The sequence below is a fragment of the Ostrea edulis genome, chromosome 1 (assembly GCF_947568905.1).
Source record: "Ostrea edulis chromosome 1, xbOstEdul1.1, whole genome shotgun sequence".
In the NCBI taxonomy this organism is placed as follows: domain Eukaryota; kingdom Metazoa; phylum Mollusca; class Bivalvia; order Ostreida; family Ostreidae; genus Ostrea; species Ostrea edulis.
In genome coordinates, this window is record NC_079164.1 from 6,202,700 (window position 1) to 6,274,788 (window position 72,089).

Consider the following 72,089-nt stretch of genomic DNA (forward strand, 5'->3'; position numbering starts at 1 on the left):
AGAATAGATTTCAGTTTTGCCAGGGGGCAGAAATTTCACAATTTTAGAAACCAACACATTGTAACTCTGCTACCAGTTTGTATGACCCTTTTATCACAATTATTGTAAATGATGTTTAAAGATTTGATGCATCTACATATGACCTTGATACCAGGGCTGTAGTTTTTGGAAAAATCCTCCTAAACTGATCATTATATAACTAACTTAGCCCCGCCCTCAGGCCTTGGTCCCTACCCCTGGGTCTCTTCGTTTTACAAGTTTGGGAGATGCCTCTTAGATCATTACGCAATATATCTATATGCAATCAATCTATATGCTGCATGATCAGGAGTACTAGAGATGAATTAAAAAACTTATTGGATTTTCAAAGTATCAGTTTTTGTCCGCTCGAACGCTTTTACCGTATCTGACCCATGTAGCGGTCATCAATTTAAGGACACGTGATACAAAATAAAATAATGACAGACGGATGCATGGTTTGATGTAACGGTTTTTTGTTTCGTTGGTTGTAATATTTACAGATATAAAATTCCTTTAGAAAAATGGAACATCTATTATATCAAATTTTCCATGATGTTCAAATGTTGAAATATATTTTATATCGCTCGCTATATAACTCTATAAAAATTCCTCTCCCTTGTGAATTTAATGAATTCATGCTGTTTATCGAATTTATGAAAATTACCGAATTTATCATAAATCGGATTTTACCTCTACCCTGTAAAAATGAAATATTCAAATACTGGACATGGATGTCTAAAATTAGTATCCCGGAAAAACTTGTTAAAATCAATGTGATATTTAGGAAGTTAAGATGTGATATTATTTTCATCCACACATGTATTTTCTAATATTGAATTCAGAAGGAAAGATAAATTTGAAATCCATATGGGATGTGTTAGGTAGAGATCATCGAAATGGCTTTCTGAAAAAACAAATTCCACAAATCTTTGAATATTACACCATTTAATGTACAGTTAAAACACTAATATTTTTTTCTTTCCTTTTACATACAAAAAAGCAAGATTTATTCATCTGCTAATTAGACATTGATGAAATATCTCAAGAAAAAAAAATCACGATCTCTTTACACAAAATGTTTCAAAATTCCATATGTATATGTACGTTTGGACTTGCATGTAATCAAGATTCATATATAAACTGTAAAGTTAGAAAGTGTAGTTTTTATTCCACACGAAAAAGATACCAGTACAGAGTTATTTTTTCTGCCGTAACTTATTAATTTATTGTACTTACTGAAAGGATGAATTATCAAAGGTAGGGCTGTGTGTTAAGCGCACTCATAGCAATATAAAGCAGACAGGCACGTAGCAACGGGGGGGGGGGGGGGGGGGGGGGGGGAGCCTAAAACCCCGGCCTCCCCCCCTTTTTTTTACGCGTTTCATTTTGTTATGTTTACATGTAAACTCCGTTATCTTTATACAATGTGAAAAGTAGTGTAAATGACTTAACACTATCACTAACACTTTTATATATCATATGTGTTATATGTACCATTAGGGTCCCAATGAAATCCAGCTTTCTCATCTAGTCACTATGCTGCATTTAGATCAAACTGTTCCGTCTTGTCACAAAGAATCCACGAAAACTTCAATCCAGTGGCTTTTAAAAATCTGATGATGGTGCACTTGATCAAAGAGAAATTCCCACCTAAGAAAAATTTATTTTGGTATAAAACTTCAAGAGAAATTAAAACTTAACCATTTTATTAAGAGACAAGCGTAATTTCTATACGAGGGGCACATGGATCCAGGGGGAGGGTGTTCTATCTATCTGTCTGTCTGTCTCTCTCTCTCTCTCTCTCTCTGAACAGCGAGATTAATAAATTATAATTTTTCTGAATATTTTGGGGTTTGTTAATCTGAGGCTATTTCACATCTGATAAAGATGAACCGTACTTTTAAGTATTTTTTTTCCCGGTCTTAGACACGCTACGCCTAAAAAAACCTCCCCGATCCACTGATCCTGTATTCATTGAATGTTCCGGGGTCTTGATTTTTTTTAACTGTCTATAAAAACCACTGTCATTTGCTCGACTTAACAAAGCTGAATTTTATGTATTGAAAACCGTTAACAATGTTTTATGAAAACAAAACCTAAAGAATACACAAGAGGCGAATTTGGGGTTTAAAAAAATCTTGCAATAAAATAATATTTAAAAATTCTACATCTTTACTCCAGGACAGCCAAGCGACACACCGGGTTTATAGTTAACGACAGAATGATGAAAATGATTTCAATTCGGATAAGAAATAAGGGACTGTCATTAAATCAAATATGTTTAAAATTTCTACATAAACTTTTGTGGAGAGAAAAAAAAAACATATCTCAAAGATCATGTAAACTTGTCCGAGATATGTTATTTTTCTCCCCACAAAAGTTTATGTAGATTTAAAAAAACAAAACAAAACATATTTGATGTAATGGCAGTCCCGTAGTTCTGATATGTATTTAAATCACATGTTTCTAAATGAAATGAATGGTTTTCTACAGAATAAAAAAAAAAATATGCCGGTAAGAGTTATCCTTCCTGTGCAAAAGCAGGTTTTATCTTCGGATTTTATTGTATGGAGTTTCCGGTCTCAGTTCATTCAACAAATTTTTGTCACAGGTACTTGTGGACAGGACTTCCGGTACCCCCCTTCTTGTACTTTTAAATGTTCAATACCTTGTGTATTTCGGACGTATTTTTGATAAAATATGTAACTTCAGAGTTTATATATATCAATGAAATACACAAATCTCGCACAGAAACCGGTTTTTATATTTCATCCGATGTGTCACAGGTAACCAATGCTGTGATATGAGAATCAGTGTGATATGCTCTTGTTTCCGTGAACGTGTCACTAGCCTGGCAGCAGTGTTTTGATTTTTCTGTAACTTCTGCAACGTCAACACCATATAGAAGTAAATTTCCAAAATCAAGACGGAGTGTACTACATGTATGCTAGTGATGTAACAAGTGTCCTGCACGCATCCTCCGTTATACGAGATCTAATTCTACCGATATTACGAAGTTGGAAATAACATGATTTAGTCAATGTACTTATTTGACACTCCATGATAAGTGTGCCGTCGAAAAACAACCCAAGATTTCTGACACATAAAGCACTCTGATGACAGGTCCACCGGAAGCCAGTTGATAACCTGAGAATTCACTAGCCTTTCGTTTTGGGGTAGAGATGATAAGTTCTGTCTTTTCCTGAAAACATAAACATATTCGATGTCACTGTGTTTAGTAAGGCTCTGTTGATCATATCCCTCTCCCTCTCCCTCCTTGTCTCTATTGTAATATTTCTGCTTTTCTAGAAGAAATGTTAATCCTGACGATATTACGATATTACGATTTCCGTCTGTGGGTTTCTCACGAGTACATCCCGACACTTCGCAGGCATACAGTTCTTTGACAACAGGGACAAAAGGTATTGATGTTTAAATAGTTAGATTTCCAATGTTTTTGCCTTTGGTATCTTTACCAATTGTATCAGAAGTGAACTATGCGAGTATGAATCTTGATAAATATAGTACGCCTATTCTAATCAGGGGCGGATCCAGGAATTGCAGTTACGGGGGGGGGGGGGGCGCCACTTTATGAGGCAGGGGGGCTGGGGACCGCCTTGAGGCGAAACCCTGGTGGGGGTCCAGGGGGCGAAGCCCTCGGAAGCTCCTGGATTTTACAGATTTTATAGGGCTTGAAATGTGTCTCCTATTTAGTCATTTGTACTATTTTCTATCATTTTTATAAGGTGAAATTAATAAAATGAAGCAAATTTTAAGGGTTTTTCGAAAAAATTAAGTTCTCTAAATAAAGTAATTCAAGAAATCAAAAGATTTTGTCATTTATTTCTCCGGGAGTGGAAGAAATTATTGCTTCTTTTATCGTTTAGTATATTTTTCTAAACAAGATAACACGATTTACCTTAAATTTGAAAATTTGGGGAGGGGGGGGGGGCGCAGCCGGCGCCCCCCTTAAATCCGCCACTGCTAATAACGACGAAGAATTCCAACAGAAAAGAAATTGAATGTAAATATTGAACAAAATTCACTTTTGAAAATACATGAGGGTATAAACTGCGACACTTCCCACCTGCATACTTTTCATGAATTGAAAACGCGCTTTATTAACAATGCTGGCGTAAAGCGTAGCATGCACTTCATGCCCTCATGTATTTTCAAAAATGAGATTTTTTTCTTAATTATAAGTAGAATATGAAAGGTGAAGATAACGAACAGTAATTAATCTCCTGAGTAAGCATTCCCTGTCGACCGGTCACACCCGCCATGAGCCCTATATCCTGATCAGGTAAACGGAGTTATCCATAGTTAAAATCAGTGTGCCAAAACAATCGGATGAAACACGTCAGACAGTATTTGACCCAGTATGAAATGTCTTAAAACGTTGAACTTTTGTATTGTTTACCACAACATTATAAAAGAAAGTCACGTGAACCCTCAATACTTCCCTCTCTTAAAATAAACTCCATTCTGCAATTGTCTAAATAAGAAAATTCAAGTTTTGGTTTGTAGGAGGGTGGGGGTAGGTAAACATTCCAAACTGGGAGCATACCTTCTTCTCTAACTACAACGTATTACCGTTCTGATAAGCTACTCTTCTCATCGAAATTCGGAAACCCTTAGCAATCAAAGAAGGACTTGACTCTGTGAGAGAAGCGGCGTATCCGTAATATATAACCCGTATCTGGAGAATTTGGAAGTCTATTTGATAAAATACTGGGCATGTTTATCGGATTAAAAGATTATATCAATTTCAACGTGTTGATTTCCCTTCATTATCTAATTCTGTCATCAAACAGTTAACGATATACATTTCAAATTCATACATTATTGAATTTTGATCGCAATATTACCCGTGCTGGCTCCGTTGTTTAATATTTAGTGGATAAACTCAACTTCCGTTGTTCTAAATATAGAATGGGGAAAGAAAACAAGTGTTAGATGGACTGGTGTTTAGGACATCTAGCTGATATAAACACCTTATTGGCAATGCCTGTTGCCCAATCTTATTGTGGTTGAAATATTGTTTTAAAAATAAAATTAGAAAATTTAATTTATAAACATTAAAACAGCGGTTTCTTCACACGCCATTTTGTATAGATTCATAGTACAGTTAAAGCTAGGATTCATAAACATGAACAAGTGAAAGTAATGAGCAGTGATCAATCTCATAAAGAATACAAAATTGAGAGCAGGGCAAACATGACCCTCTGGGCATGTTATGTGGGATCAGGTGCCTAGGAGGTGTAAGCATCCCCTGTTGACCGGTCACACCTGCAATGAGCCCTCTACCTTGATTAGGTAAACAGAGTAATCCGTAGTCGAAATCGGTATGTAAAGAAGGTCTAACAACGGGTATGTAAGACAGTATTCGACCCAATGGTAGGTGGTAGTGTTAAATAAGATCATTATAACGACCATAGAATTTGCGAAATGGAGGCTGTTGATCCCTCTGTAATATCAACTTATTTGTCAGTAGCCTCAAAATTTATCATATGCAGAACATTATATCGCCTATAAAATCAACTGAGACATATATGTAGGTGATAATGGAATGTTGCTACATAGTTCTATATGGGTAGTGAAAGACTGAAAAGTCATCCCGTTTATCATACTGTTGAGGTGTTAGTTTTCCATTAACGTCCATCTTCAGTAAACATCCATATGCATCAGACTGTGTATTTTCCCCAGCAGGTAAAATTATATACATGTATACTATTTCACGTCACTTGTGTAACTTTTCGTTCATGTTATATTTCGCAATCGATGTGCATCAAATATACTTGTGACGCAAGCTTTGTGATATAAAAAAAAAACCCATTTCGTTTTCCTCTAAATCACAAAATCCTACGCAGATTAGAAATATTTTAAAAGCATACCATTTTGAAACATTTTAAAAATCTCAACATGAACTTTATTGACTTACAAATAGCAATATCATATGGATTAGATCAATTTGAAAATTGGACTGAACTTGATACCTAGTTTATGGTGATAGAGCTTGATTTCAATAATATAATTTATACTTAAAGTTGATTACTTTCCTCAAAGTTTCAGTCTACCATAAAGATGTTCACGCCTCGCCCATCAGATACAAATTTAAATCGCACATATGAATTAAATTTTAAATTGCTAGGCAGGATTTTAATTTAACATGATACATGTTCTCCGTACTCATTTCTGTGTCAGTTCAATTCTAAAAACCACACTTTAAAAAGCATTGCCCGACGTATATTTTCTAGAAGAGGAAACATTTTTTTCGGAATGTTATATGACAAGAAAAGAAAAATTTGACAAGCAAACCATATTATGATTGCTACCGTATTTTTCAGAAAATCAATATTATCTTACAAGCCAAAAATATATAATAAGAAATATTTTCCAAACTCAACACAAACATCACGTTAATCATTGATACACTGTGCGTTTAATGTCTAATTAAATCATTGATACACGTTCTGTTTAATGTCTAATTAAATCATTGATACACGTTCTGTTTAATGTCTAATTAAATCATTGATACACGTTCTGTTTAATGTCTAATTAAATCATTGATACACGTTCTGTTTAATGTCTAATTAAATCATTGATACAGTGTGTGTTTAATGTCTAATTAAATCATTGATACACTGTGTGTTTAATGTCTAATTAAATCACTGATACACGTTCTGTTTAATGTCTAATTAAATCATTGATACACTCCCTGTTAAAGCTTGATCTAATGAGAGCTCTTAATGCTAAGTCGGAAAGACATTATAACATTACTGATGGTCGTAACTAATGAGAGATGGGGTTTACTTAGTGATTTGAACTTTAACAACTATAAGAAGTGTGCAAACGAATTTGGACATTTTTATTTCTAATCCATTCTACGTACATAGAAATACAATCTGAATACATAAACATTGAGCGGTTGTTTTGAGTTCAAGTTCTCGTGTTTAACAGGGTACAAATGGATGTTTGGACAGATCGAAATGATTTTAATGAAGGCGCTACTCAGAGTTTGTCTTCAACAACGAGACCACAGATCAAATAGGGTATGGTCGAAAGCAAATATTGAATTGTTATACAAATTATTTGATAAATTGTCGGCCTACATAGTTATTACAAAGCTAATACAGTTAGAAGCCTAAAACAAGAGAAAATTTGTTTATATTCAACAAACAATCGCTGTTTTGCGTTTCGATATAAGTCTACCATTTCAGAAATATTTAATGATTATACATGTACATACGTTCATGAAGAAACCTTTTAGCATAACCTCATACGACCAGCATTTAAATCACATAGTTATCAATTCTAACTTTTATGACGAAGACAAGACCCCGATCTTAAATGAATGTGTATGTTTACATGTCAGGCTTTGAACCGGTACATATCGGTTTAGAAAATTTCAATCCCGTTTGTTTAAAACTTGTGATCTAATCTTAAAAGGTGGAACGTTTCCAAGATTTCAGTTCTTAAATAACTTTTTCACTTATAAACACGAGTCTATTATTAAAAACAATAACACAGCTCCAGAGCGGAATAAGATCTTTTTTGACAAGTTTGCCAATTCTATTGTTATTCGCTCAAATAGCACGAGTTATCTACCCCCTTTTACAACTTCACATATTAACGACGTTACGGGTAGCAGACCGGCTGACAGGTAAATACGCAGCCAATATCACAGACTCTCCAGGTTTTATCGATACCGATTTAGCAAACACGGAATTCTGAATTTATGTGTTAAATATTTAACATCTTGTGATCCTGCACAATCCACATTTAAATTGGTGTGACGTGTGGTTATATCCAGTGGCACTTCTGCTCATACAAGCGTGACGAATTAGCAGTTAAATAGAGATATAGGTTTTTTGTCTTTTTAAAGAGTGACGGATAAGCTAACCTCACACCTACATAAGTTTTTCGGCTATACTCACTCTGGGGGTAAGTATTAGAAATATCTATCTGCCTGACATTTTCTGAGTTTTTTTCTAAATTGATAATGTGCATTGGATTGACTATGTTACTGTAAACAGCAGCGAGATATTGTTTCCAGGGATAGACAATGTACAGGCAGTGTTTTAAATCGCCGCTCGACATTCAATCGTATCAATCCACTCAGGGTGGTGACTATGCAATATTTGATAACAATATAAATTTTAATAAAGTACGGAGTTAATAAAACTAAATCGACAGGGAAAAAACCCACTTATTGTAGGAGCAAAAAAAAAAAAAAAGAAAAAAAAAAAGCTCAAATCTTAGAAACCAAATTATTTTATCTTTTATTTTCATTATACTGTAATGCTTGAATTTCTTAAGCATTGATTTTCATATAGACATTGGTTAGATTATACGCTGTGTGTGAATTTATTCTCATAGTATAAGTACCAAATCAGTAGGTAGTTCCTAAAACAATGAATAATTTTTTTTTTATTGACAGTTGGATAAAAGAAAGTTAAATAATTGCGCATGCGCGTTGCTAAGAATGAAGGTGTTAAGTAAAACGTTGGTAGATCTATACGAGCTTAAATGAATGTACTAACTTCTTTGAAGACTGCTTGGGAATTTTAATTCGATACAAAAATAGGTCAACCCAAGCAAAAAACTATAGAATGAAAGAAAAGTTAAAAATGCGTTGTGTAAATATTTGGGATTGATTAGGAGTCAATCGCTGCGGAATTAAAGCTCTCGTTGTATGATTTACGACTTTAATGCCCCGTGTGGAGTGGTGGACTTTAAAGCCTTGTATTCTGGACAGTATTAATTACCAGTCCAACAATCACTAACTTATCAACAGTTACATAGTCATAAGAAAAAAGTAGGATAATAATACCGCAAAATAATAAAATTTAAAACATGTCTCGGTGAATACGACGAAAGACGATATAGCCCCCAGATGGCAAATTTGTCTTAATATACAAAGGTCAGGATTTACATCAATTAAGCTTGAATCTTTCAAATTATCTTTGCTAATCGCATATAGACGTAGGTCCTAAAACTTTAAAGGTATTCAACAATACAAAACTATACGATAACCATTGATTTCAGTTTCATTAAGACAAAAAGAAATATGTATAGTCTTGTATCCCGGTACCATTAAAAACAATTTATAGGGTTGCCTTGACAAAATTCAAATTTAAGGTAATTGAAGAGATTAAAACCTTGAATCCTCCGGTAGAGTGTTTGCACTTTCTGAAGATCGAAATCTTCCTGTCAACACTAGTGACTGCGTGGTGATACCCCCGATAGAAAGCTGATTAACAGAAAGTGTTCAATTTCTCATTGCAATAAATGCCCCCGTGTGAGAAAAGCTTCTGAGACAATCGATTTTTAACTAATCAAGGTATGTTGTATGATAAACTATTCTTTTACTAATTCAGGGAAAGTAGTATTTTTTGTGTGTATGTACATTATGTATAATGAAGAAGAAAAAATCGAAGATAGATATTTCATTGTATTTTACGAGGACTAGAAACCCATTTAGTTTTCTCAAGTTTTATAGATTTCAACTCGAGTGTCCTTGAACAGTAAATAATCTTATGTAATAGGATTGCAGGTTGCAGATAAAACACTTACAATGTTTATTTTCTTTGCAGGTAGTGCATAATGTTAAGTAAATTCAAATGTTGATAAGGACATTTAAAATTCGTTTTGATCAACTTTTTATTATCATTATTTTACATTTGGTAGACAATCAGTTTTGTTTGATCTAAATTTTGATCAAATCTGTTGACATTTAACATGATGAAAGCCGTACCAGCGTAAACAAACTTGAGGATTTCTGATATGTAATATGATAGGGCGTTATTCCGTCACCCCTCCTCCTAATCTCATTAAAACGCTACTACAACAGTCACCTCTTAAATCCTGAACAAATCTTGTAGGTGAAGGTTAAATAGAGTAAATCATCTGTTCCGATAATCCGGACCATATTTACTTTTATCTTCCTTCATGTAATAACTACAATGTTAGCGATTTAGCGGCGGGACAGCAAAATGTTTCTCCCTTTATATGCCCCCTCGATGCTCTATCTGTCTATGTGTCTTTCTTCTACCTCTCTTTTTACTCTCTCTCTCTCTCTCTATACCGCTCTCTTTATGCCTCTCTCCCTCTAGATATACTCTCTATGCCTCTCTCTCTATGCATCTCTCCCTGTAGATATACTCTCTCTATATGCCTGTCTTTCTCTACTCTCTCTCTCTCTCTGCCCCTTTCTCTCTACTCTCTCTATGCCTCTCTCTCTATATATCCCCTCTCTCTATGGCTCTCTCTCTATCTCTCTATGCATCTCTCTCTATGTATCTCCCTCTGCCCCTCTCTCTATATGCATCTCTTCCTCTACTCTCTCTCTCTCTCTATGCCTCTCTCCCTCTCTCTATGCCTCTCTCTTTCTCTACTCTCTCTCTATGCCTCTCTCTCTATGCCTCTCTCTCTCTATGCCTTTCTCTACTCTCTCTATGCTCCTCTCTCTCTATGCCTCTCGCTCTCTCTCCCACTTTGTCTCTCTCCCTCCCACTCAATGTCTCTCTCTCTATGTCTCTCTCCCCTCTCTCTAAGTATCCCTCTCTCTCTCTCTATCTCTCTATCCCTCCCTCTCTATGCCCCTCTCTCTCTATGTCTCTCTCTCTTTATGTCTCTCTCTCTATCTCTCTATGTCTCTCTCTCTATGCCCCTCTCTCTCTATGCCTCTCTCTCTTTATGTCTCTCTCTCTATCTCTCTATCTATCTCTCTATGCCTCTCTCTCTATGTCTCTCTCTGTCTCTTTCGTCTAATCTCTTCCTCTCTCTGCTTTCCCTGTCTCTGTCTCTATCTTTGCTCTCTCTATCTGTCTTTCTCTATGCCCATCTCTCTCTCTGTGCTTCCTCTTCTCTCTCTCTCTCTCTCTCTCTCTCTCTCTCTCTCTCTCTCTCATATTACTGTCAGACTATGTAGAATGTTCTCTTTATTATATGTTTTATGGTTTATCTGTTTGTGTAACATTTAACCACCTACGCCTATTTATGGTACAATAAATGTCACAACGTTAACTAGAGTGATTCTAATCTATTTCAGGACCCCCCACTCAAGCGTCACGATGTCTTACGTAAGTACTCCGTCACAGTCAAATATCAGTCTGCAATTAATTCATTTTATTTCTATTTAACGAAGAAAAAAGTCTTGACCTATGTACTTGTTCATTTTGCCTTGGTATATTCTAAAGTAAATCTGTGTCACGTATACACTTTTTCTAATAGATCATGGTACTTTATATGTAATTTTTAAAAGTTACTATAATGGTAATGGTACTAATTTATGCACTGGTGTTGTGTTATAATTACAGCCCCTAGATTTATGGCCCATGACCAGGGTACGGAAATCCTACATGTCTAGTTGTATACATACCCAACGTGACTGATTCAATGTTTTGTTTCTTTTTAGAGGCTAGCGACAGACTTTGTAAATATATATATATACATATTACTGTATGTGTATTGGAATGGGACTAGAGAGCTATTTCATGTGTGCTTAGAGTTCAATAGGGGATTTAATATCGTCAATATTTTACTTCCATCAACCATTTAAAGTAGACTCTCGCTTGTCAGTTACACTCTGGCCTCATAATTAACAAATGTATATTTTTTTCTCTGTCATTTTCAAGTGTATTTCCATGACGAAAAGTCAACGACTAATTGACCACTAGCTTTAGTGACGGTCGGAGCCTTTAGGTTTGATTTAAATCATTCGTATTCAGTGTGTATGAAAATAATAATATAAAATATCGGTATGTGAGGGCAATCCTAACAAATGTAAATCGATATTTTATCCTAAGTTGTAACGTTAAACGCAAAAGATAATCTCAAAGAATGAGCTTTTTGTTCGTGGAATATCATAAAATCCATTTCACTATTGATTGGGTTGTGTATGCGACAAAAGACTGTTACAATGGCCTAAAATTGCTTCTGTCGCTAGGTGGAAATTTCAAGTTCAAATCAACACGACTTCCAATTTTCCGCAAATTAGAGTTAAAGGACACAGGTTTGATCTTCTAGGTGATTTTGATCGGATTTAAATCTCCCAAAATTCCTTTTGGGTTCTCCTGAGTCGAATTTCCTTGTAATTTGTACAAGGGATTTGAGAAAAATGTGAATTCTTCGATTGACTTTTGTTTTGGATAGAATATCCTGCTTGTTATCTGGGGATTTTAACTCTTATATACGGAACTGTTCGCCGACTTACGTTTAGTCGTAGATTTACTACCAAGCAAAGGCTGTTTATTAACGACACTTGCTGCAAACACAGTTTTTCTTTCAAAAATGGTGAAAATGAAGACTAAATTCATGCTTTTATATGTTTTCCCCCAAAATGTAAACTAAATTTATGTTTTTATAAGTAACTTATATACAATACTATAAGGAATATAATTTATTCCCACGATTTCTCAGTGGTGAAAATTTGTATAGATTTATATGTATATTGGGTTTAATGATTGATTGTATATTGTTTAACGTCCCTCTCGAGAATATTTCACTCATATGGAGACGTCACCACTGCTGGTGAAGGACTGCATTTAGGCCTATGCTCGGCGCTTATGGCCTTTGAGCAGGGAGGATCTTTATCGTGCCACACCTGCTGTGACACGGGACCTCGATTTTTGTGGTCTCATCCGAAGAACCGCCCCATTTAGTCACCTCTTACGACAAGCGTGGGGTGCTGAGGACCTATTCTAATTTAATCCGTATCCCCACGGGATCATGCATATAGGGAGGGGTAATATACATGTATTTCAACTTTTGAACATCGTCGTCCCTTGATTTTTTATGAATGTTTAGCAAATTAAAAAACAAAACCAAAAAAAAAAAAAAAAAAAAAAATAAACGAAAAAAGACCCCCCCACCCCCACAACCCCCCCCCCCCCCAAAAGAAAACAAACAAACAAACAAACGAACGAAACAAAAAACAAAACAAACCCCGAAAAAACAAAACATATCAATCCCTGGGTTTTATATCACATTAAATTATTCCTATCCTTGCATGACCGTAAGCTGAATATACTGCGGTGTGAAGGACGGATAATTGACCAATATTTATGTAATATAAAGGCATTCGTTGTAGTATTTTGTGTATTTGACAGGACGGGGTCATTAAGCCCTGGTTGGGGATGGTAACTTTATTCTATATACTTTGACAGGACGCGGTCATTAAGCCCTGGTTGGGGATAGTAACTTTATTCTATATACGTTGACAGGACCCAGTCATTAAGCCCTAGTCGGGGATGATAACTTTATTATATATACTTTGACAGGACGCAGTCATTAAGCCCTGGTCGGGGATGGTAATTTTATTCTATATACTTTGACAGGACGCTGTCATTAATCCCTGGTCGGGGATGGTAATTTTATTCTATATACTTTTGACAGGACGCAGTCATTAAGCCCTGGTTGGGGATGGTACTTTTATTCCATATACTTTGACAGGACGCAGTCATTTAGCCTTGGTCGGGGATTGTAACTTTATTCTATATACTTTTGACAGGACGCAGTCATTAAGCCCTGGTCGGGGATTGTAACTTTACTCTATATACTTTTGACAGGACGCAGTCATTAGGCACTGGTCGGAGATGATAACTTTATTCTATATACTTTTGACAGGACGCAGTCATTAGGCCCTGGTCGGGGATGGTAACTTTATTCTATATACTTTTTTGTGGTGTACCCCGGGGATGATAACTTTATTCTATATACTTTTTTGTGGTGTATCCCGGGGATGGTAACTTTATTCTATATACTTTTTTGTGGTGTATCCCGGGGATGGTAATTTTATTCTATATACTTTTTTGTGGTGTACCCCGGGGATGGTAACTTTATTCTATATACTTTTTTGTGGTGTATCCCGGGGATGGTAACTTTATTCTATATACTTTTTTGTGGTGTATCCCGGGGATTGTAACTTTATTCTATATACTTTTGACAGGACCCAGTCATTAAGACCTGGTCGGGGATGAGAACTTTATTCTATATACTTTTTTGTGGTGTACCCCGGTTCGTGCAACCTTCCAGGTGTTCAACTCTGGATTGCTTTTTCTTTTTATGTTCGTAAAAGACACACCTTATCACTTTTGGTCATTCTGTTTAGTCTTGTTGATGGATTCTTGCTCCACCCAATTGCTTGTTTTAATTTCATTTTTCACTCCGAGGAAGGTTAACCCGTTCTCACGATTAAACTGCATTAGTAAATTTTAAACTACAACCTAAGGATTTTTTGTGTGCTTTTATACAGTAGACATCGCTGAAAAGTAGCAATTGTGTACCATTCCACGCTGAAAATAACACGGCAACAATTCAATATTGACATTTAAATTCAACTCCGATTAGCTTTCAACTTGTACTCAATTTACCCGTCTCTATGCATACTTAGCTTTAGTCACGTAAAATCGTCTTTTGAATTATATTATTTTAGTAGAGTGTAAAAGTAGATATAGAAACATATAAAAGATTTTGTTTGTCAGCTCGTTGAGTAATGAATGATTGTGGATTTTGTTTGAGTTACGCTTGCTAGAATGCTAAATGCTATATAGATAACTGTATGATACCGTTAATTAATTGATATTCACTTAGGTCAATTTTCTTGGGTTGACTTTTTTTCTGTTTAATGGAGAAATGAAAGCATGTATCTATTATGCAATGATTAAAGTCTTGAAAACAATGTAGTCAGGCAAATTACTTAAATCAAATCATCACGAAAACAAAAATGATTTATCAAAAATATAATTTTATGATAGTGTCATTTCTGTATTTGTTAGAAATAAAATACGAATGAAATAATTTGTATGGACGCCTGTGAAAGTCGTTGTCAGCATGTTGTCCTTTGTTAGTGATACTTTTACTTTACACATGCTTTATGTATGTTTACACTTCCAATGTCCTTTGACAATTTTATAAATTGTAATGATGAATGCGTTGTGAACAGCCGTGAACAATGCGCGTATGAATCTTTATAAAGATAGTACGCTGACGCGCTTCATTAAGTATGCCGGCGTGAAGAGTCGCAGTTCATGCCCTCGTGTATTGTCAAAAATGAAATTCATTCGTTGAATAGGTCATTGGTCACTCAGAAATTCGGGAATAGATTGCGAGTTGTACTCGGTACAAATTCGGTAGATACCCTGACGTTATAGACTTGGAATTGTGTGGTACAAGATATTAGACATCTGAACAGATATTTTATTTTATGTGAAGTAAATACTTCCGATAGAGTAAAATACTTTTCGATATATATTCGTCTCAAATAAAGAAGGTAGCTTTTAGACACACGTGTCACAAAGACCAAATTCATGTTGTTTACAAATAATCACGATTCCGATGATCGTCTGTGAATTATATGGCGAAAATCAGGGTCAAAGAATCTATAAAAAGTATTTGGTATCTTGTATCTTACTGCAGTGGTAAATTACGTTTTTTTCTGTTTTTATTGCAGTATATGAGCCACTCGACTTACCAACACGACTTTGTACCGTCTAACGCGGTAAGTCTCTGTCTGTAGGAGGCCTGACTCTAACATTTTGTCTTTCAGTATATGCAACAGACGACATACAAACATGATTACAACCCTGGTGGGGTAGGTAGCCTTCACTGACGTCATCTCTAATAGATCACGTGAACAGAGCTGCATAATGCAAGAATAAAATAATAGAGTATAGCTCTCTTCACGCCTCATTGCCACTGTAGATCTCGCATGCTTGTCTGTAGATAAAACTACAAAATCAATATCACGTGTGTCACTATTGTAAGACCGTATAGCGGGTTTTTTCCGCGGGGTGATAAATTTGGCCTATTTTAGCGGTTGGATGGCTTTCTGCCGAAGCTTCACTCGCCAAATACTCACCTAATTCTGACTTCAGTATTTGCAAGAGAGATAACTCTTCCTTGTCCGCCAAAATTTATTCCGCTAAAATTAGCAAATCAGCAAATTTTATACCCTCGGAAAACCCCGCTATACGGTATTATGAAAATCTGTTGTTTCTGTTGTATTTATCAAAGTCTCGTTTGATCCGCCCCAATCCCGAATTAATGACACCGTTAACTTGTGTAAAAATATAAATCTCTTTCATTTTTCAACCCATACCGGGGTAGGTTTGTCATTTTACATTGTAATGATGTGTTCATTTTATGACGTGTCCAGACATAGCTAGGCTAATATAGATTTTATATGCCCTGCTATGTTCTGCCTTATTTGGATGGCATCGCTATAGTTTACGCATTTCTTATGAAGTCATAAGACTATGCTCATGTTTGTTTCTGTGTATTTTCTATACGCTGATTTGATAGTACTGAAGCTTTCTAGGCCCCCTGTATCGAATTGCGGAGGGCCTATTGCTTTTGCCCTGTCTGCCACTTCTAGCTTGCTGACAAGTTTTGAATTAGGGAATGATAGGGCTCTCATATTTTGTGTGACGTTTGTGCAATCCTTCTGACCTTGATACCAAAGTCTGTGACCTTGTTTATCGTTTCTTTGTTTCCACCGCGGGGGGATATGTCTTGTTGGTAGAATTTTCTTTTTTCATAAATGCCTTAAAGTATGCATTTTCTACGTTGATTATATGTCTTTAGTCTGTCACAGCTGGGGAATTTTTGGAAGTTAAGACAATTCTCCCATTTCTTTTTCATGTTATCACACTCCGGATTGTGGTCTTTCATTCTAACCTTTGACCTTGAACTACTGTGTGATGTCGTCTGCAATCTAGAAAATGTAATGCTAGAAACAGTTTCAATTACTTTTATGAGTTAGTTATCAGTTGTCAAAAGTAAAACTTATTTTACTTGATCAATTCAAGCAAAAGTGGAATTCTGACATCAAAACGCTATCAAAAACTATAAACTATAGAATGTACAAGGATGAATTAAAATTTGAAAAATATTTGGATATCCTACCCAGAAAAGATGCTATAACCTTTTGTAAATTTCGAACCTGTAATCATCATTTACCTATTGAAAGTGGACGCTGGCGAAACGAGCCTCGAGAAACAAGATATTGTAATAAATGGATGAATTCCACTACATGTTTAATTTGCAAATCTCTGAATGATATAAGAAAACAATGTTTATCACCAAAACAAATACGTTTCAAAAACATCATCACTTTCAAAAATATAATGAATTCAAACAAGCAATCTTTTCTAAGAAGATTGTGTTCCTTTATAAGAAATATTAATAATCTTTGCTCCCCGACCCAATGACTACTCGAATCTAAAATTGCATATGTTGCCTATCTCCATACTCAAGCATGCCTTCAAATATTTAGTGATATATTATCATCACTTTTATATAAAATATATGTACTAAATCTCTGTATACAATTGTGTAATTGTGATGAGAAATAAATTCAGTTCAGTTGTCTCAAAAAGACCCCCAGCAACACCCGCGTACTCGTGACGTAAAAAAAATAGAGCCCCAAGCCCGGAGGGGAAGTGGTAAGTAACTTGTAACGTTGTGGAGCCTTTATTTCTCGCACGGTGAAGAGCCGTTTCTACAGTTTTTCATTTTCTTCCTTTCGAAACAGGTTTCAGGTAGGTACATTGGTGAGATTGTCTACCTTCAATGTCCTGCAAGTCAGATTCTAAAACATCAATAACACGAGTCTGTAACCGCCAAGTCCCATTGGAAACTTTCCATGTGTATCTACACGTGATTTAAGGCAGTTTTGAATGTTTTATCCTAATCTACGCTGATACATAAAAACTTTAGAACCATAAAATTTGTCAATACAGGAATTAACAGAAAATCCTAGAAAAGTAGAGTCACGTGACATTTCAAACAGACGGTTAACCCCCTCCCTTTGATCTCAGTTACACGTGATTTTATATTCTGTCTAACTTGGAATCATTGGACACGGGGAAAAAAATATACTCAAAACCATTATATTGTCTGACACCCGTACACAATTCCATGAATGTGAATAGCAAATGGTAAATTCTGTTTGCAGTTGACAGAAAACTTAATGAAGTTTTTTGAAATTTGAAGATTGCCAAGGGAATTCTTTATCATAATAATTGCATTTCTCACATAAAATCTGGTATTCATTTAAGCATCCAGTCATTGGTCACGTAAGGCTCAGAATATTCGATTTAAACAGTAAACCGAGAGGACAATGAAGCTATTCTATCACTTTACAGATCTCCCCACGAAACAGGCAGACAGACTACCCGTACGGAGCGGACGCACCCAAAGCCGATGTACCGGGTCCCCTCAATAACTTCCGGCCACGGTTCGGCGATCCTCTGCCCCAACACATTAGAGATGTAATCCAAGTATTTATTTTCTGTCTCTTATATAGTGCTCAGTTAAGAGTACTGGAGACCAGGACAACGGTCTCGATTAATTCACATATCATCGTCATAGAGCTTTCAGTTAACGAACACAGCATTCATATCGAACCATATCATCTAGCTGCCGTCAACAAACTCCCATATTTTGTGTAATATTTCATTATGAAAGATATGCTACTAAAATATGCATAGCGGATACGATGCATGGACTGAATTCTATCCTAGATCATATCGTATGTATCATTCTAAAATTGTAACACTTAGCATAAAGTGAACATATTTAACGAAATACATTTAATTACATGTAATAAAAAAAACAACAACAACATGTTAATCATACTTTGGATATAGGTCTTAATTCTACTTGCACGGTCTGGGAGCAAGTTTAACAAACGGTTCCCACAATCTTATTAAATGTCCTTGGTATACGCATATATACATTTATACGGTAATTATCAATAACATTAATTAACTTGAACAATCAACTAGAACCAACACGTGGAAATGGTAGCGGAAGATGCATGTGTTTTTTCTTCAAAGAACTTGTTCAATATTTAAAAAGCTATTTCTGTGAAGAGTTCAAATCGATATATTATCCTGGCTTTTCACGTTAACATGGTGCCCTTTATTACTTCAGCTGAGTGTGTTGGATTGGTTTGTCAATAATGTTAAAGACAAAAGATATATATTTAGACAAATGAATAGATAAATAAATAAAAAATATGATGGTGGTGACACTTAATCTATATACTTTGACATCTCACATATGGTTGTCTATTTTAAGCTCGATGGCCAGAGATTTGACGAGGCGCCCCTAACGGACCGGGTAAGTTCACTCTATATAAACATACCTGTATTACGAATGATCAAGAACTTTCGGAATTCCTCTGCTGATGGGTGCTTATTTGACTTTTACAGCAGAGAGTTAAAAGAGGAGAGGAGTGGATAGGCGGGGTAAGTGTTTTATTCTTCATTGCTAATGGCAGTAAATGATATATACACGGGAAGTAACTCTTGCTTAAATCCCAATTCTTTTTATTTTGTAGAGACGCTATGAAGAACCCCGTACAGACAGAGGAGTAAGCATTTTGCTGGTTCTTAATTTTCAAAATTTAAAATAAAAACTTTATTTCGAATATCAAATCAGTACAATTATATCAACATTTGATTAGTCTATTTCGGTACATAATGTATATACATATTTATACATACTGTAGAATACTATCGAGTGATATAAGATTATCAGCTCTTGATTTATATACTGCAAGAGGAAAGTACACGAGGAACAATACATAAAGACATAATATTACTTATAGTTTTTGTGCAAAGGGAGACAACTCTTTGTTAACGTAATGTCATAAAGAGCCATGAAAGTGAAACACCCCCATAATCAGAGAAACAATCTCCAAAGACTCTGTGATTTCTATTAGATCAATATACTGTACTTATCAAAGCAATACAAGCTGTAACTGAATGTATTTTTTCAACTATACAATTACGCACTGAATATCACTTATCGGTATAACTAATATAATCCCCAAGATCTGAAGAAAATTCAGCAAAATAGACAAGGGGATATTGTTTGAGAGCATACCTACAATGAGCGTTTTGATAAACTGCCATTGTGTCGTATACATGTACAATGACATGGAAACGAGGATTGCCGAACATAATCGGGTTGCTGAGGTCGAGGTTTATACTATGACGGAAACTGACATGAGTAACTACACGTGTCGTTTGTTTTAAAATATTACATCGTTTTTTGAATGACAAGAAGTGTAAGAAAGTAATGATTACGCAAATATGCTACTCAAATAAAATCGGCATGTTTAAAAATTGTTTACAAATCTGACATGTACTCAGGGCCTCTCTTTCGCTTTTTTCCGAACTGGTGACCTTCTAGGTCAATACACATCGGAGATTACGAACAGGAATTACTGACAGGATGACAATAAATCATGAACCGACATTTTCTGCTGATTTGATGGATTTATTGCTTCAGATTCACTCTGATTCTATTAAGTTATATGTTTTCAATCACAAATATATTAAATATTTGTTCTTTCATTTTTCAATTTATTTGCCGTCAGTTACAGCTTGTATTGCTTTAATCATATTATTTGTGGAAAATGTACCACATGTATATCTCCTGTTGTTTAAAGTTTGTAAGCATCATCATAATGCAGGCGTAAATATCAGAACTACCCCTATCACAACCTTCCAAACTACCTAACATTCTTATCAATTCACAACCTGATTTTAGGTGTACAATCCGCCAAGAAGGGTACGTTGGAATTAAACGCAGAACTTTCATTTTATGCATCCTGTACACTTCTTTGTATATTCTGATGTAACGATCTTTTTTCTGTATAGTGAAACTTCATTAATATTATCGACAGTAAACTGAATTCATGGCGGCAGTAGAATCTTTTTGTACACGTTATTTATTTTATCTAAACGGTTGCACGATTAAGTGGCAATTTGATATTCTGTGTATCTCCTAGCTAATTCTGCATCTTTTAAAAATCTCTCAGTCCTCTTCTAATTTTTTTAAGCAACGGCATTGCTTGGAAAGCTTACACTCTGAGTAGTAAAACGGTTAACAGCTATTTTCTTTTCTGTTCTTAAATTGTTAGAAGAGAAAGTGTTTATTTCAGTAATTTTGTTGATTTTTTTTTAGCTGATTTGATTTGATCATTGTAAATGATTGCAAATCGTTCCAGAAGGAAAATCACTTCGAATACCCTCTGTTTTATGAAGATCACTTCAAATACCCTGTTTTTTTATAACACTCGTATTTGTGCTTAATACTCCCTTTCTTTTCTACAGCGATATTATGAGATGGACGGACAGAGAAATATATCACCAAATAGGGTAAATATCATACATAATTTCTTATGGTGATGCATTCTTATCATCTGTTTGTAAACTGCATCCTGACTGTCCATAAGGAACGTGATATTCTGAGCATGTGACGCTTCATTGAATTTAAATGGGCCCCCACTGCTAACTTTTACACTAGTTTGGTTTTCTCTACAAGTTCAAGTGCAGTTTTCAATTCTCTATAACATGTCATTTGTATATATCATACATGTAAATGTTTGTCTTCATTTAATGAATTCGAGAGAATAGTTCACGTCGACTTTATTATAAAGAGATGACAGCTTCTTGGTCGCCAACTTTCTTATTTATGTAGCAATTTTCCATTATCAACTGCAAATGCTGTTTATATCTGTCAACAGATTCGATACGCAAAAGCATGTTCTGCGTATGATGAATTTCTGAATGGAAGCAAGCTACTGACAAATAAGTTAATGTTACAGGGGTTTTCAACATTTTCGTCTGAAGCCAGCATTTCGCAAATTCAATGGTTGTTATAACGATCTAATTTGTAAATACAACCTGTCAATAGGTTGAATGCTGTCTGATGCGTTTCATATTATACTAATTATTAAACCGTTCTTTACACACTGGTCTGGATTACGGATTACTCCGTATACCTGAATAAAATAGATGGTTTTCGGCAAGTATGACCGATTAGCAGGGGATGCTTACTCCTCCTAGGCACCCGATCTTATCTCTGGTGTGTCCAGAGGTCTGTGTTTGCTCTCTATTAATTGTGTATTCTTTAGGGAATCTATGAGATTGATCACTGTTCTTTATCTTAATTGAAAACGTCTACAGAGGGCATGCATGGCTCTGATGTTTTCTTTCGTAATTTGGGCGTTGCTTTGATATCATTTTCAGTCACTAGGGCATTCGAGGCGAGTCATTTGGCTGTTCACAGCCCAGATTCTATTCTGGATTCGTCGCCACGTCAGACCTATGACGTTTAACATAGGTAGTGAATGTTCCTTTGCCAAGCGGTGAAAGTCACGGGTCTATTAAATATGACCTTCAAAACTGAGGACCCGTGTCGCGGCAGGCCTTGGCACAATAACAAAAATCCTCATGGCTACAGATCTAAGAGTGCTAAGCATAGGTCTAAATTTGTAGCACTTTACCCAAATTTGATGACGTCTACATGAATGAAAAATTCTTAAAAGAGACATAAAATGATACATTTCCATGTATAAAATATATGATATCAATATAATGCAGCAAATAATTGGAAAAATGAGTCAGCAAAATAAGAAATAAAGCCAGTTTGTTTAAGAAAAAACTTAAACACTATTTAATCTTAACGGCACCTTATTCTTGAGTGCTCAATAAAAGTAATAATTATTGTAAAAGCTGAGAAAGCAAATTCGTTTCATTTTCAGAGATATGACAGAATGTATCGTGAACTGGACGATGGTCGACACACTTCACTAGATAGGGTATTTCTGCTTATGAAGCTAAATTTATTAACATACGTAGAGTGGCTATATATGTTATGTTTTAGGATGTCTCAAATTAACGATAGTCGTTTACTTTATGGTTTTCGTTATCAAAAACTCTAAATTTCTAAATCTCATAGAAATATCTTGCGCTTTCTCCTTTATTAAGTAATCTTCCTTATCAGTAAAATAGTGCATCGCAAATCTTTTCCAGCCGATCAATAAGGAAAGAATGTGGGAGAGCGAATTAGAGAGGGTACGTTTAAAGAATATTTAAAACAATCCATCAATATCAAATCTAATTATGTTACAAAATACCATTTTACATCACGTTTTCTTCCTTTTTCCAGCAAAATTTGAGGCCTGGACGACACACGTCATTAGATAGGGTATATTGAAGAAAAAAACCCCACCAAAATATAGACTGTCAAAGTTTTGTTTCTCTATCAAATTGAAATTTAAGAGAAAGAAAAGATTACTTCAAATTTCTTGTACTGAAATACCTAAATACAAATGTTAAGCAGTGAATCATTGTGCTTCTTCTGAATTTACAGTATGATACAATGGATAAACGAAAAGAAAATCTAAAGCAAGTACGTTATATCTAACCGGAATACAATTGATAACAATTTTACAGTTTGAAATTCCCAAAAGGATGAATGCAAGTATTGAACAAGTTGGTAAAAAATAAGAAATATTCTTCTAACTGAATTTGAATGTGGAATTAATAACAGATCTAGGTTTGGGAAAGAAAATAAAGAGGCTAATCAAGTAGTTGTGGATATAAAATAATAATTAAAAATTAATAATAGATGATGGTATATGATATTAATAAAACTGACATCTGCATGCATGTTGGTTTCAGTACATGAGGAACCGGCGACAGGACCCGTTAGAGGGAGGGGTACGTTAGGGCTTCACACACCTGTGAAATCATGCGTTTTGTATACATGCTGTGGACTCATACTTGTCAAGTAACGATGCGCATTTCGTGAAGAAATTTTACTTTCGAATTTAAATATATCGTCTTGAATAATCACTTAGGAGTAATTGGACATAAGGAAACCTTCCTACTTATTATCGATGTTTGAATTTGTGTCCTCGGGAAATGGAGGAAATAAAATCATTTCAATTACGAAAATTGAATGAGTGCACAGCATTGTAGCTTACAAACAAAATCCGATGATTTCATGATTTAGTTGAGTCTTTGCTTTCAAAAAGAGATCAGGCATTGTGATATTACCAAAATAAATCTTTTGTTTAAGTAAGTGTATCTTGATGTCGTCTTTCAAAGATAAAGTTTTGAGCACATCAAATAAAACAATTCCAAAATTTTACAAAACGAACGTATGTAAATCTAAAGAGCAACATGATTCGAGTTTCATTGTGTCGTTTGTATGTGATCACTGTTGAATTGTCAGAACGTTATTACAGTTTTTTTGGGTCACATTGACAAATACCATAATGACATAAACAAATCACGGAAATGTCCACAACATTCGTTTTAACGCAGGTAAAATTCTTAATTTCAATATCGCACATCACGTGATCGGAATATATAAGTTAACGAATTTAAGTTTGGGCGAAAAAGTGTTCATCTTTTTTTTTTTTTTTACTGTTTTCTTTTACTGTGTGGTAAAATTTCAATAGCTTGACTAATATTTGCTATTTCAGCTTCTTTACAATAATCCGCTCTTGCCTTTCAGTAGCCGCTCTGACTGGTGTATATTTTCAGTAGTGTGTTGTTTGTAAGAGTGCTTCCCCTTTAATAACTTCCATTTGTACATTCAATTGAGGCTTCCGATACAAAATATAGAACCTAAGAAATATAGAAATAGAGACACTCGTCGGCTTACATTTGATTTCTTGTTCATTTGCAGTACCCCGAGAGAGGACGGAATGGATCTCCAGAAAGAGTAAGACACATACTGTAGATGTACAAGTTTCTTCAGAGTCGTAATTTTTTTTTATTTTCGTTGATGTCGCAGAACTAGGCAATCGCATAGAATGGAAACTTCAATCACAAAACGAACATGCTTTAATTGGTTGTACTAAAATCATGAAACTGTTACAAACGAAAATCACGTAAATAATTTATTGCATGTTTGCATATTTCTTGTTATGGAAATACACATCATTTGCATTCATGGCCGTAAATTAACCTTCAATTTGGAGGAGGCAGGAAATTAGGCGGGGGTCTGGGGGCCGCCCAGGCCCCCAGACGCTGAGCACATTTTGTGCACACTGAACACGTTTCGTGCAAAATCCTTGATTCTAGGGCCTTCTAAGATGTTACTTGACAAACTCATTCTAAAAGAAAGATTTGGAATGCTTTTTAAGGGAGGTATCATGTTCTTAGTTATTGGAAACAACATAAATTCTAATGAACTTTAAATTTTAATTTTTTTTGGCTCAAAAGTTGGAGGAGGCAGCTGCCTCCTCCGCCTCCATGTAATTTACGGCCCTGATTACGGAGAAAGTAAAGAATATTTTATATGCTATAGGGATACGGTATTTTCACAAATATTCAAAATCAAATACCTTTAATGGAAAATCCATTGAGGGAAAGGTAACCGTGCACAGATTTCTATATAGTTACGATAAGTCTCTTGACTCTGTTTTGTTTTACTTTACAGCATCTTGACAGAGGGAGGGAATACGAACGGCCTAGGAATGAATCACCGAGCAGGGTAAGTAGAGGTTTATTCAAAATTTCCCCGAGAACAACCTAGTGTTTATGTTGAAGACGAAGGAATCAGGTTATTGAGAATGAACTATTTTCCTCCATATTCCAATACAAGTACTCGCAATCATACGTCATCATCAAGTTTTGCTGTACACTGTTTTACTTAGTTTTGGTTCTGTGAAATAATGTGATATCATAATGATGTCATATTGAATTCACATCCTGGGCAGAAAATGTAATATCATAATGATATCATATTGAATTCATGGGGAGAAAGATACAGTGCATTGGAGTTTTTTGTTTACGTTATTTTGTTGCCGACTGACCTTTGAAAATTTCTTCCTGTACCACATATCACAAGAGATATATGTTTCTGATATCATGGGAGATCTATACATGTTATATTTGTCTCTGATATCACAGAATATCTATACAACATGATATACATGTCTCTGATATCACAGAATATCTATACAACATGTTATATTTGTTTCTGATATCACGGAATATCTATACAACATGTTATATATGTCTCTGATATCACAGAATATCTATACAAGATGTTATATATGTCTCTGATATCACAGAATATCTATACAACATGTTATATATGTCTCTGATATCACAGAATATCTATACATGTTATATTTGTCTCTGATATCACGGAATATTTATACATGTTATATATGTCTCTGATATCACGGAATATCTATACAACATGTTATATTTGTTTCTGATATCACGGAATATCTATACATGTTATATTTGTCTCTGATATCACAGAATATCTATACATGTTATATTTGTCTCTGATATCACGGAATATCTATACATGTTATATATGTCTCTGATATCACGGAATATCTATACAACATGTTATATTTGTTTCTGATATCACGGAATATCTATACAACATGTTATATTTGTCTCTGATATCACAGAATATCTATACATGTTATATTTGTCTCTGATATCACAGAATATCTATACAACATGATATATATGTCTCTGATATCACAGAATATCTATACAACATGTTATATTTGTCTCTGATATCACAGAATATCTATACATGTTATATTTGTCTCTGATATCACGGAATATCTATACAACATGTTATACATGTCTCTGATATCACAGAATATCTATACAACATGTTATATTTGTCTCTGACATCACGGAGTATCTATACATGTTATATATGTCTCTGATATCACAGAATATCTATACAACATGTTATATTTGTCTCTGATATCACAGAATATCTATACATGTTATATTTGTCTCTGATATCACAGAATATCTATACAACATGTTATATTTGTCTCTGATATCACAGAATATCTATACATGTTATATTTGTCTCTGATATCACAGAATATCTATACAACATGTTATATTTGTCTCTGATATCACGGGAGATCTATACATGTTATATTTGTTTCTGATATCACAGAATATCTATACAACATGTTATATTTGTCTCTGATATCACAGAATATCTATACATGTTATATTTGTCTCTGATATCACGGGAGATCTATACATGTTATATTTGTCTCTGATATCACGGAGTATCTATACAACATGTTATATATGTCTCTGATGAAAGGTGAAGATAACGAACAGTGATCAATGTCTCTGATATCACGGAATACTTATATGATTCAAATTTATTGTTCACGCTTTAAGTCATCCATGCACATGTAGGTGGCGGTTCAGACAGTTTTTTAAAAATATATATTTTTATAAACATTTTGTTGTTTTAATGTAATATACAGTTCCTAAATTGTATAGTTATGATTTTGTGCTATGATATATCATTCCTTTCACATTTAGTGGGATCGGGATCGGAATACATATAATGCGGTCGATGATCGGGTACGTATCTCAGGCATATCGAAATCATGATAATTAATGATGAATTCCATTTCAAGAAAGATATATTTATGTAGAAATAAACACGTGTATGTGTTGTCCCATTACAACTCTTTCATAGTTTATTGCAAGATATCCATATTACAGAAAGAAACAGAACAGTTAAAAGTCAAAATGAAACTCTGAAATATCGATCTGCAATGTGTGACAAAGACTTTCTTCAATATGACATTGGTATCTCCACAAGTGTTAATTTTGTGGTAGAGATAATGATATCTATCATGTACTGACAAAAAAAAATACAAGTAAATCTATGAAAGGTGCTGTACTCGTACTGTTAATGTTTCTTTGTTCTTCACCTCCCAAGATATTTCGCAGCAGCGTTAAGGTTACCCAAATTCTGCATAGCTAGAAAATTTGACACTTTATTCATATGTCACTACGTTGCCAAAATTGATGTCACTATGCAGCTTTTAATTACTTAGACGAGGTTGTAAATGATTAATATCTCTTTCTTGTAGTGTAACATGCTTGATCATGTCACTAGTAGTCACGTAAATCAATATGTATATCCTGAAGTTTCTGTAATGAATCGTTTCTGCACAAGTGTAGGATGGCATGAAATTCAAATTCAAAGTAATTTTCCAAATGTTACAGCCAAAATGTAATGCTTCATTTGTGACGTCATACAGTGCAAAGTGCACGAGATACTTTTCTATTCAGCAAAATGTGATCTTTCTTGGGGAGCCTTATCTAAGCTGTGTTAATGTTTCTATTTCCTGTTAATTACCCTGTAAATGTTGTCTTACGTTGATTGTCAATTACAACAACCACGTGTGACGTCTTTATGTTACAGCGTTACGATCCATCACGTGACAAGTATAAATATCCAGACTGGGTATGCACTAACGTTTCTGTTACATCATGTTGTAAATTAACCACTCTAACATTTACACATGTATCACTTATAGTTTGTTAACTTAGTTTTGTAAATGAATCATAAGTTTTAATTTCAGTAATGATATAATTTGTTTGAAATTGGGTTTTGCTGAAGTTTGTTGCTTTTTTTGTTTTTTCCCACATATGGATAACATGCATCATTGCTTGTTTGAAAGTTTGGCATGATATTAAACTTTTATAATCAATTAGAAAATCAATAAATAAATTTCTGATAATATATCTAATACTGTAACAAGCATGTGGTCAGAATTGTTAGGCTAATTATTGATATAGTGTAATAATTGCTTTCCAAGATCGTAGAACTCCGCCAAGGCAAAGTGACCGAAGCTCAATCTGATATCTCAAAGCGCAACATGGATTTAAATGGGGTCAAGGTCGTAACTATTAAACCAGTCTGATATCTCAAAGCGCAAGATGTCTTTTGATATCTAGTTCCCTGTTGCCAATCATGAGCCTGTTTAGTTAAACTGTCGTAACATTTTCAGCTGTAGCCAATCATGAGGCTGTTTAGTTCAACTGTGGTAACATTTTCAGCTGTAGCCAATCATGAGGCTGTTTAGTTCAACTGTGGTAACATTTTGCTTCTCTTAAATCAAACAAACACGAATCATAAACGTAGCGTCCTTGGCGGAGGCAATAAGAATTTGTGACAATGCTTACCATATTGTTTCTGATGTTTCGTGTTTAAAAACGTACAGTAGTTTACTCTTCTGATTACAATGCTTTCTGTAGTTAGGCTTCCGCTAATTTACATTGTAACCTATCTTACAGTACGAGAAGCCACTTCAGCCCATGATGGACAGCTACGCCAACCAAGTAAGAATATGGTCACATAACAAGGAGAAATAGTCTAAATTTCATATACTGTAAATGCACAATTGGGGGGGGGGGGTCCTAAGGTTCATTGTTCTTGTGACAGGGATATACCCACATATTCCCCTCAACTCTTAATCATCAAATCAAGAGCAACGCACTTATTTTTCTCAAACCAATTGAATTTGCACCAGAAATTCGAAATATAATCCGTACAAGTGTTATATTTATAAATTACAATATTGATTTATGTAAAATAGCATATATGAACGATTCCTCTTAAATTATGAGAAGAAATTGACAGAAAAATTAATCGTAAAATATTTAATATACAATATAATATTGAACTTAGTATAGAGTGAGAAGCTGTACCATAAGCATTTACCACAATAAGACGATGAAGGTGTTCTTCTCTTGTTTTCTTTGCAGCAAAAAATGGCCGATAGGACGACCTATCGTGACTATGGAGAGGTAATTGTTTTTACAGATGAACAGCCTTTTATGATTTCTACTCGTTTCTCATAAGGTTTTCCCTTGAACTCGTATAACCCTCACCGCTGTGTATGAGTCACTAATATGTTTGATGTGTTTCAGTTTCTACAAGACAGAATCAAAAGAGAAGAACTCCGAAAGGTGATTGATATGTTTTCTTTTCACAAAAGGATTTTTTTTTTTACACATTTAATGATGTTCCTAGTCTGACTGATAATTTTGTTTTCATGATTTGATTTTGTTTTTGTTTATTTTCAGCAACCATTAGAATACCCAGCAGCTAATCTGGTAAGTGCAATCAGCAACATGAATGTTGTATACCACCCCTGTATACAGAAACTACCACTGCAAGTCTTATCACAGGAGATGTCCTCTGTATACAGAAGCTAAGTCTTTTCACATGAGATGTCCTCTGCATACAGAAACTAAGTCTTATCACAGGAGTTGTCTACACGTGTTTTTGTTTTGATCGATCCGTGAAATTGCAGCCTCTGAATTAATGAAATACTGATCCCATGTCTTAGGTACGTTACCGGAGCAATTTATCAAAATACGAAGTGAGTGATGAGGGATTTTATTAATTGATTTTCCTATTTCTCTGGGATACAGTTTATTAAAGTGGAAGTGATCTGTATGATTTCTATGTACCTAGGTGTATCTCGATAAATGTACACTGCTTATCTGAATAAAAATGCACCGAATTTCTTCCATGATCTTACGAAACCCTGGGTATACGCCATCTGAATGCAATTCATACACACCTTTATATAGGACTTGTTTGCTTTTCCTGTCTTTGGATTTTATCCACGGTTTAAAATATTCAATAAATCTTTTATCAAAGTGATTTCCATCTGTATACATTTGAAAATGATTTGATGAATTTACCGGGGTAGGAGATCACATATATATTTATCTGGGTTTTGAATATTGATTAGAAACGTTAAAAGCTGGAGAGAGATTCAACCAACTCGTTTTACTGATCCAAAAATCGATATTGATTGTAAGAGAATATATTACACCGACACCCGAGAGTCATTAACTTCTATATCTTTGTTTACAACCTGTAAACCTGCGCGGACATTGACGAATCTAAACAACTTAAATCTCCCGAAAATGTCAAAGGAACTTTAATATGATTGGAGCGTGCACAAAATATTCCTGTCACTTGATTTGGATTGGTTTAATTACTAAGTGTACATAGGCCTGAATTCCTCTAATAGTCTTCCCGAGTCTTGGATGTGTTTGCTTTTGAATAGCATTGAGTATAGGATTAGCCAGTGTCATAGTGGAGTGTCTTTTTACGTGATTCATTGTCAATTTTAAAATAGCCTACCCTCTTTGTTGACACTGTGCATAGTCTTTGGGTCACATGGCTACCACAGACCCTTTCCGATACACAAACAGCAAGTTAGATACGGTGGAAGCAGGTATCGAGGTCGTAAAAACGAAAGTGGGGCTAGTAGACGATAAAATCGGAGTCATGGCAGACGACTGGAGGATGTATGGATCTAAAATCAATGAGCTGGAAGATAACATTCATTATCATGATTCCAAAATGGATGAGTTCAAAACAAGAGAAGAAATCCATTCCGCTAAGCTTAGAAAGCTGGAGGACGAGCTATCCAAACTCAAAGTGCACAATACTCGTCTCCAGGATGAGTTGTGGGTCATGCAGAAATCACCTAGGTTCGCCAAGGAGGAGCGCGATCGACCAAACTATGTCTCTACCAATGATAAAAATGATACTGACAAAAGGCATGTGGATTTTCAGAGGGACCAGCTGAGCCACAGAGATACCTATCGGGAACGGATGTTTGGACCAGACACCGAGAACAGATATTACACAAGGGATAACGAAAGGTTCAGAAATGCCGACAAGGGGCGACAAGCAGAGGCCAAAAGTCGACGGGAAGCGGAGAAAATCGAATTGCATGATGGGAATTTCAAACCATGGGCGAGAGATGCTTATCAGAATCCATCTCATCATCCGGTAAGATTGCATCATGATGATCTTTTCAGCTGACGTCTGCTTCGTCATAAAGACGCCATTAGTTTCTAGACTCATTCATCTCATTTATTCTCATTTTCTATTTAACGTGCATTGATTTCTGACCATAGATCTTCTTCTTTATTTCCTCTTCATACATTGATGCCTATTTAACTGGAGGGTGTCATTCTAGGTTTCATAGTTTATCCATTACTATCCCATACTCTAACATAAAGGGGTATTTGTTTTCTTCAAACTTATCATGGAAGATATCGAAATGTCTAGGACTCCAGTGAAAGTCGAGTGGGATTATCGGATTGTTGTTTCTTGTGTATATATAAACGCAGCGATTTTGAAGGTTGCGCAAAGCATACAGATAGGAAGGGCTCTAGTTGATCACTCATTCTCTCTTTACTTATATGTCGTTGTCATGGCATACACCATTGAACAAATCCTTTCACAAATTGTATTGAACTAGCCCACAAATAAGATTCAATTTATTTTAGTCCCGCGATGAAAAGCCATTTGTGCCTGCTTTGTGTGGAATCATGTCGAACACCGAGGAAATTCTAACATAAAATACAAAGATTTATGAATGTCAAATATAGCCTGACGTGAAATGCTTTAGTTCAGATATTTCTTTGAGCTGAGAAAACACTTCCCATCAGGTAATAAAACCCAGGTACGGAAATGCACACAATATGTGTATATAAAACATCTGAATTAATGTACAAATAAAATGATCACCCCGCATTGAATGTTTACGCGCCATTTCAATAAGTCATTGATAACTGACAATACACTCTTATTCTTTACAGCCTCGCTAGACATTTTTTTTGCAAAATAGATTATGAAGTTATCTCAGTGTTAAATACCCTTGATGGAATAAATCCACAGAAGTTAAAATAATAACACAATTGATAAAGTTCACCTACGATTTTATATTTGATTTGCTTTTAATTTTCCGTAATAGTACATTGAAAATGTTTTCGTGTCTGTATTGATTTTACACGGAGTTTGAATTGAGATTTAGCAGTAGGCCAACAATCAATGTGGGTTCCTTTTGTAGGGCCCAAACTTCTTACACGACCGGTATTTACGCCCCGAGGAGCGCCAGGTTTGATGCATGTCGTGTGCATTTAGTCAGTTTATATATCATCATTACACGATCTGAAGTTTTTCATTGGGGTGGGTCATTCGATGCAGCATGATGCTATATGATGTCTCACAATCTGGTTCACGCATGTTCATTCAGTGTTCAGCATGCTTCATGCAGAATCACAGCGGTTTATTTTATTCATAATCTTATGTATTTTTGTTGCTTCGACTTTTGGAATCATAATGTTGGAAATGCTTGCATGCATGAATACATTTATTGTTAGTAATGGAAATCACCTTGTAACCACTGGTGGTTTTTCTTAATATTATGCATGATAATGTTACAGAAGTTTTCTATTTCTAATTCATAAAATGGTTTAACTTTTTGAAATAACCTATGAACCATGTATTCAGGCTTCGTGATATATCAATGGATGTATTTTTCCAGCTTCGACGTGAACTAGACAATGACAATGGCAAAGACAATGCCTCTGTTCACGACAAAAGAACAGAACACCAGGTTTGTCCAAGGCAAACTAGAAACTGTGTTAATGTCCGGCAGCGTAACTGCATTTCAACAGCAATGCGATTTTTATTGAATATTCCACACATGATCTGATATATCATTTAAACTAAAAATACCATAAGTATATTAGGTTTATAATCATATCATTTATAACACCGGGAGTAAAACGGTAGCTGGTTTTGAATTTTTTTGCAATATCTTGTCAGATTAGCTATCTTGAAATGAAATAATCTTATTCTTATTCAAAGCATTCGCTAACAAATGACCATGAATTCTTTTAAAATGTGTCAAAGAAAAAATCAAATAAAGGAAATTCTTAAATTTTAACAATTCTCTGTTTAAACAAAAATGACATGATGTTTACCCACCTCTCACAAAATTCGTTATACGCTCAATGCAAATGAAATGCTTAGGTTTTATCAGCACTGATTTTAATTTCTACAGGTGATGTTCTATTCATTTATCAAAATCAGTTGAAACACCCTTAACTCCGAGACACCGCTATTATAAAGAAATTAGGGTTTGATATACATGATTTAAAAATAGAAAAAAGAATAATAAGGATTATATAAGTTCTTATTCTACAAGTGTAAAGCTAGGATTTCAGGTTGGGAGGGCAATTAAGTATCTTGTTCTATCAGGCCTGATAGGGCAATTAAGTAATATGTATCTTGCAGAATACAAGGCCCCATACTGAACCAGCGAGCCAGACTTGGAGTGATAATTTAGAGGTAAAGAATTCACCCATGCTAGAGAGTGTTCACTATTTTATAGCAACATTCAGGGGGTGCACCGGAAGTGGTATATCATGTCGTTCTACGAACACGTCGTAACTTCGTTTGTATTTTTAGCACAACCAGGCAGTCGGTGTCACTGGGAGTTTTGAGAGATCGCTTTTCATGTAAAGGGATGTGGTTGTAGTGTAAAACCTCAACTATCAGTCTGCTGATTTTTATGTGCCTCTTTTGCAGCCCAAGTCTACCAACAGTGGAGTGTACCTCTTTATGAGGACACACATGGACGGCAAACCGGACGTCGTTAAAGCGTTGAAGGAAGGACGCTCCGTTTTGGCCAACTCCTACGGTCAATTGAAGGGCATCGCTAATAGCACAGAGGTCAGTGGGACTATATCTGTAGCACAGAAGTATGTATTGTACATCATCACGCTGACTTCACAGAGTGCAATATGTGTCGTCTGTATTCTCACTTGAACTAACGTAAAATAAGTATTCCTGGATAAACCAATACCTGATGTTCAGTATTATCAGTGTTCTGCTCGCGGACTTAGAAAATGCTGCGACATGGTGGAAAATCACGATAAATTTTGAATGTTTTTACCATATCAACTTTTACGAAAATTCTTAAGAGTCACAGACGATGACCTAGAACTCAGTCTATAGTAATATTCTTAACAAGTACCAAAAGATGCGACCGTCTGATCACGCTGTAGTGGTTCGATACCAGACGCGGTCGCAGCATTTTCATTCAAAATTTATCGTGGTTGTCGTGTTTTTGGACCATGTCGAGCCTTTTCCTTAAAGGAGAAAAGAAAACGGTGAGTGCGAATCGTGCTGTGTTTAAGTAATTAACATATTTCAATGTCATGGCCTCCCCTATTTTATCTGACCTTAGTTTGATTACACCTTAGATCCACCTACTGGAGGGTCGACCGGAGGGTTGGACCCACGTTCCGAGTAGCAAACCTGACAGATCCTGGGATGTTGGCGACTCCGTTATCATTTTCTGGTTCCCCACCAGGAAAGAGGCAGAAATGTGGCTCTATCACGAGAAAAAATTCCAGAGGGCATCTTTCCCAGAATATCATGGATCGGACATGGCTTGTTTGCCAATTAATTGGAACCCAGAAAATGGTATTCTTTTTTTTAGTAATATTCTTAGTGTTATTTGGTTAGTAATATTCTTGGTGTTATTTGGTTAGTAATATTCGAAGTGTTATTTGGTTAGTGTTATTTGGTTAGTAATATTCTTAGTGTTATTTGGTTAGTAATATTCATAGTGTTATTTGGTTAGTGTTATTTGGTTAGTAATATTCTTAGTGTTATTTGGTTAGTAATATTCTTAGTGTTATTTGGTTAGTGTTATTTGGTTAGTAATATTCATAGTGTTATTTGGTTAGTAATATTCTTAGTGTTATTTGGTTAGTAATATTCATAGTGTTATTTGGTTAGTGTTATTTGTTTAGGATAAGATAATGATACTGACTTACATTTCACCCGGTTTCTCTTTTAATAGATCGACATTACCCAACATTCCTTGTGACGGAGTATGAAGGAATTGTTGATCCAGATCAATTTAGGGAGAAGTTTGTCTCTAACATGTATGACATATTACAACGTCACAAAGCTGAGCGGTTTGTTATTCAGACAGTGGGAATTAAGATGTTCCGGGGGAATTGGTTTAAACAGAGAAGTGTTGTCACGTGTAACAGGTTCCCGTCAAGCCAAGCAGCCCTTGATTTCTACAATGACCGTGAGTACCTGGCAAATCTCTCCCTCCATATGTCATTAAAATGTAACAGAGAGACTTAAACTCGAGACATGTCATTAAAATGTAGCAGACAGACTTAAACTCGAGATATATCATTAAAATGTAGCAGAGAGACTTAAACTGGAGACATGTCATTAAAATGTAGCAGAGAGACTTAAACTCTCGAGACATGTCATTAAAATGTAGCAGACAGACTTAAACTCGAGACATGTCATTAAAATGTAGGAGACAGACTTAAACTTGAGACATGTCATTAAAATGTAGGAGACAGACTTAAACTCGAGACATGTCATTAAAATGTAGGAGGCAGGCTTAAACTCGAGACATGTCATTAAAATGTAGCAGACAGACTTAAACTCGAGACATGTCATTAGAATGTAGCAGACAGACTTAAACTCGAGACATGTCATTCAAATGTAGCAGAGAGACTTAAACTCTCGAGACATGTCATTAAAATATAGCAGAGAGACTTAAACTCGAGACATGTCATTAAAATGTAGGAGACAGACTTAAACTCGAGACATGTCATTAAAATGTAGGAGACAGGCTTAAACTCGAGACATGTCATTAAAATGTAGCCGACAGACTTAAACTCGAGACATGTCATTAAAATGTAGCAGACATACTTAAACTCTCGAGACATGTCATTAAAATGTAGCAGAGAGACTTAAACTCGAGACATGTCATTAAAATGTAGCAGAGAGACTTAAACTCGAGACATGTCATTAAAATGTAGCAGACAGACTTAAACTCGAGACATGTCATTAAAATGTAGGAGACAGGCTTAAACTCGAGACATGTCATTAAAATGTAGCAGACAGACTTAAACTCGAGACATGTCATTAGAATGTAGCAGACAGACTTAAACTCGAGACATGTCATTCAAATGTAGCAGACAGACTTCAACTCGAGACATGTCATCATTAAAATGTAGGATCGAGACATGTCATTCTTGAAACATGAAAATTGTCATACCAAACTTTACAATCTTCCACAGTAACAGAAATTCGAGAAAGGTGTTTGTTACAGTCTAGTGTGCATATGAAAGAAAGTACTTCAGATGAAAATAACTTTTCAAAATAAAAATATATAGATATATAGGTATACATGCTTTTATTTGATATATGTTTGCAAGACACAAGAAATGCATCAGAGGTCAAACTCGTCTTCTTAAGTTTTCGAACTAGTCTGTTTTACTATTAACTCTTTCAAGTCAATATACGTAATTTGACTTAAGTTTGAAACATTTCATGATCCTTTCACATTTTCTGTACAGCTTCGTGCTATGAGTTATGAGATTGATCACTGTTCGTTATCTTCATCTTTCACTTGTGACGCACACGGAGTCCCGAATCGTGTCCATCCATGACCAATGTCTAAAAATGAGTCTCTTTCGTCTCAACTGTTTTTCTTTCATTTTGTAGCTGATTATGAACGTCTGAGAAGATCAGTGAGGGAAATCTCCAAAAGCAGAACCACCTTCATGTTCACTCTCACGGAACGTCCGGTTTGATCACGTGATATACCAAAATAACCTGGTGCCAAAGTCGCATCTACAAAGCCTGTGATAATTTTTAAGATACTTTGCCCTCTAGTAGAACATTCTGTGGATCAGTATTATTCAGATATAGTCAGCTTTAATTCTCAACTAATTCCGGTATTTTGCCCTCTGAATCTATTAGATGATAACCGGTTGTGAATGGCGAATACCTTAAATTTCCGCTCATTGCTGACACACCTTGTTTGGTTTTTATATGGGTTTGCCACAAGGTTTTCCCAGATGACTCGGTGGTTTCTAACTCGGTTAAACATATCCTCTTTAGATATTGATCTTGGCGTACAGATATCTTGTTGAACTACTTAGATAAACGTAGACCTGCCCTAGATATTCCTCCGTAGTACTGATAGACCTTTACTTTGGTAAGCATTCTTTGTTTGTAAACCTTGTATATATTGCACTTCCTTCATATCTATCTATTTATATTATTCAGTACTGGACATTTGTGTATGTTATTTATTTCCACTATTTATTTGCTGTATCTGTTGGGAGAGGTATCGTCCAATAAAGAATTTTAAAAAAAGAAGCTACCTTTCTTGTTTGTTGACTGCAGTGTTTGAAAAGTGGACAAACTGAATATTAAGTCTGTATACGGTAGCTGTGACACGTAATTAATAATTGATTGCTTACATTGTTCACTGTTCGTTATCTTCACCTTTCATTTTATATAAATAAACACATTTTACATAGGTACACTCCAAACAACTAGCTTTGATTTACTTTATCATCAAGACAGTAAATAGTAAAAGTATTTTGTTATTCATAAAATTAGAATATTCTAAAGAATTATATATCATTGGGTCAATTTTGCTCTGTCTTGAAATGGATCAGACTGCCAATAGACTTATGTAACAATATTTACTTTCATCAAGCACAATAAGAAAAGTATATATTGACACTCATAAAAAAGAAAGAAGGAATTAAAAAAGCAAGATACCATGAAAAAAAATTACCCGTCTTTTGTCGCATTTCTGTTTTCTTCATTGATAGCTTTTGATATTGGCACGCTATGCAGAGGCGACATTATATTATGTTTGGTATCTTCCTCCATATTTTTCGCTATTGGCACGCTATGCTTCGTACTTAGATATTTTATTGAAAGTAAATATTAATGACAAAATAACAACTCAACTGTATGACAAACGGGATGATTTCAGCTTCTCCATCATCAACTTCCCATATTTATGTAGCAATATTCCATTATCACCTGCATATGGAGTTTATATCTCTCAACTGATTCGATACACAAGAGCTTGTTCTGCGTATGGTTAGTTTTAAAATCGAGGCAAGCTATTGACAAACAAGTTGATGGTACAGGGTTTTCAACAGTCTCGTTTAAAATCACCATTTCGCAAATTCTATGCTCGTTATAACGACCTAGTTTGCCAATACAACCTATCATTGGGTCAAGTACTGTCTGAAGTATTTCATACCGATTGTTAGGCCGTTCTTGGCACACTGATTTTGACTACGGATAACCCCGTTTACCTGATCAAGATATAGTGCTCACGGCGGGTGTGACCGGTTGACAGGGGATGCTTACTCCTCCTAGACACCACATCTGGTATGTCCAGGGGTCCGTGTTTACCTAACTATCTATTTTGTATTGCTTATGAGATTAATGAGACTGATCACTGTTCGTTATCTTCATCTTTCATGTAGAGGAGAAATGTATAGTATCTTCCTCCATAGCTTTTGATATTGGCACGCTATGTAGAGGAATACATTAAACACATTATGACGATATCTGTAATGTGTAGATTAACCTGCTGGAGGGACTGGAGGGTTGGAACATCCGGTTCAACATGACACGCACTGGTGACTATTGGTCCGAACGCTCCCAGAGGACATCAGGCCTCGATTTCATTATCATTGTGTTTTGGTTCCCCAGCCTTAACGATGCAGAAAAATGGGTCATCACCGAAAGAAAGTTTAAAAATCCACATTTTCCCGATCCTGACGGAAGTGACGTCGTCATCCTACCTCTGAATGATAGTCCACCTCAAGGTATAGTTAGCTTTCCATTGCAGCAATAGAGGTAAATTGGGAAAAAAAAGAAATTATGCTGTATGTCAATGTGATATAGATTCACTCCAGCCCATTTTCCCGTTATCGAATTAAATCTGTTTTCAATCTATTTTAAAATCACGAGATGTATTTCCACCAGATAGGCAGGCTACGGTGATTCTATTATACAGCTTAGAATTTCTTTAATCAGCTACAATGCCTAGGGTATTGTTTTACCTATGTATTAAATATACAGGTATACAATAGGACGACATATACTTCCAATATATGATCCTATGGAAAAGAAGTCTGTAAAATAACACATAACCAGTCAACAAATACTGTGTAATAAATAACTATTCAAATATTTACAGAACGATTAGCACATACATACATGATGACGGAGTATCCGCGGTCATTTGACCCCACTCTGTTCCGCGATACATTTGCACCAAGAATAAAGGATCTGCTTTGGAGGAAATTCGGGATTGACGGATTTTTCATTCAATGCATACGTTCTCGGTACATCTGGGGATCCTGGATCAAGCCGTCCAGCCTGGTCACCACAATCCGATTCAACAGCAAATCGGAAGCCAACGCATTCTTCAATGACCGTAAGAACAATACAATTTCATATTCTTTAATCATCGGGTCTATTTCCCTTGTAAAAACGCAGAATTTGATTTGACAAAAGACAAGAGATCTCTTTAGGATCATTTGTTGACAGATTCGTTTAGTATATACAACACAGATGATATAAGTTTCCATTTTCATTTTAGTGAAAAACAACATTCATAATTCTGCTTTGATAATGCAATTAGAATTGAACAATAATTCAGTAAATATCAGAATTGTGCAAAGAAAAATTTCTTGTAATCCATTTTATGAAGTTTGTGGTTATCGGAAATCTTGTAAATATGAAGTACATAGCACTGAGCAAGCTCATAGATCATACATCTAATATCAATCCTGTTCTGACAATGTGCTCTTCCTTTTTCTCAGCTGAGTACAAGCAAATCCGTCAAGAGATCAGCAGACGGATCGAGCAGCTTCCTATTCATCTGAACTGGTTTAGACCAACTACCTCCATGTTCACCATTAACGAGTATGTGTAACCAAGAAGATGACGGACCAAGATTTAGCAAAAACTGTAAACTGGAGTATATATTCTGAAAAGTATACGTTTTAAAAGTATATTCCATGTCATGATGTATTCTCTATTCTGCAATGCACTTCCTTAGAGTAGAATACCTGTTATTGCAAACAGTAGGCAAACGAGTCGCTATTCGACCAATGAGAGACATGCATTCCGTTGTCCGCGGTGTCGTGAAGAGTCATGTGATGTAGCTTTACACTGTTGAGATTTGTGGGTAGTGGGGACGTGTTGTTGGCCACTGGGAACGATTGTTTGTTTGTTTTTTTATTGAAAAATATATTTTTACTTTTCTCCCAAGTGCTTATTTAATATTAACCATTTTATATCTTTACATCGTTATAAGTGTTGAACACTAATATTTTGTAATGTTTTTATAAATCTGTTCTGATAAATTTTGTTTGTTTCTTTTTTGATCGACTACAAGAGAAATAAAACACTTATGTGCAGTTCTAGTTTTGAAGATATTCTTTAAAAATTTCCATGCTAAAAATGTTACCGAACAACGAGTACACATCAAGTAATCGCCATCATAAATCCTTTCATCACCTCTTTTAAGGAGTATAACAGGGATTAAATTTAGAACATGTGTACTGTCTAACAAAGATGTTTACAGTTGCATACGTGTATGGTTGATAAAATCCCATGTGATTGATAGGAATCAATCCGTGTGTATTTCAGCATTTACGAAATGGTATTTTTAATTTCATAATCGTCGCCAATTTGAAAGATGAGAGTGAACATTTCAGCATCACGTTTGCATGAAAGGCGAAGATAACGAACAGTGATCAATGCAAGGTGAAGATAACGAACAGTGATCAATCTCATAACTTCTACAAGGAATACAAAATAGATAGTCATGAAACGTGATTTTTTTTTATATTTGTTAATTTAGATGAGGTTTACTTGAGTCTGATGATATAGCAGGTTAACGAAATTGCTAGTTTGCAGGGTGTAGGCATGTCTCTGTTTTAAAACTCTCTTTTATATCCACCAATCATCACCTTCTGTGTTATAAATTGCAAGCCACTCTGACTCTACACACAAGTACTCTGAAGTTGATAATAAAAAAAATACTGGAGTTCCTCATTGACAATATTTACGTAGTCTTTGGTGATCAGGTCTTCCAACTGTATGTTGAAATTCCCATGGGCACAAATTGTGCTTCATTGTTAGCTGACCTATTTTTGTATTCTTATTTGGCAGAGTTCATTCAAAGACTTCTACGTGAGAAGAAAAACTTCCCGCTGTGGTCCTCAACTCGGCATATAGATATACGGAAGACGTTTTATCGAATAACAGTACGCATGTCACAGTAAACTCGAAATAAAAGACACCAGAGTCGTTCAGTTCTGCTCCATATTTGAATATTCTATTAATCAGAGATGTCACCGGCAAGCTAACAACACAACAAACGAAGTGAGTCCAGCTTGTCCATCGCCATCTTTCCATATTTGTGTAGTTCTATTGTTACCTGCATATAGTGTTTATATCTCACCTGGTTCGATACCCTACACGTTTCAGATCTTGTTTAATGTCAGTATTTCGCAAATATTATGGTGGTTATTATGATTATAGATTGGTTTGAATGCTGTCTTTCGTGTTTCATACCAATTGTTAGGTCATTCTTTACATATTGATTTTGACTACCGATAACTTCGTTTACCTGATCAATATATAGGGCTCAAGGTGGGTTTGACCGGTTAGCGGGGACTGCTCTCTCCTCCTAGCCACCTGATCGAAACTCTGGTTTGTCTAGGGGTCCGTGTTTGCCCTTCTCTTAATTCCATATTCTTTAGGAGATTCATGAGATTGATCACTGTTCGTTATCTTCAACTGTTCATGATAAATTCCATCCAAAAGATTTTAAAATGACTTTCCTATATATTCCTATAAAACTCTTTTTGAGGCCATAAGTATCTTGGTTTGACTAAGGACATGTACACTTGCATACAATGTTTGACTTTTCTGATTCTGTGGTTTCTAATAAAAAGATTTTCTTAACACACCACCTACTATATAATTATATCCCCTTATTATCCTTCCTTGGAAAAAACCCTGAATCTTCTTTACACAATGGAAAGTTTGGTTGAAATTGATAAAATGGTTCTTGAGAAGGTAAAACATGAAAATATACAGAATTTCAATCAGAAAAGCTTCCATGGCTTTCAGCACGGGTTAACACAAGGTATATCATACGAAAGGTTAAATTGAGGAAATCTCCACGTCTCATAACAAGAAGCCCATGGGCCACATCGCTCACCTGAGTCACCTTGGTCCATATCAGAAGACTTTCCGTATATATTTGCATGTAAAACCGTAGTCCCTATCATGGGCCTAACCTACCCCTGGAGGCCATGTTTTTGCAAACTTGAATCTACACTATGTCAGAAAGCTTCCATGTAAATATGAACTTCTTTGGCCCAATGGTTCTTCAGAAGATTTTTAAAGATTTTTCCTATATATTTGTATGTAAAACTTTGATCCCCCTTGTGGCCCCATCCTACCCCGGGGGCCATGATTTGAACAAACTTGAATCTGCACTATGTCGGAAAGCTTTCATGTAAATATCAGCTTTTCTGGCTCAGTGGTTTTGAGAAGATGATTTTAAAAGATTTTTCCTATATATTTGTATGTAAAACTTTGATCCCCTATTATGGCCCCATCCGACCCCCGGGGACCATGATTTTAACAATTTGGAATCTGCACTATATCAGAAAGCTGTCATATAAATCCCAGCTTTTCTGGCTCAGTGGTTCTTGGGAAGAAGATTTTTAAAGATTTTTCCTATATATTTGTATGTAAAACTTTGATCCCCTATTGTGGCCCAATCCGATCCCCAGGGGCCATGGTTTTAACAAACTTGAATTTGCACTATATCAGGAAGCTTTCATATAAATCTCAGCTTTTCTGGCTCAGTGGTTCCGGAGAAGATGATTTTAAAAGATTTTTCCTATACATTTGTATTTAAAACTTTGATCCCCCTATTGTGGCCCCATCCGACCCCCGGAGGCCAGGATTTTAGCAATTTAGAATCTGCACTATATGAAAAAGCTTTCATATAAATCTCAGCTTATCTGGCTCAGTGGTTCTTTAGAAGAAGATTTTCCCTATATATTTGTATGAAAAACTTTGATCCCCTATCATGGCCCCATCCAACTCCCAGGGGTCATGATTTTAACAGTTTAGAATTTGCACTACCTAATAAAGCTTATCTATAAATTTCATTTTTTCTGGCCCAGTGGTTCTTAAGAAGATTTTTTAATGACCCTACTCTATTTTTACATTTTCTTGATTATCTCTCCTTGGAAGGTGGCCTGACCCTTTATGTTAACAATTTGGCATTCCCTTTACCTAAGGATGCTTTATGCCAACTTTGGTTGAAATTGGCCCAGTGCTTTTTGAGAAGTCAAAAATGTTAAAAGTTTACAGACGGACGGAAGGACGCCGGAATACGGGTGATCAGAAAAGCTCACTTGAACTTTTAGCTCAGGTGAACTAAAAATGATACCATAATGCCTGTAGTCAAAACAGGAAAGCAGTGCATTCTTGGTGAAAATTTAATTACTCAACAACAAGCAGCAAAGCATTCGTCTTTAAAAGTTGTGAAAGTCTTAACCGTGCAAAGAGTGCTGTAATGAAAATAGAGACTCAACAAGTAAAACGGACCATTTTACTATCTGTCAAAAAGTTTTAAAGTACCGTGGAATAATCATTGTTCGTGGGGGATTGATGTTCGTGGATTTCGTAGGCCACTCTTACTCACGAATTTAAATGTCCTCGAACATGTTTTAAAATAATTAGAGATATCTCTCCTAGTGACATTGCATCGCTTATCCACGAATTTACGTCCCCACGAACCAGCTGACCGACGAATATTGGCCCCCATGAATTAAAAATATTTCACAGTATCACCAAACTTGCAGTAATCCATTTTTAATGAAGAAATTATCATTGAAGACTGTTTTGTTGATTAAAATTCGATATACAAGGAAAAATGCTTTGAAGCTGCAATGCAATTCTGTGAATTAAGCTGTGTACTCGTTATTGGCAACTGATTGAAGAAAATAAACTCGTTTAGTTTTTCAAAGCATTATTAACTCCCTTGGTGGTTTGACAGGCACTTTTAGTTATATCCGGTGTGCGGAGCCCAGAATCCATAAAATATTGCGAAACAATAGACAACAAGGGTCACCCTCATCCTTAAATGGCGTCAGATGAGAATAGCATTTTTGTAAACCGCAATCATACCTAAAGCAGTTCCATCCGTCACAAGTGCGGTCTTTCAGGTGAACAAAATACATGTACGTGCATGTGCGAATAAAGTGTAATTGTTTTTGATGGGTCATAAATTGTTTTTCAATGAAAATAAAAAGTTTTACTTTTTGAACATTTTACTCAATTGATTTTAGTTCAGCAAAGTGAGCAGAAGGGTCTGGCCAAAATATGCTTTTCAAACTCGTTTTCTGAACATTCGTTACTCACCATGTCTAACATTTTTATTCAAATCGAAAATAATATTGGAGGTGGTGTGATTTTGAAGTTCCATTTTTGTTTACGCAATATTATAATAAAATGGGTTACACTCCAATTAACAGATGTAATCAACGCATAAACAAGTGCGTGTCGTCCAAAATATGTAATATTTCATATTGAAATTCATTCAACTGTCAAAGGCATGCAAAATATCGATTCAAAATACTATTGTATCCAACACAGAACGTTGAATTAAAAGCACTGTTTAACAGTTGAAAAATAAACACAATATAGATACTGTATGAATGCTCTGCACCCATCTGTCCAGTTTCAGCGTCATATTACAAATACTGCAGACTACACTAGTTGTTTAGTTAGCCTGTCATTGTGGTTGTTTGTTATCAGTCGTATCTTGAGACCTTTGACCTGTTACGTAAAATCATGGCCACCACCAGGACAATGACAATGGCTCCAGCAGAGACGACAGGTAGGACAGAAAGAATCGAACCACGGTCCTGCTTGGGCTGCAAATGTAAAATAGTTAACTAAAGTAAGTGTGTTGCATCAATAGATTTACTGGTAAATTAAACATTTGATATAAATGACAAAATTATGAATATATCATGTAATGTTTTTGCTACTTAGATTCTTGGAAGTTTTTAGATGATAACACTTCATGACATAGTATGTCCAGGGGTCCGTGTTTACCCAACTCTCTGTTTTGTATTGCTTATAGCAGTTATGGGATTTATCATTGTTCGTTATCTTCACCTTTCATTAGATAAAATAAGAAAGAACAAATGGAATTGGTCCATTGTATCCCCCAATTAAAGGTTATTTACAATGGCTCCAAGAGTGGTAACAATTTTGAGATATCAAGTAAATTTACTATATATTGTTATCTTAAATCACTTGTGACATGCGATCCCTTAATTTAAAAAATATTTTCTTGTTGTAATTTGTTCCAGTGGAGACAAAAATCAGTACTTTGAATTTTTTGGAATGTTTTACTACGACGTTGATTCCACTGCCAATATAGTCCCCTATAATTCAGTTTCCCCAGAACTCAATAATAATCACGTACAGGTACTTCTCAAATGAGAGAATGAGGTGATATTTTACTACGCCGTTGATTCCACTGAAAATATAGTCCCCATAATTAAAGCTCCCAAGACCACATTTTAGTGTAAAATGTTACAACTGTAAGCAAGAAAGTGTTCCATGCCCCACATGGTTTATGACTGAAGAAAACTATATGCACATATGATGGATATTTTCTGATAAGTCTGAATGATGTCAGGAATCAATCCTTAAATATATTTTACCTCCCCAAAAGAGTACAGCTTGTTCCACGGCTGGTGAATAACCGTTTCATCAGCATGTCTTTTTCTTCTTCCTATCGAACATCAATAAAACTGTTTTAATCTTTAAAAAATAATGGAAAGGCATTCGTTTTCCCTAAAATAAATACCATATTGTAATTTTTGCCTCAAGAAACGTATTACAAAGAAAGATTTCTTTTATAAGAAAGAAGACCTTTGTCCAGACTTTGCTTCAGACATGTGGCTTTTGTGGCATTCTCCAGTCGGTCAAGGAACGGAAGACCGGTATTACAAGTGCCCTTGATGAGGAATGCAATATGAATATTCTTCTGAGCAGCTATCTGTAAAACCACTCGCTCCAATTCGGGATCTTTTGGGTCAGCATCAGAGTAGAAAAACAAACAAGAATCTGGTCGAATTATCTTCAGGGCTGAAAACGAAAGTTTGTAGGAGTTACCACGAGGCTTTAGAAATAAAAAGAACCTCTACATGTCATCGGAATGTTTATACAGAAAATGTTCATACCTGCAAGTAAGCCATTGAAAGAATATTCAGGACAGTCACCTCCCCCTTCTTGTTTCATTTCCCTTATCCAACTCATCATCTCATAGCCATCAGTGGTATTCCTGATAGTGTTCAGCGATACTACAAATGTAAATTTATTTACAGGAATCGGTGTTTTGGATCCTTGTAATCTATATCCTTAAATCACTCCCGTTATCACCCGCTGTATTAACTAAGTAACTATATATTGGAGTGATATTTACTTTTTTGACATACTCAGTCATGTTGCATCAGAAGTTAACACCAATTCAACCAAAAGATTTACAAATTTATTGAGTTTCTTAAAGATAAGTTAGCAACTTACCTGGATCACTAAACGTAGACAGGATGAAATCTGATGGCGTTGATTGGTTTTCCCGTAAAGCGGACTGGATTGTCTCGGCTACTTTCGTTTGAATTTGCTGAAAGTCGGTTGACATTGACAATGACGTGTCGATGACGTAAGCAAGTGATAACCCGGGTTTCAAGCAGTCTTTACACGCCACTGGTAGTCCGATAAGTTCTCCAAATAGTCGGGGTCCAATTTGATCAAGAAGTCCAGTCACTGAAAAAAGAAATTCAGGGACTAGCCAAACACTAGAATGACAAAACAAGATAAACATGAGAACATAAAGATAACAAACAGATCAATCTCAATTTCTATAAAGAATACAAAATGAAGAGTGGGGCAAACACGGACCCCTGGACACACCAGAGGAGGGATCAGACAAACACAGACCCTGTACACACCAGAGAAGGGATCAGACAAACACGGACCCCTGGACACACCAGAGGAGGGATCAGACAAACACAGACCCTGTACACACCAGAGGAGGGATCAGACAAACACGGACCCCTGGACACACCAGAGGAGGGATCAGACAAACACGGACCCCTGGACACACCAGAGGAGGGATCAGACAAACACAGACCCTGTACACACCAGAGGAGGGATCAGACAAACACAGACCTTGTACACACCAGAGGAGGGATCAGACAAACACAGACCCTGTACACACCAGAGGAGGGATCAGACAAACACAGACCCTGTACACACCAGAGGAGGGATCAGACAAACACAGACCCTGTACACACCAGAGGAGGGATCAGACAAACACAGACCCTGTACACACCAGAGGAGGGATCAGACAAACACAGACCTTGTACACACCAGAGGAGGGATCAGACAAACACAGACCTTGTACACACCAGAGGAGGGATCAGACAAACACAGACCCTGTACACACCAGAGGAGGGATCAGACAAACACAGACCCTGTACACACCAGAGGAGGGATCAGGTGGCTAGGAGGAGTACGCATCCCCGGTCTCACCCGTCATGAGCCCTGTATCTTGATTAGGTAAACGGAGTAATGTGTAGTCAAATATCATTTTGCTGTTAGCAATGGTTCTATAAATTTAGTGTGTACGTATCATTTTTCTGTTAGCAATGGTTCAATGAATGTAAAATTCATATTTGATACATTCCCTTTTATGGTTTTTGGTACAGCTGCCTTACCCAATCGCAACTATTCGGTTATTTCCATAACCGTATGCAGGTAAACGCTGTCAGAGTATGTTGCTATATGTACACAAATGTATATTACTAATGTAGCGAAGATATCTCTTGTTGTGGCCTTCAACGGGACCTATAAATATATCAGTTATATCTATTGATAATAATCATTTTCATTCATATGTCGATTCGATATATCCCCGTGAACGCGAAAATAAAGACATCACGGGGTTCGTCACATCCGTGTTGTACTTAAATATGTAGATATTGTACTGAAAATAATTATTAATGGCAAATTAACAACTCAATTCTATGAAAAACGGGATAATTTCAGCTATTCCATTGTCAATTTCTCATATTTATGTACATGTAGCAATATTCCATAATCGCTTGCAAATTATGTTTATTTCTCTCAACTGATTCGATACACAAGAACTGGTTCTGCGTATGATCAGTTTTAATCCGATGCAGGCTACTGACAAACAAGTTGATTTTACAAGGGTTTCAACAGTCTCGTTTACAGTCAGCATTTCGTAAATTCTATGGTCATTATGATGATCTGATCGATTTACCAATGAAACTTCTCATTGCGTGAAATGCTGTCTGACATGTTTCATACCGATTGTTAGGCCATTCTTGGCACACTTATTTTGACTACAGATCACTCCGTTTACCTCATCAAAATATAGGGCTAACGGTGGGTGTGACAGGTCGACATGGATGCTTACTCCTGCTAGGCACCTGATCTCACTTCTGGTATATCTATGAGTCCTTGTTTGTCCATCTCTCTATTTTGTATTTCTTATAGGAGTTGAGATTGATTTATGTTCGTTATCTTCAGCTTTTGTTTAACCATCGAGCATGTATCTCTGCTGGTGAACAGTCTGTCGCCGAGGATACTTGTCGCTCGATATATGTTTATTCATGGATATACATAATAACGGTACAATACTGACAAAGATATTCTAACGCTATGCATGTTTATATAATATAATTAGAATGAGGAAGACTTCAATGCTACCAAAACTGAATTGAAAATCAGTGTCAAAAATACATTTACATCTAACACATTATAAATCTGATCCCACCTCTGGTATATATGAGATTAATCACTGTTCGTTATCTTCGTCTTTTATACAGGGATTCGATTCTAGCCTTTTAACCCCGTCCACATGCGCTCATTCGGGGAATCATTTCATCGATTTAATGCAATCTTTACGGTCGATCACGACCGAGTCTTGTTTTTGGTCACGGATAAGGACGAGTGAGATCTGATTGCTGTCTTACCTTCACCGACAAAGAACTGGGCGGTTGCATCCACCGCGACCTCTCCCGCCATGGCGTGCAGATAGAAGTGAGGAGACAGGTTGGAGTCCGATGTTTCTTTGTTGATTCCTCCTATAGCGTTCACTGAGGAGTAGTCGTCATTCTTTCCGCCGTGACTACACTTACCGTACCCTGCCGTGTCGTTCCCTGACAGAAATAAATCACAAACGTGATGACTAAAAACCAAACCCTTATCACGAATGATTCTATTCAGTATTAGAGATGGGTTTACTACTTAAGGTAATTCCTCAAGCCCGGCTATCTTTGACCAATCAGAAGATTTGGTACTCTAATGAGGTAAATGTTAAAGAAAGCGAAAATACAGGAAATATAAAAATAACTGAAACAATTACATATGTGTAAAATGATTTGGCAATCTGAATGTGGTATGGAATTTGACAAAAAAGAAATTACTTCAACGAATTTGATATAACTCTGCGGTAGACTTAGGTGTACAATTAAAAAGGCAATTGATCTGATCAAACCGCGTTAGAACAGCTGACCTTTGGGCTTTGGGATGCCTTGAGAACTGAGATATCCACTTGTAAGGTACTGGCCATTAACTAGGATATTATTCTGGCAAGAGTGCTTGTCTATTCTGTAAAAGAGTAGATACTACTATATCGCATTACAATTTCTAGATTTCACAGCATCGTGGTCTATCTTGTATAAAATAACGTGTTACTAAGCTGACATGAAATCTTGGTGCCCGTTTTACGAAAAAGGTAAAAAGATCGTAAGTCAGAGATTTGAGATGGTCAACGAGGGTATTATCCGTCCAACAAGTCAGCATCCCGACAGTTATTAAAGTAAAATTCCATTTCCAGTGACGCATTTGCCAGTCACGTCATTAAATAAGCATGGCGGTTTAGATCAAACCAGTTTGTGACCCCTCTACAACTTCTTGAAGTTCTCTATGATTGGATAATTACTTACCAATGTAATATTCCCTGCAAGTTAATTGTACAGTGTTTGCCTAATATGAAAGTACTGCGAAATCTATAATCTGGTCACTCATCCGAAAAATATAGATCCATGGACATAGTATCCATGTAGAAGTGAGCCACATGAAAGCTAGTAATATCAGTTCAGCAAATGTAACGATTAAGGAATTGCTATATTTTGTAAAACGAATCTCTGGTGTATTCTGTAAAGAAGTAAGTCCTATTAGCTTTAAAAAGAGCGCTATGTAAACTGTGTACATGTTAATAAATACATCCCAGTGGCAATTGTTAAATCCATATCTATGACAATTTTAAAAGTGAAAACTATTCAATTACACATTAGGACACAAAATTTGAAAGCCAACCCCAGACACTTTCGCATATGTACTATGGATCTCATCTGACAGATATTCTTACATTACTAAGACATTGTCGTCTGCCGTGCACTATGGATCTCATCTGACAGATATTCTTACATTACTAAGACATTGTCGTATGCTGTGCACTATGGACCTTATCTGACAGGTATTCTTACATTACTAAGAATGTCGTTTGCTGTGCACTATGGACTTCATCTGACAGGTATTTTTACATTACTAAGACACTGTCGTCTGCTGTGCACTATGGATCTCATCTGACAGGTATTCTTACATTACTAAGACATTGTCGTCTGCTGTGCACTATGGATCTCATCTGACAGGTATTCTTACATTACTAAGACATTGTCGTCTGCTGTGCACTATGGATCTCATCTGACAGGTATTTTTACATTACTAAGACACTGTCATCTGCTGTTTACTATGGATCTCATCTGACAGGTATTCTTACATCACTAAGACATTGTCGTCTGCTGTTTACTATGGATCTCATCTGACAGGTATTCTTACATTACTAAGACTGTCGTCTGCTGTGCACTATGGATCTCATCTGACAGATATTCTTACATTACTAAGACATTGTCATCTGCTGTGCACTATGGACTTCATCTGACAGGTATTCTTACATTACTAAGACATTGTCATCTGCTGTGCACTATGGATCTCATCTGACAGGTATTCTTACATTACTAAGACTGTCGTCTGTTGTGCACTATGGATCTCATCTGACAGATATTCTTACATTACTAAGACTGTCGTCTGCTGTGCACTATGGACTTCATGTGACAGGTATTCTTACATTACTAAGACAGTCGTCTGCTGTGCACTATGGATCTCATGTGACAGGTATTCTTACATTGCTAAGACATTGTCATCTGATGTGCATTATGGATCTCATCTGACAGGTATTCTTACATTACTAAGACATTGTCGTCTGCTGTGCACTATGGACTTCATCTGACAGGTATTCTTACATTGCTAAGACATTGTCGTCTGCTGTGCACTATGGACTTCATTCGTACATAACTGACTCTGCTAAAGAGCATCCTCAATGCGTATATGTGTATGTTAACAATGAATCCCGAATGTTCTACAGATTGAATTGAGTTTTTTCCATACATCCCCTTACAAAGCATCTCTTCTAATCTTCTAAGGGTCGGGATATAACAAAAACCAATTCATTTCTCTAACACTATCACCCAATCTTTGATATCAACGATGGGTCCCAATTGGGATGCAGGCACTGACTTTTACATGCACCATTTTGCAATTCATTTCTCAACTTTTATTATCTGGACTTCAAATTGCCTCGTCAAAATAAACATATAGTGGACACCATTGAACAGTACCTAGCAATGTACGGACATCTTGGACAGTGAGAGCAGTGCAAGAACATCAGTCAGGCGAAGTATGAAGTGTAAGAATGAAAACTCCGGAGGTTGGCTGTCAGATTTTGTGTAATGATTGAAATGTAGATATATCTTAATCAGTGTCTGGACACTTACAGTGGGTGTGAGTAGGGACAACCCGCACAAGTTGAGACGCCAGGTGGTGCTGTCGACATCAGGGTCCTTCCTCGAATCCCTAAACAAGATTGGTACTCTCATATACATTGTGTGTGCATTATTTACAGACATAATGCCGGGTTCTCACATGAAAGCCGCAGGTTATAGTTAAATATTTACATTCACTGCATCTTTTCTGTTATATTTCTTTTGAAATTAATATTGCTTTCATCATACAATAAACATATGTTTGTTGCAAAATAGTTCGATCCGGTTTTCTAGTACCACTTGTCTGTAAAATCATTACCAAATATGGAGTGTCATCAAGGTCAAAGGGTGCATTGGCTGTTCCATTTAACGTAACAAATGGGTCAACCATATGATATTTTAGATCTTAATTCTAGTATATATTTTTAAATAATCTATATATATATATATATATATATATATATAAACAATAAAATGTCTTTCTTTGTTGTTTCATCGATGAAGGTAGCAATCATTGCAAAAACAATGCATAACCCGCTTTCGCATGTTGTTTTTACGTCCCATTCAAGAATATTTCAGTCACATAGACTTGTCACCAGCTTTACGTGAAGTGATTCTGCTCTACATGTATGTCTGACACTTAAAGTCGTAGCTGGGAGTGTTCCCCAGCGTTCCAATGCCTACCATAACTAGGTATGCCTTTATCTAAATCATATCCGAAAGACCCGTGACTTTCACTTGTAGCGCCGGGCGCTCGGGGGAGGAACTGCCACTACCTATGTTTAACATCTTAGGTTTGACGTAGCGGGAATCGAAAGAGGGACTTGTTGGTTGCTAAGCAATCGCGCGCTCTGGCCAGTTCTGGATGTAACGCATGGCATAGTAAACAATATTGTTTTTGAAAGCAAAGTTAAGCTATCAAAATCAGTTATTGGCACTCTGCACCCGTTCACTCCCATCGCATCTACCTCACACCCACACATACCGTTTGAACAAACAGATAATCCATTTACATGGACTGGACGCACCAGTGTTCACGTGACCGCTAATTAATATTGTTTGGATGTAAAATAAACCGTAGTTAAAAAAACAACAATACAGCTGACCACACGACTACTGTTATGGAAATTTCGATCTCACCAAGCTCGCTGCTCGTGACGTTTCCGTGAGTCTCTATCCAGTTGGTATTGGAATAGAACATCTGCATAGTAAACAGGTACTCCCCAATCAGTTTCCTGATGTTGTTCCAGTCGGGGGTGGGGGACTGGGAGAGAACAATGATCTGGTCTCTCTGGGACTGCAGGAGGAGGTTGCCTGTGTATAAGTATCGCTTTAGTCAAATAGTGTTTAATTTCCCTCACCGTTTAAACATTCGCAATGACTTAACGAAAATAATGTCCACACTATTAATGCGATAAAAGCATTTTCGTGTGTATCATTTCATGTAAAGCATTTGATGCTACTTAAACAAAGTACCAGTGATTGTAATACGGAAGAATACGAGCCACAATTTTCTGTTACCTGCAAAAATCATTTCCGCGTTCATGGTTCTCATGGCGACGGCGGCGTACGTCCGCTGTGCGTTGTTGTTGCCCCATACAATGGTTTCCACCACTGTACCAAACACCGCCTCTGATGACCTGTCTGTAAAGGAAGGAGGGGAACAAATCCCTCGTGTGATTCAACCATTTGTAAACGAACCTAGAAATATTCTACAATATTCTGGCAAGAAAAAACCTGTTGCCAATAATGCAAGACAGTCCTTCACAGTTTAGTGTTGCAACTATACTATAGAATGATTTTGATTGCACGAGGCTTAAATAGACAACGTTTCAGCAACTTAAAAGCAGGATTCAATGGATAGACGTATACGTGTACCTATGTACACCACATGCGAATTATATGGTGACCAAAGAATCTCCCTTTTTCTGATATATAACGGATATGTAACTCCCCTTCCTGAGGATTGTATTTCTAAAAACTAATTCACAAAAATGAATGATGGTTTACATAAAAAAGAGTGTTTTAATTAGTTCTCTATAGAACTTTTATCATACAGTGAATTATCTATGAAAATTACTGTATGTTTGCATTTAATCTAAAATATCATGCGCATCTTTACATACATTTGTATGTTATGGCAGTAAACGGTCCGATTTGTACTGTGTATGTATTTTACATAAGGCAATAAAAGCACGCCACTTTACGTTGAAATAAAACAAATCCAAGTAGATTGAGTCTATAGGTTCATAAGAAAAAAAATTAAGAAAATTCTAATGGTAATTTTGAACGACGAGAAAAAAGAATAAATTGTAAAGAGAAAAAAAAAGAAAGAAAAAGAAATGGTATCATATGAAATATATTATGTATAAATTGGAAAATATGTCAAGTCTATGCAGCAAGCTGTAAAACGGAGCTTATCGTCTTCTATAACCCTGGACTGATAAAACAGCTTATATTGCATGCCTATATACAAGAGAGTGATATTAACTTTATTCAATGACATAATTTAACTCACCTCCTCTAAAGAATTCCCCAGTCACGTCGATGGCGCTCCTTGACGCATACCTTGCTGTCCCCGTGCCCGCGTTAACATACTTTTGGATAAAAGACCCCGCAGATTCATAGAGGGCGCGCTCAGTGATACTTTGGTGGCTGTAGTCTCCCAGTTTGCCGCTTTCCTGTGTGGGAAAGAAGCTGAACGCGGATCGAACAATCCACATTAGAAGGAAAACCGTCTTCATCGCCATTTTCTCTGATATATCGTGCTAAGGGACAGAATTTCGTTGCATTACGACGTCGCCAAAAAGATTAAACATGCCCACAAGAAGATAAGGTTTTTTTGTAAATTCAAAGTTAAATTGAGATTAAGGAGACATTTTGAATGCACCATTGTTGGGTGACCGATATCACGCTTTTTGACGTTTGACTGTAGAATGAACCACCATAGCGTTCGATTTATCATTTGTTGTACAGCTTATCTCAGTCTCTATATTAAGAACTATTTAGTAGTGTTCCATCATGGGTCGTTCTAGAGCCTGTAATCATCAAGAGATGAAAAATATTTGCCCTGTTGCGTTACGAATGATGCCTTCATCAGTCTAGACTACAAATAACACACAATGGGACATTTCTACAGTGTACATCAATGATATTAAATGAAAAAGTGAAGATAACGAACAGTGAACTGTAACGAATAAAAAATGGAGAGTAGAGCAGACAAGCACCCTTGGATATACCAGACGTGGGATCAGGCACACAGGAAGAGCATAAGCATCCCCTATTGACCGGTCACACTGGCCTTGGAACCTCTATCTTGATCAGATAAACGAAGTAATCCGCAGTCAAAATCAATATGTAAAAAACGGCCTAACTTATCGTATGAAACACATCAGTCAACATTCAACCAAATGACATGTTATGTTTGCAAATTCGATCATTGAAATGAACATAAAATTGCGAAATGCTGAATTTTTAAAATGAAATTGTTGAAACCTCTGAAACAAAAACATTTTTCAGTAGCCTGCCTCGATTCAAAAATTTATCATACACAGAACATGCTCCCGCGTAGCACATCGATTGAGAGACATAAACATCATGTGCAGGTGATAATGGGATATTGCTACATAAATATGGGAAGTTGACGATGGAGAAGCTGAAATCATCCCGTTTGTATTAATAGGTAAGTTTTTTTTTATGTTACTACGTGTGTTGAGATTAAAATCTAAATCACTCCTGATATACAAATCATGATTTCGTTATTTTTTGTCCAACTATTTCACAGGGATAACATTGATTTGTATCATCTCGTCATTTGATTGATTATACTTGTTTTGTGCCTAATTACTACCTGTTGGTGATGAGTCCGCGATATGAATACCTCTTCCTGGTCTCCAACTCTTTATGTTACGTATGCTAAACAAAGGCGGGCTATCATTTTTTAGTAGCTATATATCTTCTAGAATTTCCTTGTTGAATTCGAAATTAATTGAATTCCCTAGATATGGATAATCGTAACAATGGATACACATGCAGATTATTATTACTTTTACAAATTGTAATGTTAGACATTTTCTCATGTACGCGCTGCTGTTTTTAAACAATGCGCGTATGAATACATCTGCTACTTGATAAATATAATAGGTCTATTTTAGCGGTTTTTGTTTTTCAAATATGATATTTATTTCGCAGTCAAAACAATTATCATCTAACGAAACTCGGATGATTTCATCCGAAATATTAAACTAAAAATGTGTGTGGGGATATTAGTTCACACAGACATGTTGTTTCTAAAAGATTATGAGGGTGGAAAAGAGCTGGAGTCGATTTCACTAACATGGCTACGTCAACAAACAAAAGCATTTGTAATAGAGAGTTTTTGGTTCACATGGAGTTTTAATGAATGTTTGAAAATAGTTTTGGCCACAAGTGTAATGGGAAAATACGTTAGGGTTTTTTATGTTAAAATTTTGAGTCACCGATGAAAGAATACGGCGATATAAGACTTTTAAAGCCGTTTCACTAACCGATCGTAGATCGTAAACGTACGATATTTGACTCGCATGTATACGAGCGTTTCACGAAAACTATCGTAGTCGTAACACTAACGATTGCGATTTACATCTGACTTTTTATAACTCTTTTCTCTATGGAGGTAGATTTAAAATTAATCCTACCATGGAAAGAAATATCCATTCATTATTTCCTCATGGTTTTAAACATATCCTTATCGTCTGCAGTAACCCATACAAGTAGACAATTGATAGAATAATTTTTATTGATTTTCATGTAACTAAAATTGGGCGGGGGGGGGGGTGATATAAGAAATAACATGAAAGATTTACATTTTAGAATTTTAAGTGTCATGTATCGATCTGCTCATGTGAGCCAAGTTTCCATTATTAAAATTATTATTGATATTGCACTTTTTGATGATTGATTTTTATATTGTTTAATGTCCCTCTCGTGAATTTTCACTCATATGGAGACGTCAACATTGCCGGTGAAGGGCTGCAAAATTTAGGCCTATACTCGGCACTTACGACCTTTGAGCAGGGAGGGATATTTATCGTGCCACACCTGCTGTGACACGGAACCTGAGTGTTTGCAGTCTCATCCGAAGAACCTCCCCATTTAGTCGCCTCCTACGACAAGCAAGAGGTACTGAGGACCTATTCTAACCCGGATCTCCACGGGAGTGCACTTTATAACAAGGAGTCGGAACCCCAAGGGTCCGATAATGGCCCTTCTTGTCTCTGTATACATATAGGCCTAGTTTGTATGTTTGATTTCTAACGACCTTCATAAAACTACAGAACTTGCAAAATTGGGATTTTAACCCCTCTCCCTTTACCAAATCATTTTATTATAATTAATATAACATTTTCCTTAAAATTTGTAATGTTTATCATTCGAATGTGCATGCATTATGCAGTTAGTCAGTTGCATCAAAGGTACTGATCCGACGGAAACTAACGGTGATGCAGGCACATGTACCAATACCCCCTCCCCATATTACTTTTCTAACAACTGTTCCCGTTATCATTACATGCAAAGTTTGATATATGGACTACAACCCCCACCCCCTCATCACTTTTTAAAATATGAATTCATTGCCTTTACATTTGCTTCAGCAGACTGGTCACAGGGGCTAGGTCCGTTTTGAAACCGAACTCTGTGATACAATGAATTTACTATATCTGTGGTATCACAGAGCCCGGACCCAAAACGGGGTTGACCCCTGTGAGACAGGCATTTCTGTGGTTGTGCGTAACAAAGAAGAACAACTCTAATTGATTTACGATTCGGGCTCGGACTGTACAATATTTTTGTGCAAAAGCAGACTGCAAGTCATTGTGATTGTTTTCTTCCTACAAATTATAAACAAACTCAGTCAGGTAAATACTACCACAAAATGATCTCAGGCGGGCTAGCATGGTGGCCACATTGCTCATTTACGTGCATGTAGGCCCTAGACCACTCGTAGGGTTACGATCAATACTGATCGTAAATCGCAAATCGTAACTTTTAGTGAAACGGTCTTACGTGCTACGTTCACATTTAAGTCTACGTTTACGATCTACGATCGTTTAGTGAAACGGCCGCCTGCGCCGTAAATTGAATGCGTTTATAAGGGGTGGACCAGTAGCTCTCTGATCTGTCCCAATATTTCTCCAGAGAGCTACAGATCTGTACATAGTTAGTCTATAGTTCCTGTGTTACATGTCTTGTGTAATATTTTATTTATTTCATAATGAGACAGGTGATTCGATTCTCTACAATAAATTGTTCTTTTGTCAATGTGTTTGCTTACCTATGTATGCGTAGAATATCCTCGGAATGACAAGCATTCAACGGACACAGAAAATGAATAAACTTGTTTCTTGGATCAGTCCACAAGTAAAATTAATTAGGGAGTGGCCTAACATAGGTTTATTCTGCTGCCCAACCCCATTCAGAATTAAATAAGAATATTGTAATGATAGGATGATAATGTTAAAGTTCGAGAAGAGACAATACGATACTTAGACATGTCGTGCGTCAGACTTTAGTTATAGGTCATTTTATCAATATAGAAAAGGTATAGTGGGTTACTGTGTATCCTTATCACATGTCTGACTTCTCTGTAAATGGCTCGGTGAAGTTCTATTTTGTTTCATTATCAATAGCACGAGTTGTCTTTCTTTGAGTGACTGGTTTACATACCTTTAACCATTATTGTCTTTTGCAATGATATGTATGGACAAGTAAGTATTAGTATATAGCATGATATAACCGAGCTGTAGAACTAGCATGTTACGATAGCCTAGTCTGGTCCCCGACCCCGCCACTCCGTTTGCAATAGCGAAGTGTAAAAACAGAGTGGCGAGGATGAGGACATACGTAATAAAATCCATGAATTTAGTTCAATATTGCAACCTTATCTACAGTATTGCCTTTGACATCTTTACAAGAAATCTTTACTAGACATTTTCTCATGCACGCGCTACTGTTTTAAACAATGTGCGTATGAATACATCTACTACAGGTACTTGATAAATAAGGTACGTCTCTTCTAATGGGAACTTTTCCTTCCAAAAATTAAATTTATATCTTAATTAAAACAAATATTATTTAATTAACCGAGCTCGGGTGATTTCGTCCAAAACATTAACTAAAAATATTTGTGGGGATATTAATTCACGCAGACATATTGTGAGGGTGGAAAAGAACCGGAGTCGCTCTAACTACCGCAACAAACAAAAGAACCGGAGTCTATCTAACTACCGCAACAAACAAAAGAACCGGAGTCTATATATCTAACTACCGCAACAAACAAAAGAACCGGAGTCGCTCTAACTACCGCAACAAACAAAAGAACCGGAGTCGCTCTAACTACCGCAACAAACAAAAGAACCAGAGTCTATCTAACTAGCTAACATGGTTACCGTAACAAACAAAAGAACCGGAGTGGTTACAGCAACAAACAAAAGAACCGGAGTCGATCTAGTTACCTAACATGGTTACCTCAACAAACAAAATCATTTGAAGCTGTGAGATTTTGGTTCGTTTGAAGTTTTCATGAATGTTTGAAGTTATGTTTGGCCTCAGGTGTATTGGGAAAATATGTCAGGAATTTTTTTGAGATGGCGATGCAAGAATACAGCGATTAAGGCGTCAGTCGTACGCAGATTTTTTCTGCGTAAATCGAAGGTTTTTATAAAGGGTGGATCTGAGGCTTTCTGGTCTGTTCCAGTATTTTAATATAGAGAGCTACAGATCTGAAGCTAGTGCATAGTATGGAGAGAGAGAGTACCATTTTGTATATTTAAGTATATACATATAAATATATATATGTATTCAACTTACACAGAAAATGAATGTGTCTTGGGTCAGTCCATAAGTAGGTAGTATGAATTAGAGAGAGGCCTAACATAGGTTTATTTTATTCTGCTGCCCAACCCTATCCAGAATTAAATAAGAATATTGTAATATGTTTGATAATGTTAAAGTTCGAGAAGAGACAAAACTATATTTAGACATGTCGTGCGACAAACCATAGTTATATGTCATTTTATCAATACAGAAAAGAAAAACGTAAGGTTTTTATGTGTCTTTATTACATGTTTGGTTTCTATAAATGTAATTTTCGGTGCAGTTCTGTTTCATTATCAAGTGCAAGAGTTGTCTTTCTTTGAGTGAATGGTTTACATACCATTAACCATTATTGTCTTTTGTATTGATGTGTATATAGACAGAGCCTATTAGAAATACAGGACGAGGAAATACAGAGCTACAGAACTATACAATTCCTAAGCTAAAAGTTGGCGATGATGATACAAATAATATTTTAAAGACAATGAATTGAACTTCACCATTAAATAATAACTAGCTCCCTAAGAAGTAAATGGAGATTTGCTTTGGACAATCGGGTACCGAACCCGGAACCATTGTATTACTTGTTAGGTGAGCTAACCGCTGAGCTACTCGGGCCGACATATCACTAAAATATAAAATTTTAACCTATTTAAAAAATCGGACAGGAATTCTTCATATCGAGGAGATGAAGAAATAATTGCAGAGAAAATGTTGGAAGCATCCCTTATGACCTTCAATGATTCTTATGATATTCGTAAATAATGAATAACACGTAAGCAGTGCGTGTTGTGTGGCGTTGAGCATAGTTATGATAAACATGGAGTAACCTTCAGTCAAGTTTTCTGAAGGTCAAATATTCAGACAAATGTACCCCCGTCCTGTGTCTTACAATTTGTTTTGAATGTGTCAGTAATAACTTAAATTATATTGCTTTTTCTGTTAAACGAAAAAAAAAATCATTGTGTTATAATAGCAACCCTTGCGTCCTTTAAGTAAATTAATGTTGATATGTTTCGGGTCAGGCTCTTTTCTGTACGAAATCTGCAAAAGAAGCTATGTTCATGTTAAAGGGGGCCAATACTATGTTCTCACGTCTCAGTTCCCAGACACAGCGCATAACAATAGGACGAAATTGTCTTTCGACAGAAATATTTAATATCCAGAACTTTTGAGTTGTTTTCCTCGGAGGAACATGGAAAACGCCAATGATAGCTCAATTCAATTCAATTTATTCTCATATTGCACAAAACAACATAGAGAAGATATACATATACATTGTGTATACACAATAGCAAACTACACCCAAATCAGAGAATTACAACTCAGCCTTTTCCTTCGGTGTACAGGAAATCAATGGAAAGCGGAACACGATGGAAAATGGTAAAATAATTGGATGTCATTGTTCGAAGAAGCTGAATGACTTTTTCATATCATGGATATACATGTGTACTGTCTGTGTACAGAAGTTGGTACACATTTAACCGCCAGTTCTCAAGAAATTGAAGTCTGATGTAAAAGAAAAACATTTCCCCCAACAACAAAAAATTTAAAAAAAAACCAAAGGAAAAAAACCCAACAAAAAACAAACAAACAAACAAAAAAAACAAACAAAAAAACAAAAAAAAAAACAAAAAAAATAATGACTGAAAATATTGTTTTGTTGTATTTTAATTCAGACATCATAAACAGAAATATCTTAAAAGACAAAAATAGGAGTTCTGGAGTATGCAATTGAAAATTGATAAAATTCAATTTTATTTCAAAATGAATAAAAAATTGTGAAAAATGAACGACAAATTACTTGTGATCTGCGGTTATCACAGATTTTTATATAAATAAATGAGGAATTGGTGCAGGAAAAATCACCAGGTGTACCCGTCCACCTTTAAGCATGATTATTGATAAATCCACGCAGAAAACTGGTCCCTATACGTTGCGAGTCGTTACATCACCATTTATCTTAGCCACCTATCTGTATTAATCATCTGCACGGTGTGCCATTCAAAAACCTCATGAAGCATCTTCTTTTAGCTACTTTCTTTAATGCTGTGATTCAAGAATTTTTTTTAAAAAAAATTAAATGGAAAATAAGTTTATGTCGAGTGGCCACACGTGAGGCCTCGCCTTTCAGTCCAGATTAACACTAATTTACAACTGTACGCTAGAGTTTGATTGATATTGTCCGGAGATTCCAGTTCAATTATTTAAAACATGTCCTGTTGTTATTTTATAGAACGGAATTGATGCTTGTAGAAGGATCAGACACGCACCTGTATCAGGGCAGAATGCTTAATCATTCAATAATTACAGAAACAAACATTATTTTCCTGTGTTCACCAAGAGGATAAACATGTCAACGCATCTAAAAGCAACAACGCCAATTCATAGCGGAGCACAAAATTTGAACCCGAATTTGACCGTGCATCTGCGATCTACGAGGTCGTTACGCTGCATTAATAAGCAGTAATCGAAAATAGTCTATATCATGTTAGAACAGGATATTACACCTGGTGTCTAATTTACATAAACAGTAAAACAAAAGAACTCAGTTAATTTATGCCCTCCGCTTCAACTTACACTGCAGTGGCATGCATCAAGGAGAATTATCAAGCTACCTCTTGTTTTTTTTTCAAATGAAATTTTCATCCAGAGTACTTAGAATTAAACAATATATTCGTTCAACGAGAGACCTTGAATCATGAAATATCTTACAGTCACAGTCTCTTTTGACCCCAAAACGTGACCCAATAAACCGAAGGTATAATCGGTCATTGCCCCACCACTTCCTCGTACATTCTACATTTACGGATAAGTGTTCATATTTCCCCACAAATTTTATGTTGAAACGTCAGAGACTAAAGCGATGGAAACACATTCGACTTGGTGCTGTGTTGTCGATTTGGTGCTGTGTTGTCGACTTGGTGCTGTGTTGTCGATTTGGTGCTGTGATGTCGACTTGGTGCTGTGTTGTCGATTTGGTGCTGTGTTGTCGATTTGGTGCTGTGTTGTCGACTTGGTGCTGTGTTGTCGATTTGGTGCTGTGTTGTCGATTTGGTGCTGTGGTGCAGGATAAACAACATTCATCGTAAATCAGGTAATATTTGGACTTCAGCGTAAAACGTGAAGACGACTCAGCCTAACCCTCTAATACATTTGGCCTCGGACTAGAATGACGCTCTGTCATTGGATAAAACGCGTCACGTGATTGCCAACTAAATCTAGACAGCAGCATGGCGTCCAAAAACGTCGATTTAGTTGTTTTTTCTTTCTAATACATGTTTACATATCAGACATATTGGTCTTCGACAAAACTAAAAGCTTATTAGGTTTGTTACTGACTGTCTACAGAAATTTGTCAGTTGTTAGAGTTCATAAGAAGGTGAGGCAGACTTTAATAATCCGACAAATTTTTGTAGACATTTAATAACAAACCTAATAAGTAACATGATTACCCTCGCCCAAATCTACATTTCAAGAGAAAAACCATGTATTTTTTTTACAAGTATAAACTTGAAAACAAAATCGTTATTATTCTTGCAATAAACCTGATATTCTCTAGATATTACAAAGAACCCTTACTGTATCAGATATTCTCTAGATATCACAACAAACCGTTACTGTATCAGATATTCTCTAGATATCACAACGAACCGTTACTGTATCAGATATCAATACGAACCGTTACTGTAACAGATATTCTCTAGATATCACTACGAACCGTTACTGTATCAGGTATTCTATAGATATCACAACGAACCGTTACTATAGCAGATATTCTCTAGATATCACAACAAACCGTTACTGTATCAGATATTCTCTAGATTCACTATGAACCGTTCCTGTAGCAGATATTCTCCAGATATCACTATGAACCGTTACTATATCAGATATTCTCTAAATACAACAACGAACCGTTACTGTATCAGATATTCTCTATATGGCACTACAAACCGTTATTGTATCAGATATTCTCCTGATATCACAACGAATCGTTACTGTATAAGATATTATCTAGATGTCATAACAAACCGTTACTGTATCAGATATTCTGCAGATATCAATACGAACCGTTACTGTATCAGATATTCTCCAGATATCAATACGAACCGTTACTGTATCAGATATTCTCCAGATATCACAACTAATCGTTACTGTATAAGATATTCTTTAGATGGCACTACGAGCTGTTATTATAACAGATATTCGCTAGATGTCACAACAAACCGTTACAGTATCAGATATTCTATAGATATCACAACGAATTGTTACTATATCAGATATTCTCTAGATATCACTATGAACCGTTACTGTATCAGATATTCTCTAGATATCACAACGAACCGTTACCGTATCAGATACTCTCTAGATATCAATATGAACCGTTACTGTATCAGATATTCTCCAGATATCAATACGAACCGTTACTGTACCAGATATTCTCTAGATATCACAACGAACCGTTACTGTATCAGGTATTCTCTAGATATCACTACGAACCGTTATTGTATCAGATATTTTATAGATATCATTATGAACCGTTACTGTATCAGATATTCTCTAGATATCGATACGAACCGTTACTGTATCAGATATTCTCTAGATATCACTACGAACCGTTATTGTATCAGATATTCCCTAGATATCACAACGAACCGTTACCGTATCAGATATCACTACGAACCGTTACTGTATCAGATATTCTCTAGATATCACTGCGAACCGTTACTGTAACAGATATTCGCTAGATGTCACAACGAACCGTTACTGTATCAGATATTCTATAGATATCACAACGAACCGTTACCGTAACAGATATCAATACGAACCGTTACCGTAACAGATATCAATACGAAGAGTTACTGTATCAGATATTCTCTAGATATCACTACGAACCATTACCGTAACAGATATCAATACGAACCGTTACTGTATCAGATATTCTCCAGATATCACTACGAACCGTTGTCGTAACAGATATCAATACGAACCGTTACCGTAATAGATATCAATACGAACCGTTACCGTAACAGATATCAATACGAACCGTAACTGTGTCAGATATTCTTCAGATGTCACTACTAAACGTTACCGTTCCAGATATCCTCTAGATGTCACTACGAGAAATTATTCTTAGCACATTCCACAGCTGATCTTTTGCCACGGCGGTGCAATATAAAGTCTAGACCTAGAATCCACCGGTCTTAAACAATTGAATACATTTACAAAAACCTAGAAACTTAGTTTCTCTACCAGAAATGGATTTTCAGATGATTTGGGTAGCTTTCGATGATTTATACATCGAAAGAGAATGTTGTCTAAGCGTGCTGGTAATACGTTCAATGATTTGCATTTAATGGCCACTTGAGCATTTTTCTTTTGGTACGATACTTTTGACTGGTATGACGGGATGCACAACCTGTGCATTGATAATATGACCTCGGAGGTGATTCACCACCCGATTCACAACATTTTTCAAATTGTTTAGAATTATGAAGATAGTTGTTTAAAATGAAAGGTACTGTCATTAAAATTGCAGGGTTCCTTGTTACAAGACAGAGGGGCGTAATAAACGGCAATTATTTCACTCCTTGAATATCAATTAGAAACACCTATCATTAGTTGTTTAGAATTTAATATTGGTTAGAAGTTTGAAAATTACGTAGTGTGTACAGATGTTGTATCTCCGACCTTTTAATCATAAATTTAAAATAGCTCGTGTTTGAATCATTCTCGGAGTGTTCTAGAGCCATGTTGATAGTCGGAGAGGTAATCGTTTATACCCAGCATAAATCTGCCCTATCTAACATTGCGCGGGGACACTTATCAAGGCCTCAGGAGAGGGGTATAGCTTAATTTTTCAAATATCTTCATTTTTCTCATATTTGGAAATGACCCCAGCCACCTGGAAGAAGAACTAAATGTTTTTGCGACACTTTGATCTCCCTTTGTAACGCTCCAACTTGTCAAGTGAGTGTTGTCGCCGGAAGGCCCTGAAGTCGGTGGCAGAGGTACATGTTTATCTATGTTTGCCTCCAAGTTTTTGTCGCACAACATGGGTCAAGATCGTGTTGGTGATTCCTATAACTGCTGTCTTAGTAGAACAAGAGCGTGTTGGAGGGTCCCTCCGACGTATGTACTTTAGTGTCAAAATTGATTCCCAAATTTAAACAAGAAAATTTGTACGGCTTAGCGGTGCCCGCTCCCCTGCCAAGACAGATATAGTCCGGGTTCAGAATTAATAGATATCCATCTTGGTACACTAGAAAGATTATATTTTGAAGGAGCACATGAATATTAGTTCTCTGTCAGGTACTTACCTCCCCCTCTCCCATGTTGAAATCCAACCTTTGACTACCCACTTTAATTTATATTACCATTTACAAGACAAAGTAAAAAGAAAGAAGAAGAAAAAAAAACACATTAGGTTTTCATGAAATAAATTTAGTTATTCAACAATTAATATGACATTGCCTGGTTTTTCTTTTTCTTCTTCTTTTTTTTTTTTTTTTTTTTTTGCGCGCGATTAACTGCAAAGGTTATTTGTATCGGTAATTAATCATTGCTCGTTTGGTTTCAGTGTATCGCTGAGTTTTCCATGTTAAATGAATTCTGTTTGATTTTTTTGTATAATGTATTGACATATCGACGATTTCAAACCCACGAATCCTTTAATTCACTAACAGCTCAGCTATAACCCGCCATGATTGATGTTTAATAGTATACATACTACGGAGCAGTAAATCCGCGTGTTTACGAATAGTTCTCGTGTTGTCGAGTGACGGTCAACCGGCGGCTCCTGGAGCTATTTCAGAACATCTGCCGAAAACCCTCACACGCACCCACGTCAAATATAGCTCTTTTGTTACACCAGCTCTCAGAAATTCAAATTCCGTGAGAACACGGATTGAAAACTTAATTTCTAAATTTTTATAGTAATCCTTCTGGATTTTGTTCTTCAGAGCGCCGAGTCGGACCGGGGAATATTGGAGGGTTGTAGTTGCCTGTGAGATGCCGACTGTGTTGTGACTGTATAATCCCTCAAGTGGTGAACGCAAGAATAAAGACGGGAGGCATGTCGTCGTTTGATTTTATCAGACGTATTTGTTGGTACTCTTTATACTGTACATATTTAAGTGTTTGACATATGAAATATTGTTATTTTAGATAAGTCTTTTTAACACCTTTTTAAAAAAAAATTTAAGTACAGATTGTTTCTTCTAGAGATTCGAGTAAATAAGTGATTTTTTTTTTATATTACAGGTTGTATGGCACACTTTCTCGTCATGTATATAGTACATGTACTAAATAAAATTTAAAGAAACGATCTCGTGTCTGATGGTGAAATTGTTAATGTGAGAGAAAATCTAATAATGTAAAAATATTTACATTATAGGTTGCCATGCGGACATTTTTGTTAGAAATCCATTTCTGTGAAAAATTATGACATTGGGGGTGTGTAACGATTTTGATAACGTATAATGTTTAAGTTTTACAAAGAATATATACATGTACACTGTATGATTATGGATCCGCCCACAAAAATCGACAGTCTCGGTTTTGTTCCTAAATAACGTGCGTTTTGTCTAAGAATCCCAAATGACTTAGATTCAGGTTTTTATATCATGATGATGAAGATGACTTTCGGTAATCTTAATTAAACTGGTTAGTTGTCAATCATTTACACAGAGCACACAATCGGGTGTGGACTCGCTTTATATTTTTGTCATAAATTTATATCTTTCAAGTATACGCTTAAGAGATAGGAAGTTTTAGTTTGTCCATGTTTTCTGAAAGAAAATCGTTCACAATTATTACTTTTTAAATTAAATATGAATAAATTCGAGAAACTGCATCAAAATAAACATAAACACATAAGGATTTCTTTTGTGAAATAAAGATTTAATTTTTCCTTAGAGCTTTAATTTTTTTTTAAAGTTTTACTAGGGCTAAAAATCTTTAATGTTATAGAAGTACCCTGACTATAAAAGGGGTCGTTTAATATAATTAGATTGATTGATGTTTCCCGCCACACTCAACAATTTTTCAGTTATCTGGTGGCGCCCAGTTTTTATTGGTGGAAGAGAGAACCCAGATACAATGTACTTGGGAAGAGACCACCGACCTTCCGAAAGGAAACTGGGAAACTTTCTCACTTACCGGCGCGAGCGGGATTCGAACCCGCGCCGACATTAATATATCTAGCATTGCAACAATCTAAAATGTACTAAGTAATGTACTAAGTTTGGCCGTTTCGTTTGAGGGTTTCTTCATTGTATGCTGTTAACAGATAAAAATTGAATCATCAATAAAAGTCAGTGTAGGATACACAAATTCTAGATACAAGCTCTTCTGTGTAGAAGGTACATTCAGTGCTACTCTGAATGTCTGAGAGCGACTTCGGTTCATACTCGAGTACGAACTCGGGTTAACCGAGTTGCAATCTAACGGAGAGAGTTTCAACTTTAACTCCGGTCTTGCAAGGATACTGCGCATGTGTAAGTTTTCAAACGATGAATGTGATTGGTTGGAGTATTTTACACGGGAGTAAGAACGAACATTGGAATATTTACCCTTCTAACTCGAATATGAACCGAAGTCGCCTTTAGTGAAACAGGGTGTACCAGCTGTCAGGGAGAAAGGCGATGAAAATTATGAAACATGGCTTCTGTTTAAAGATGTAAATGTAGGAAATACAAATTACTATCTAACGAAATGTTGGGTTTTTTTTTTTTTTATTTTTTTTTTTACTAAAATGAAACACAAAAACAATGCCATATTTGCAAGTAATATCCTAGATGCAACGAAATAGCGTGATCATGTAATAAGAATTTCATGTATTTAATTATATCCTGAATACTTATCATTTACTTAGTTTGTGTATCAGTCCAATTTGGGTGATGAAACTGTGGATGAGAAACTTACTGAGCACCTTCACTTATACAGTGATGAATGTTTGTCGCACTCCCGCATGTAAACAAGTTGCTTCGCGCCTTACTGTGTACGAGAGTTCACTAAAGGGAAATAACTCGGACTTTTCTCGAAGCTTGCGTATTGATAGTAAGATTTTATTGAAGAAGAAAAAACACCATTCACATAATTTGTTGTAGATATTTAAAAAGAGATTCCAAGCGCGGATCTAGGGGGGGGGGGGGGGGGGGGGTCCGGACCCCCTGGAATTTACAAAGATAAATTTTTTTTTTTTACAATATAATGATTTATAAGAAAAATGACTTGACTGTTATTATAATATGAATATTTCTGAATTAACTTTCTTAGTATTTAAACGAATCTAAACAGGAACGATTTGTTTAATATCCTATTATGAGTGATTGACGTCATAATCTTGTCATTATGCTACTGCATCGTCATAAAGTCATCGGCTTCAGTATACCTCTGCTTCAGACTCAATGTGACAGACTAGTATTCGTTTATCATTCTAAGTAAATATTAATAGAATTCTCTCACAGTAATCCGATTATCATTTCCTTCCAATTTTAACACTTGCTTAGTAATAGATGCAAAATATATCATGGGTGAAAGGGATTTTGATCTTTTACATGCCTCTTTACTGAAAGCAGCAGCAAAAGGCTGGCAAGCCTTGCAGCTCAATGTATCTTTAAGATACGCAAGTTGCAAGAAAGACTACACCTATGATCTGAGTGTAATGAGGTCCGATATATTGCCTAGAGATGGTAATCTGGACAAAATTGCCGAGGCACTTTATCCAAAAGATGGCCCAGTAGATATTTGTCTTGTGAAAGTGTACGGGGATGGCAATTGCTTCTATAGGGCCCTCTTTAAAGCCATTTTTGGTCATGAAGAGAGACATATCGAACTTCGTGTCATGACCGTATTAAAACTTGTAAACAAATTCGAGAAAGTGTGCGTCACAGGCAACTTACGACAAGATGTGTTCTCATCCCACAAGTGTACAATATGTTGTGGAGACGTCCTCTCATCCCACAAGTGTACAATATGTTGTGGAGACGTCCTCTCATCCCACATGTGTACAATATGTTGTGGAGACGTCCTCTCATCCCACAAGTGTACAATATGTTGTGGAGACGTCCTCTCATCCCACAAGTGTACAATATGTTGTGGAGACGTCCTCTCATCCCACATGTGTACAATATGTTGTGGAGACGTCCTCTCATCCCACATGTGTACAATATGTTGTGGAGACGTCCTCTCATCCCACATGTGTACAATATGTTGTGGAGACGTCCTCTCATCCCACATGTGTACAATATGTTGTGGAGACGTCCTCTCATCCCACATGTGTACAATATGTTGTGGAGACGTCCTCTCATCCCACATGTGTACAATATGTTGTGGAGACGTCCTCTCATCCCACATGTGTACAATATGTTGTGGAGACGTCCTCTCATCCCACATGTGTACAATATGTTGTGGAGACGTCCTCTCATCCCACATGTGTACAATTTGTTGTGACGTCAGTATCGGACTTTGTAGATGGGGACGTTTTCCCGAGCGTGGAAATTCTTCTTCACATTGGATGTGTTTTACCTATCACAACATGTGAGGCCGAAAGATCCTTTTCTGGAGTAAGACGCATCAAGAGTTACATGCGCAGTACTATGCAAGAGGACAGATTGACTGGGCTTGCACTAATGCATCTTCACCATTCATTAAAAATTGACCAAAAGGAAATTGTACAATCATTTATCAGGCAAGGAAAACGAAGATTATTTCAGTCAAGTCTCTTTAGCTAAATAACACTTCCTACCAAAAAACATCAATACACGACAAAAAGGTCGCCCGCGTGGTGCAGTGGTTATATAGAGCGTTTCCTTCGAGAATTGGAAAATAAAGGGTTGAACATTATATCACAGGTTCGATTTTGTGAAAAGGTTCGACCCCCCTGGAAAAAAATTCTGGATCCGCGCCTGGATTCAAAACAATTTTAAAGGTAGCATTTTATTTATCGTAAATGAATCTTCCGCAAGTGCTACAATCAAATGCTGCAAATTTTATAATGTATGTACGGTATCCTTCTTGCATGGCAGATGTAATTGTATGCATGAGAAATTATTTTTAAAAAAGTACATGGCGAGACCCCCTTAAAAAAAACCCATACCTTTGGTTTTATTTGAGTAATATACCCGTCGTTATTCGTTGATATGTTATGAATGATACACCCGCGGCAGATCTCGTCCTCTAGTAGAAGATCACCCATTCGGACAAACTGATTCGCAACGATAAACATACGAGAGAAGGGGGAGGGAAGGGGCGAGGCTCGCGAAAATTTCCCGCACGCGAAATAAAAGTTGGTTGACGGTAATGTTTAGATGAAGAAATATATTCATGAATTTATTAGTTTACTGAATAATCTGTTAAGTTGAATTAAAGCCACCACATTCTGTGTTACTTGTGAAATTTTGATATACTAGGGAGACATGGAAAGAGGGGGCCCCCTCTTTTGAAATACATTAATCAGGGATTTTTTAAAAACCAAAACAATGTTTACGAAATGATTTCAAAATATTACATTTTTATTTTGCACGCAATATGCATATCATTTTGCTGAGGCGTTTTAAAAATGCATTTCATGGAATGCAAACAATAAACCTAACTCCTTCAAATTCCAGATCGAGAGCACAGCGCCACCTGATGACTAATTAATATTATATAATCAAACGGAAAAACGAATAGATAGCAAATCCCCAAAACAGTTGCTAGTCACAACTAAAAGAACAATGTGATGCAGTTTTTAACTGACTCATGAACTGAAGTGCTATTGTTAATCGCTGTGTTTACCATTAATTACATCAAAGCCATACACAGGAATGGGAGTCATGGCGGTCCGAGACGGGAGATCTCCGAGTATTTCGATCTAAAAGTTCAAAATAAAATACAATAATTGCATGTCAGTGCAGATTTAAGGACCTCGTGTTTAATGATTATGCT

The 72,089-nt window shown here is 36.1% G+C and overlaps 2 protein-coding genes across 27 annotated transcripts; one reads left to right on the plus strand and one right to left on the minus strand.

The window, feature by feature from the left end:
- The first annotated feature begins 7,638 nt into the window (after positions 1-7,638).
- Positions 7,639-40,703, plus strand: LOC125664304 (uncharacterized). Of its 26 annotated transcripts, none has more exons than XM_048897004.2 (30): positions 7,639-7,684; positions 11,075-11,105; positions 11,441-11,458; positions 15,572-15,616; positions 18,171-18,296; positions 19,108-19,149; positions 19,242-19,277; positions 19,370-19,402; positions 20,587-20,607; positions 21,153-21,197; positions 22,586-22,642; positions 22,857-22,898; positions 22,993-23,031; positions 23,197-23,235; positions 23,508-23,546; positions 24,523-24,558; positions 25,279-25,332; positions 27,168-27,209; positions 28,063-28,104; positions 28,938-28,982; positions 29,409-29,450; positions 29,574-29,612; positions 29,730-29,759; positions 31,243-31,461; positions 33,005-33,076; positions 33,760-33,813; positions 34,054-34,197; positions 38,909-39,155; positions 39,530-39,769; positions 40,158-40,703. In XM_048897004.2, the coding sequence occupies exons 2-30, from the start codon at positions 11,097-11,099 to the stop codon at positions 40,268-40,270; spliced, it is 2,010 nt and encodes a 669-aa protein (XP_048752961.2). In that variant the 5' UTR covers positions 7,639-7,684; positions 11,075-11,096; the 3' UTR covers positions 40,271-40,703. The 26 variants fall into 26 exon arrangements, with proteins under 26 accessions (XP_048752961.2, XP_048752959.2, XP_048752967.2 ...); XM_048897002.2 differs by having other exon boundaries at positions 7,646-7,965; XM_048897018.2 differs by lacking the exons at positions 7,639-7,684; positions 31,243-31,461 and adding exons at positions 7,691-7,965; positions 32,528-32,575.
- Positions 40,704-43,852: 3,149 nt separating this feature from the next.
- On the minus strand, positions 43,853-55,129 carry LOC125664309 (von Willebrand factor A domain-containing protein 7-like). Its single transcript, XM_048897029.2, has 11 exons — positions 54,823-55,129; positions 53,826-53,948; positions 53,445-53,618; positions 52,317-52,395; positions 49,994-50,088; positions 49,452-49,637; positions 46,975-47,214; positions 46,632-46,751; positions 46,321-46,536; positions 46,110-46,180; positions 43,853-45,308 (listed from the first exon to the last, which is right to left on the minus strand). The coding sequence occupies exons 1-11, from the start codon at positions 55,052-55,054 to the stop codon at positions 45,186-45,188; spliced, it is 1,659 nt and encodes a 552-aa protein (XP_048752986.1). The 5' UTR covers positions 55,055-55,129; the 3' UTR covers positions 43,853-45,185.
- Positions 55,130-72,089: the final 16,960 nt, after the last annotated feature.

Bases quoted from the DNA above. Each gene is read 5' to 3' on its own strand.
- LOC125664304 (XM_048897004.2), top strand. The intron at 21,198-22,585 runs GTAAATATCATA...TTTCATTTTCAG, and splicing joins GAAATATATCACCAAATAGG to AGATATGACAGAATGTATCG. The intron at 25,333-27,167 runs GTAAGTAGAGGT...TTTCACATTTAG, and splicing joins GGAATGAATCACCGAGCAGG to TGGGATCGGGATCGGAATAC.
- LOC125664309 (XM_048897029.2), bottom strand. From the start codon at position 55,054: ATGGCGATGAAGACGGTTTTCCTTCTAATGTGGATTGTTCGATCCGCG. The intron at 53,619-53,825 runs GTAACAGAAAAT...ACTTATACACAG, and splicing joins CGCGGAAATGATTTTTGCAG to GCAACCTCCTCCTGCAGTCC. The intron at 46,752-46,974 runs GTAAGTTGCTAA...TTACATTTGTAG, and splicing joins GTCTACGTTTAGTGATCCAG to TATCGCTGAACACTATCAGG.